At 34.0% G+C, this 72089-nt stretch overlaps 1 pseudogene; it reads right to left on the bottom strand.

The window, feature by feature from the left end:
- Window positions 1-44481: 44481 nt before the first annotated feature.
- On the bottom strand, window positions 44482-45330 carry LOC136122087 (magnesium transporter NIPA2 pseudogene; annotated as a pseudogene).
- Between the last annotated feature and the right edge of the window lie 26759 nt (window positions 45331-72089).

Here is a 72089-nt window from a genome sequence, read left to right as displayed (position 1 = left end):
AATCAATAATTGTGAACTCAGATTTTGAATCTTGGTTGACACTGCTGTAAGGGCACCACACATGTTATACACAACAGGTAATTAAATGGACTTATTAAAGTCCACAAAGCATTCTATTATAAGGCTTTATTGAAGATAAATAATATGACATAGGAGGAGAAAAGTGAGTGCAAAGAAGTTGTGATGCCCAGAAGACTCCTAGGCATATCCCCCAGGGTTCTTTTATTTAAAGTTTTTATCTCAAAATTTTGAATGATTAAGATTTGTGTGAGGAATTTTGTTTTTAGAAGAAGAACTAAACATTTCTAGTAGAGTGTTTTATATCCTTCTTTTCACACAGCCCCCAGTAAACAAGCCAGCCTTGGGAACCACTGTGGGATTTTAGAACTTTAAACAGCATATTATAAATTATTATTTAGCCCCTTTGACATCATTTTGGCTAAAGTTAAGTATCATAATTCCAAACTTCCTCAGAGATAAGCAGAGGCAGTCCCAGTCCAGCTGTAAAATAACTTCTTACACTGAGACGTAAGACACTGTCAGATTTTCTGATTAGTCTGTTCCTGGAGTTTTGGTTCAAGTCTATATAACATTGGGTTCAACTTAGAGGGATATAATTAGAATCTGATAGAATTTTCATGTCTTTTATCTCACATGTGGAATAAAAGGACATATTGTAGGAAATAGCTTATTTCTGAAGAAAATAGCAAATCAAAAGCAATTTCAGATGGAATTCAGATTCAAAGTCTTGAAGAATGAAGGAGTAGTGATTCTCATCAATTTCCATTCATTTTATTTGTCTGGCCTCTATGAAAACCAGATGATTATGGCATATGAATAAGATGGTATACATGAGTAAAGTATATGATAAGGGGTCCAAACCACCATGTTACCTACCTCACAACTATAGACTCATGGGGTTTCTCTACAACTAACTGATAGAGTTTTAGGTCTAGATCACAAGTAAGTTAGGGATTTGTGTTGGTGATAGCCAGGAAAAAGAAAAAAACTGTCACATTATATCACTATTTAAGGATGGCTCCCAGTGGGAAGGATTGTGACACTTATACTTGAGCATGTAATTCATGTGGATTTCTATGAAAGGAGAAGGGGCATAACAGTGGTTATTTGATGAACAACCAAGCATTTCATCATGGATTTGACAAGAATAAGACTTGATGGAAGATGGAAGAGCCTGGAGGTCTGAGAAGGAGGTATAGAAGTAAGCACAAAATGTATAGATATTTGACTCTTACTACCACTGCCACCAGAGAAGGATGCCAATCATCTTCTCTTCTTAGCTACTCCAGGGTCAGTATAAAAACCTCATTAAAAGAAGAGTTATGATGGCAAGGATGGCAACTATGAAATGGCCCAGTTTCATAGGCTTCCTCTTGCCTGATAAATGTCAGTGTCACCACTGCAGATACCAAGAGTGAGTACAGTATAGTGAACCATTCAGCCATTTGGTAGTAGATCACTTATATCAGTTCTTCCAGCCTGGAGAAGACAGCCTTACCATAACTGATAACTAGTCTAGGTAATCAATCATGTAATTTTCTAGATAAATATTTGTCTTGCTCACATTCAGTGACTTCTTCATCCCCAATATCTGAAGGCTCAAGGATGATTTTTTATGCAGTATCTCAAAAACAACCCTACCTCAGAGAAGAGAATCCATTTTATGGCAAAAGAGCAATGGCATAATAATGATGACATTTATTTATTTATATATATGTGTGTGTGTGTGTGTGTATGTGTATGTATATATACATATATATATATAGCCAATGTAATGACATTTAAAGGCTCTTATAGTCAGTCCCTTAACTGCATATTGTGGATACAAATGATTTTACTATTTTTTGTCTTTTAACCTCCCTACTACCTTTGTGCATGGGTGATTTCCTACTTTTACTATATGTTTGCCTTTACCAGTGTGCCTTTACTTTTCCATTTTGTAATTTTCTTGTTTCAAAAATGTTGTGGCCTTTTCTTTCCTGCCTAGAGAAGTTCCTTTAGCAGTGGTTGCAAAGCTGATTTGGTGGTGCTGAATTCTTTTGGCTTTTGCTTGTCTATAAAGCTTTTGATTTCTCCTAAAGAGTCAGCATGAACAAAAAACCCTATAGGATTGACACATTGTTTCTAGTATGTGCAAGATGCACTGTTCGGAGGGCAGACATATGGCAGAGTGCCTCAATATGAGTAGATCTAGAACCAAGGAGTAGAAGTAGGATCCGCCTCTAGCTGCATCATTTCCAGTGTGTGCTTCACATCTTTGCAGTCTTAGTACTAGGTTTCAGGTCTTTGCTCCTAGGAAAAGAATACCTCCCTCAAGAAAAATATTATGAGTTACACTAAACTAGAAGCAGAATAGACCTTCTTGCTATTTTGGCTTCCCCACACCAATGAATCAAGAAGAAAGGAAAGGATTTACAGAACTGGTTGGGTAATCAACCCTGTTTGCCCACGTGGGCTCTTGTTTCCTATACCTGGTGGGGTAAGGCAGAAGTATGTCTGGATCCTAGAGATTTTCTGGGACATTTCTTGGTATATCCATACCCAAAAAGACTTGAAAATGGTAAATTGCAGCAACCATCTAATAACAAGGGCAAAGTAACTGTGTGAGCATAAATCTCTCAGGGATGAAGGTTTGGAGATTTATTACTAGTCAAGCAACCAGACCAGTGGAAATGCTGGCTGAAAGTGAAGGAAATATTGTATGGGTTATGGAAAAAATGCAATCACACCTTGGGAATAGCTGTAGTACTGAGGATTGTAGATTGTCTCAGTAAAATTCTCTCACTTTGTCTTTTCAGATATTGTGGCTGGTCACCAATTTGAAAGAAATTCTGTGATTCTTTGGATTTGCATGTCTACTCTTTCAGGTAAGAAGTGAAAGCATATTATTCTTACAAAATTTGGAGGCTCCATAGTGTTAGGTGGGAGCTTGGTAATAAGGACAGAAATGGATCCGAATGAACTAACCTGACTGTATAAGATACTTTCTGTTATCACCTTAGATCTTCTTGAATCTGTTTTCTGGCCCTTGGTCATTTGTTTCATCCTAGATTCTACTGGGGCAACTGACCACAAATAGGTTTTACTCATTATAAATCAATTTTGTGGATTAAGAACATAAAAAGGCAAAAGTATTCCATCTTTCTCAATTGTTATGTTGATCTGATCATCAATCATTAAATTGAATATATTGAATTATTCTGGATGTTTTCATCCTGTTAATTTCTGGTTATTTTAATTCTTGTGTGTTTATTTGCTTGGTAGAAAGTCAAAAAAATATTCTCTGAAGTTCCTTTTTAAAAGTTCCTTTTCTTAAATTAGCTAATATAATATCTGTATTTACTACAATAGATGCTTTTCATATGAATTACTGTTCAGGCCTGGTCACCAGTGATTTTAAGCACAGATTAAAGGCCAGGACTCCAAACAAACATAAAGAGTGTCCATTTGCCTGTTAATGTTTCTCAGGAATCTGAAGTAAGGTAATATGTAGTAATTTATAGATCCAGTAGAAGAGGGAAAGTGGAAAGTTAACACCTAGGGTAAATAACTAATAAATGGTACCTTAACAATAATCAGTTGGACCAGATTATGTAATTTTTTTCTTTCTCCAGCTAGATATTTGCTCCTCTTTTCATAAACTCACAATTTTAAGAGGAGATATATTAAAAAATGAGAGGAAATATAAGCATCAGTTGTGATTTTTATTATTTGCTCTTTATTTGATAAAAGGTTAATAGTGAAAAATATATACAATTTGCTAATAAGATTATGTGAGATTATTTTAGCTATCTTTTCACTCATCTATGCTATGGTGACATTAACTATATAAATGTAAATAAATCGTACAAAAGGCATTCATTAAACATGACATATCTGCTCTCCTGGTATACAAAACAATTTCTTTCAACTTGTGCATTCAGTCTCACTAAACATATATGTATATGCACATACACACACACACGCACACACAGAAAAGAGAGCAAAATAATGACAGAGAGAGGGAATTTTCTTCTGATTGAAAATAATTAAATACTACAATCACTTATGTAAAAAAACACAAGAATTACAGAAAAGTTGGTCAGAAACACACACACATATGTTCTAAAGTGTGACATGCACAGTGACTTATATGAAGAATGAATTCATTTATTCTAAAAAATATTACCCCAAACCGATCATAGATGCAGATTTAGATATATGTTAAATTGTGTAGCACTGATTTAGATAGATGTTAAAACACAATTATTAACTCAGGAATTTTTTTATATTTTATAATGCTAAGAATATTTCCCTCAGTTTATACTTAACAAGTCTTATTTAAATAGAAATAATCCTTGGAAAACTAATTACTTAACTATTTCTATGCAAACCCAAATGCTCATTTTATAATTCTGTTTAAACCATGCTTTAAATTGATTTTAAAAATTCCTGAAATACTTTAATATGAAAACTAGTACCCTCCCAATAAAACCTAGAGGAATCATTTTAATGTTTATAATCCCCATGAACAGCTCTACTTTGAGAAAAGGCTTCTTACCATAATAGCCTGTTTTGTATTAATAAAGTACTTCATTGACAAGAATCTGAAAAGACTTTGCAAATATTATTTCATTAATCCTCCCAGCACTCATATGGCAGGTATGTGGCAAGAATGATTATTCCACTTTGTTATACTAATGAGGTAAAGATGGCCTCTGTGTATTGGTCCCTAGGTTGTTTACTTATTCACGGCAAGCTGACACCCACTAGTGTGAAAGCCTGCCAGTGCCAAACTCAAAATTTATACATCCAGTTATTTCAAAAATAGCCCCTCCCTGAAGCAGATTTTTAGCCATTTAGAGCCTGCGTATTTTGCATAGCTGTAAAACTTCAGCTTGCATTTGCTGTCCATTGATAAGATAGGACCTTATAGTTCTAAGGCCCCAGGCCTCTGTGACTGTTTGTAGCTCTCTGGTACAGACTTTGCTGAGCAGCATCTGCTAGACATGTAAGCACCCTGTCTGATCTCCCTCTTCCCCAAGAGTCCCCCTACCCTTATCTCCTTCTGGTTGGTGACCCGCACACTCTTAAGTGTCAGGATGGTCTCATGTTCTCAGGGCTTTCCCCTCTCATGCAATCCTGTCTAAGCACTGCCCAATAACACTTACTGTGAGTTACTGCCTTTTGTGGTCCTACCTTTATCCTTAATCAACCCCAAGTCCCTTGAACTTCCCACAATTTTTAGAGGGAAATCAGGCATGGACAACTGGTGCTTGTGTAGTGGACTAATAGCAGACTCACTCCATGGGCAACTCAACCCTGAAACTCCCAGCTCAGTGCTTTATCCAGACACATTTCTCCTTTCAGGTTGTTGTTTTCCATCATATTATGTGTATTATGGAACAAATGTTGTCATATGTAACAATAACCTAAATACATACAATCCTTAGAGTGTGCTTGTCTTATCATGTCCTTTCACTGTTTCTACAGATGTTTAGTGGGTGGATACAGGATGTTACAAAACATAAAAGACCATGTTTGATACTGGGATTTAGTTAATGTTTATAATGGAGTATTTTTTAGAGGAAATAAGGTATGACCTTGAATGTCATATCAAAACAAACAAAATGGCTATGGTTATACTCGTAAATATTCTTTCTTTTCTCATGTAATTAACACTATATCTATAAAGAACAATTATTAACATAGGGGAACCAGCATAGTGATTACGTGTATTTTATATTTTTCAAGTTATAATCGAATTTTATGCATGGGAATGTGTCTGAATAATAAAAACCTAATTTGAGGGAAGTGATTCTGCTTTGAGTGATGGAAGAAAAATTGCAGGGTAAAGGACACAAAAAAATACATGTCATGCTATAAACATTCTCCAGTCTATAGGTCATATTATAGTAGCAGAAGTGAGATAAATCTTTATATTATTGAAATGTTGGGATCAAATACAAACTCTTGGCTCATTAAGTCTACAAATTTCACACTAGGAATGAATGAATAATCCAAAGAAAATAGGGGAGAAAAACAAATTAGAGCACTAGACAAAGCTGAAGCTCTGGCACCTACAGCTACACTAATCATTAAATGTAGCTCAGTCGAGCCAGATTAACATAGTTAACATACATGGAGAGAGAGATTTATCATAGAAATTGGATCATGAAGTTGTGGGGGCTGAGAAGTCCCACGATTTGCCATTTGCAAACTAGAGACCCAGGAAAGCATGCGATATAATTCAGTCTGAGTCTGAAGGCCTGAGACCCAGGAGCATGAATGTTGTGGGCAGGAGAAGATAGATGTCTCAGCTCAAGCAGAGAGAGCAAATCTGCCCTTCTTCAACTTTTTGTTCTGTTCAGGCCCTCAACAGATTGCATGGTGCCCACCTGCATTGGTGAGGGCGATCTTTACTCAGTCTGCAGACACCAATATTAATCTCTTACAGAAACACCCTCACAGACACAGCCAGAAATAATGGTTTACCACCTACCCGGGAATCCTTTAGCCCAGTCAGGTTAATATAGAAAGTTAACCATCACACTTGTGGACAAGAAAGAGTATTATAATAAAAATAATAGAACGTTTTTGATTAAAAATATTAAATGTGTTTAAAGTAGAAAACCTATGGAAGATTTTTTATTTTTAGATTTTTTCTTCAATACTTTTGTCACCCTCAATTTTCAATTAAAATTATACATAAAAATAAAAATTCCTGATAAAAGTAATGGAATTATCTAATGGGATGCCATAACTATGTATTTATAAATAGACAGATTTAGATGTTTTTTTCAGAGACATGTTTATTTAACCATATTGGAATCAGTAGAAATGATGGTTCTATAAAAATAACACATTTGGGCAAGGATTTGTGACACCGAGAATATGAATTACCCATTGCTATTTTAATTAAAGGAGTCAGATGATCTGCATATTTAGTGTATCTACACTCAGTCATGGTTGCTGCATAATCTATAATTTGAGCTTAAAAATTAAAATAGAAATACTGAATTAGAGAGAAAAATAATTCCATTTTTAAATACCATTTGCCTCTATATTCAAATATTTCAGAAAGTGGTAAATGTTATTCCATATAATAACCATGTTTTTCCAATTCACTCTGCACATGTAGATGCATTCAAATATATTAAAAAGAAGAGAGTTCCAATTTTATCCCACTGTTTTGAGGAATGCAGATAATTCTCATATGCAAATATTCCATGAACAATTATAAGTTCAATGCAGCACAATGAACTTCCCTTTTAAAAAAGCCTATTGCAAATTGGTCCTTTAGATCTCCATTTAATTATTAGCAGGCTTTTAAAATAACTGTGTTTTCTCTTTGTGTTTGAAAGGGAGTGAAAATGCCTGAATTTTTTTTCCAGGGCTCATAGGTAATTTTTAGCAGAGAATAGGCTTTGCTAGAGACCATGACCCCACTGTGAGGTTGTTTAGATATTCAAAATAGATAAAATTATGATCGTGTACAATAGGTCTGGCTTCAGTTATTTCAAAACAGTTATTTCTGTCACATATAACAGTAGGAAAAGAGACACAAAAATGGTAGGTTATGAACCTGATTTGCATTACTGTTCCTATTGCCGTTATTTTTTATAAAAGGAAAGAAACCAGTGGCTCATAATTTTTAAAATTCTGATACTTTTGTAATACATTTTATATAGAGAAAATTTACACATTAATGATTGAAGAGAATCCAAAATACTAATGCTGTTACTTCTTTCAAGACATGCTTTCACAGTGTCCTGTAAGAAACCAAAGATGTATCTTGAATTCCTTTCATTTTGTGGGGTGAGGGAGATTTACTTAGCAGAGGTTTGGGATAGGAATGATTGACTGAAGAACTTGGGGTTGAGAATAATTTCTAAGAGGGACAGTGAAACTTATCTGACTTGCAATTCCTAATTAGGACATCTAGTGCTATCTAAATACAAGGTAACATGGTAGAAACTGTATATACTACACATGAACAAGAAGGTTCTGTTAAAAGTTATGAGTCTTGAGTCATTTCTCAGAGCTACTGAAGGTTCAGGTCTCTTTGGGCTTGAATGAAAACACTAGGTTTTTAAGGCTCCTAAATGATTAGGACAGTAACTATGGACATTTGATAGTTGCCCTGGTCCTGTTCTCTGCCTGGGATCTTTGGAACCTTGGAATATCCATACACTCAAGACTTAGACTTGGAATAATTAAAATTTGAATGTCATCTTTTGATGCATGTAAGACCAGCCATACTGCAGCCTCTGATGAAACATCCCTTCCTTTGTACCTCTTTGAGCACTTTTCTGTGGCGACAAGAAATTAACATTAGAATGAAAAGGTTATTATTAAATGTTTAAAGTAGCAAAAAATTTAGAGCTGACAGTTTGTAGTTTAAATATATTTTCACGTGCTGCTCATATTACAGCCTGGTATTACGTTTGACCAAGAAAGCTAAGCATAATTCTAGTTGGTGAAAGAAATAAGAACCAACTTAACTTGGGTTTTTCAATTGTATGCCCTGTACAGTCAAATGCAAAGGTTTCTGAGGAGCAACATTAAATAGTATTAATACAGGCTTAAGGGACCTGAAAATACCTTATCATGGGTACTATGTTGTTACATTAAGAGCAGGGACAAAAATTAAGGAAGTGGAACCAAGACTAAATTCTTAGTTTGGATTTTTTATTGTCTTGACTCTATTTTCTCAAGAAGAACTTGACTTCTATAGTCCCATATCTCTGAATGTACAAGATTTCTCTTTCTTCCTTCCTCCCTTCCCTCCTTTCTTTCTTTCCATTACTTTTATATATGAATAATTTTTAGGGTATATAACTTTGTCGTATGAATCTCCCACCCCTGCCATGATAGAACTTCTTTTATACAAAGTAGAGAACTTAGCTTTTGTAGACATTTGTCATGTATATTTTCAGGAAGTGCCTCAGACAGTATCTTTCTTTCAGTTTTGCCTATCTAAGAATAACTTTCAGTTTTATGTAGCTCTGATTTATTTCCTTTGGATTATTTTCACCAGTGGAATTGATATTTCGAAAAATATCCTCCTGTTTACTAAATTGCTCTAAAAGTTTATACTGATGTAAAAGTTTCACAATCATAAGTGAACCTGTTTACTTAACTGCCACCTTCATTAATCCAAGAAAGTAAAATTTTAGCACATTAGATGGGAAAAATACATCACTTTTTAGTGAAATATTTTTATTGCTGGTGAGGTTAAATAGTTAGATTTTAATTGATGATTTGTATTTCCTCTTTTATGAGTTCCCTCTGCCCGTTTCTGTACTGAGGTCAGCCACATGTATTCTCTGGCTTGAATGGTCTGTTTCTGTTTTTTTAGGAAGAATGGTGGTAGGTTTTCATAAAAGTTTAAGTTCTGAAGTTGTATGTATAAGTGGACAAAGTCTGTGGCTTTGTAGATAGGATTAGCAAAATCCTTTGCTGAAATACTTGTGTTTATTTGGTAAATAAATATAACTTACTGAATATAAATATTTACTGTATCTAGGCTTTGCTCCGTGAGGGCCTAGACATAGAGCATCTTTATGAGCAGAGGTAGGTGTAAAATTGTCCAATCTAGACCCCCTTTACATGCAGCCCCCAGCTGTTATGAGAGTTGCTGTTAAGAGCTCAGAGCTGCCAGGTATCTCCAGAGAATTACCCTAAATGACTAATGGGAGCCACCTCACTAGGAAACTTACAACATCAACCCTCCCCCAGAAAATGGCCCTCAGTCCATGATTAACAATTTGGGGTTTAAAAACCCCACCCTGTGACCTAAAATAAAAGACAATCTTGTGGAGTGATGTACAGGCAGAGTCCTCCCCCTGTGATGTGGAACATCTTTGGTCTTCTCTTTCCCTTCCCTATACTGCTTCAGTTCTTTTCCTGAAGAGCACTTACCCCAAAATTCAGGCATATCTTAACCCTTCTCTCAAGCTCTGCTTCTAGTGGATCTGTCCTAAGTATCAAGCTCACTTAATATTTTCAAAGAAAACTTTGAGGTACTAAGAAAGAGTGTTATTAATGGTACTAAAAGGTATTTTTTGAAAAGAGTAAAACCATGACTTTCATACTGATATAAAATTGAAGCTGAGTTAGAGATTTTAACTCTTGAGGCAACCTAGCTGATGATGTAACTGATTCAAAAGGGAATCCAAAGAAGAGATACACATATTGACCAAGATTTTTGAAAGAGATATATAAATGAAGGCAAAAATATTTTTTTCTTCAGCGAGGGAAGTTCATTAGTTGAAATTCTACTGGTCATAACAGAATTTGAATGTACATAGGAATCATTTACTTGGTTATCGTTTACCTACCACTACAGAGTTATAAAACAGATCAAAGGCAATGGAAAACTGGAATCAGATCACCCAGAGGGATGTCCTGTAGACATTGATTAGTTTTTAATATCTCTTCAATAAATCACACATTTTTTTGCAAAAGCAATTAATCAGTAAATAGGGTCATGTGTACACCTTTATTTATTCAAGAGGCATAGCTAATACTCTATTCCTAATGTGTTTCTCCTATTCCTCCTTTTTCTTTTTAGTTTTCTTCAAAATGTTGTAGGGAGTAGTCCCATATCAAGGAAAAGCTTATCATCATCCAGCTAGACATCTCCCTAAGAGTATAATTGTACTCAGAGGAGTTTGTTTATATGTAAATATAGTATATACATCATTTGAACAGAAGTTAATGTACTTGACTATGAGTTCCTTGATGAAGTTTTACACAGTTAAATCTCAAGACTTGTGTAGTCACCAATATGCAATTGAATAATGAATAATACTGATTAAATGAATTTGGAAAATGATGAGGGCATTCAGCAAAAGAATGGATGCAATATGATTATTCTGCCCTCTCCAGTTTCACCTTTCACATTTTCACAGCACTCATGAGTTTTAGTGAGTTTACGTGATTACAAGCCTTTCTCTTTCAATGTACTATAAATGTTCCCATGGCAGGGACTTGATTTATTCATCACAACACCCGCAGTGACTAGTACTGAGTCTGTTACAGAAGACTTTCAATATATTTATTTTTTAAACCATGAGTGAAGAAGACCAATTTAAGAAGATTGAAACTTTTCCTGTTCTACAGGAATGTATGTGCCTAGATTTAAACTGTACATTAAGTATTAATAACTGCCCTTTTGTACTCCTGCCTTTATGTTCTCAGAGAAGCATTCTAAATGTGCTCTCTCTCTCTTTCTCTCTCTCACAAACACATACACACACACACATGCACACACAAGCATGCACACAGAGAAGCACACATTCAGCCCTGTGGATATCTATCATATATACTTAACATGATATTCAAAACATAAAATTTTCACATTTTTCTGAAATTAAGTCAATAATATTTATGTCACAACCTACAAAGATATTTCCTTTTCTTCTGGGTGTTATACATGTAAATCTGGAAGTACTTTATGTTTATTCCAAAGAGAAAACTAGTTTTATAATGCATAGAAAGATAAAATAAGCTATATATTGCATCTATGGTAATGTAATGATAAAGGTGACAAACACTGTTAATTACACTCACACAAATCTTTGTTCAATTTGTTTTTATGTAACATTGAGTAAATTTAGATTAAACAGATGCAAATATTTAGGGAATTTTGATAGTTATCCATAATTTTTAAATAAAATTATCATCTTGTAAATTTATATCTACCACAAAAAAAGAATAAACTTACCCAACCCTGGATATCAGATCTCTTCACCATGATATTTCTGCGTGCCAGAATTATTGTCTTTTCAATTGATATTTTTAAATGTTAATATTATTTATTAAGACATAATTTACATACAGTGTTTTAACACTTTTTAGAGTAAAATTCTGCGAGTATTGATAAATGCATACATTTATTCTGTAACCCCTACCACAATCAAACTAAAGAAGGGTGTATCAGCCCAACAAATTCTACTGTGCTCCTTTGTACTCAGCTACTTAACCCCATGAACATTCATTAGAGTATGGGGAAGTTGGAACCATTATACATTTCCTCCCAGCAGTTCTACTCCTAGGTAAATACTCAAGGGCATTGTAAACATACGTTGACACAAAAATGTAGCATAGAAATATTCTTAATATCATTATTCATAACAGCCAAAAGCTAAAAAGAAATGCCTCTAAGTGATGAATGGATAAACAAAATGTGATATATCCATACAATGGAGTATTATTCAGTCATAAAAAATCAACATAGTATTGATACATGTTCCAAAATGGATAAATCTTGAAAATATTTTCAATGAAAGAAGTATTGATACATGTTCCAAAGTGGATAAATCTTGAAAATATTTTCAATGAAAGAAGCTAGACCAGAGGAAAAAAAGGTCACATATAGTATGATTTCATTGATGTTAAATGTTTGAAATAAGCAAATCCTTAGGGACAGAAAATAACTGTATGATTGCTAGTGACTACGTGTGGGGAAGATTGTGGAATGACTGCTGATATGGGTTTTCTTTAAGGCATCTTGAAAATGTTCTGAATTAGTAGTAATTGTTGCACAACCTTGTGAGTATATTAAAACTACTGAATTGTACACTTTAACAAGATGAATTGCATGTTTATGTGAATTATATCACAATGAAGACAAATAAATCTAATTTTATTACAAATGCATGACATAACCACATTGAAATTGTTCAAGGGGAAGAAGGAAGCTGGCCTAAGTAATATTGGAAAAGAGTGTTTTGACTGGAATCTGTAAGGCTAAGGATAAAATGAATTGTGCATAATAAACACTGTACTCAAGTTGGTAAATTAGCTTCTTACAGGCACACAGTTTTAACATTCTGAAACTGCTTTCCACAAATACTTGGTTGAACAAATATGTAAATGTATAGTTTATGCTGAGAGCAAGCTTCTCATTGTTGGCAAAGAAGTTGCAGATAAGCAAGAGGGGGAAGGCTAGAATAAACTGGTTAAATTGAAGACAACATGAATTATGTTTAGTTTAATATAAATGCACATGAATAAAGGCAGAAACAATTATAGATCTGCAGGTGTACATGGTATAGTTTACATAATTTTATTACTAATTCTGTCTCTGCTGAAAGGGCTTTAAATAAATGACACGCCAGAGACTTCCTTGGTGGTCCAGTCGTTAAGACTTTTCCTTCCAGTGTAGGGGGTGCGGGCTCGATCCCTGGTTGGAGAGCTAAGATCCCACATGCCTCAGGGCCAAAACAAAACAGAACATAAAACAGAAGCAGGGGCTTCCCTGGTGGCACTGTGGTTGGGAGTCCGCCTGCCGATGCAGGGGACACGGGTTCGTGACCCGGTCTGGGAAGATCCCACATGCCGCGGAGCGGCTGGGCCCGTGAGCCATGGACCCTGAGCCTGCGCGTCTGGAGCCTGTGCTCCGCAACAGGAGAGGCCACAACAGTGAGAGGCCCACTTACCACAAAAAAAAAAAAAAAAAAAAAATAGAAGCAGTATTGTAACAAATTCAATACAGATTTTAAAAATGGCCCACATCAAAAAATATTTTAAAAAATTCATGTGAATCGGTTGAGGAGATATCAAGCCCACTAATTTTATATTTCAGTTATAACAAATAGGAGTCTATGATTTGTGAACTTATGTCCTCACTAAAACATTTACATTCCTATATACCCTTATTAGCCACTAAAAATCATAAGGAATTCTGGGCAAAGGAGGAATAGCTGCTCTTCAGGAAAAGTTCTGGTGTTCCACTTAGCCCTTTTCATTATGTGACTAAATTACTAAATCCTGCTGTGGCCTTCTCTTCTGTTTACTTATTCTATTATGTTTTAGTTTTACTAAACTAAATGAACATGTAAAAAAAAATATCCGTTCACTCAGCAGATATGTATTTAATGATCATTCTGTGTTAGGCACTGTTCTGGGTGCTGGTGATGCAACTTGAATGGCACAGATAATGACTTACTTTTGGGGAAACTTATAAATAAATACATGCATACCTACATACATAAATACACACATACATAAATAAATATATATTCAGTGGTTAGTATGAGTTCTATGAAGAAAAAGAAAAAAGAGGTGGATTTTGAGGAATAAATGAATGTTACTTAATAAGAAATATATACCCACCCTGGGAAAATGTATTACTTAGCTATTGCTATAGCTCAACCCATCTCAAAATATAGGGCCTTAAATCAACCGTCATTTATTTGAATCAAAATATTGTGGTTTGGCAATTTGAGAAAAGCTTGGCTGAGTGTTTTTCTGATCTCAGTCTCACTGACGTGTCTGTAATCAACTGCTAAGTTGACTGTTTTGGGATGATGTCAGTTGGGATGGCTTTTCTTTGCTCCGTGTGGTTTCTTACATCCAGCAGAGAAGTCTGGACTTGTCTGCATGGAAGAACACTTTCAAGACAGAGCCAAACTGCTCAAGGCTTTTTAAATCTTAAGGTGGGAACAGACATATATGTCACTTTTTCTGTATTCTATTAGTCAAAGCAAGTCATAGGGCCAGCTATCTTAAAATTGCTGCAGAGACACATTGCACAGCAGCAAGGTTATAGAAAAGAGACTAATTGATGCCATTTTAAAAGAACATTGGAGCAGAGAATTGAATAAAGTGAAGGGTAAAACATGCAGATATCATTGGGAAGAGGTGTGTTTCTAATAGAGGAAGCAAGTGGTACAAAGTTCTCTGGGCATAAGAAAACTTGGTATGTTCTAGAAATAGGGGGAAAAAAGGGCCAGTGTCGTTGGAGCTAGAATATGAGGGAAATACTTGCAGGAGATAATATCAGAAAAGTAGCCATGGGTCCACATAGGTAGGACCATTTAGGCCATGTTAAAGCATTTAGAATTTAAAGAAAACTAAATACTCCTGAGGTCCTATTGGTTTCGGAGTAGCTGATACTTTTATTAATGTATTCTATTGAGCCTATGCTTTAACCTTGTGTTAAAAATGAGCTATAGTAATAATCCATAAAACGCTCACTTAGAATTACACACCTTAAATACCATAACTATACTTTAGCTAGAAATATAAAATTGTGTCTTATGATTAACTTCCAGTCACATTTTTTACTTATATAAAAAACACTTTTGTAATATAGGTTTCCAAATTTATAACCATTAGAAATCTAAATGTGTAATTGAATAGGTTGTATTTTTAGGTTTCAGCTATTTAAAAAGCCACGAAAAATCTGTAGAGAGTATGAACCAGACATGACAAAGGTGAACTACGCAGTTCCTCCACAGTACTGATGAATGCTCCAGTGATGCTATCTTCCTCTATTTTAATAAGGTTTCTCATGCTACTCTTTCCTTGAGCTACCTGTGAAGTGCAGGTAGCTACTGTCTTAGAGGCACCAATCATAGTCTCACATATTGTTAGTATTTTTTTTGGCCGCGCCATGCGGCTTGTGGGATCTTAGTTCCCCGACCAGGGATTGAACTCAGGCCCTCGGCAGTGAAAGCATGGAGTCCTATCCACTGGACAGCCAGGAATTCCCTTGTCAATGTATTTTAAACACAAAAATTATGTGCAGATAGAGGGTCATTACGGTGATAAGCAGAGTGGCATCACAGAAAAGAAATTCAGATCTTGTAAGACAACCTAAGACTTAGTCCCAAGATATTGTACTACACTGCTGCCTGAAATTCACTCCACGCGTAAATTCACAAGGTCAGGTTAAGTCACAGTAGTCAGAGCCTCTTCTCTTTCATGTTTTTATCACTTTCTCCACATTTCTGCAGAGATTGTTGGCTGCTTTATATGCCCCACTGATGTAGTCTTTAATGTGATAAAATTTTACATTTTTCATTTTTATATATAGGAAATAATAAAGCTATTTGGCAATTCCTATCTAAGAAAAGCTAGTTTAATGCCTCCTTTGTTTATCTAATGGCAAGCACTTTGAAAAATTCAAAGTTTTCAGTATACTGTAATATGTAAACTAGATTTGAAGGAAATTGTTGTAATGAGGTATTCAAGTATCCTTCAACCCTGATAGCTATCATTGTGATTGCTATATACTTGAGGATACTTTTATGAATATGCTCATGAAATAAATGAAGACCAACACTGAAGACAAACAGTTTATTCAGAGCTTTCTATAGCAAGCTTAAATCTGACAGAGACTCAAAGGCAGGCAGGGCAGTGGGAATGCTTTATAGTAAAAAAAATTGGAAGGCTTCAGGTATGCTATAACTGGAAGTCATTGTCATAAGGATGCTTGAGGTTAGCTAACTAACAGCAGAGCACATTATATGATTGGTTTGAGAAAAAAATAGATAAGTTGGTAGTCATGATCAACTCCTGGACGTCCTCAGTCAATTGATGCAGACATTGTGGATTGGCTTTGTGGGCTTCTTATGTGGGTTAGAGTTCCATTGCCATATGGTCATTGCCTATTTTGTATATTAATTCTCTCAGTTCTGTAGTATATTATTTCAAACAGGTTACAATTGAACTAAAGTAGTGAACTATAATTGATCATTTTATAGTTATATGTTTTAAATGCAATTCTTTGGTTGTAAATAAAAATTACATTATAAGATTAATTGCATTAAAATTTTTATTTTTATGAATGTTTACTGTCTTAATATATATTTCTAAATATTGCCATTAGCTGTTTACTGTATGGTCAAAATAATTTGAGAAAGATATCAGTAAGATGACAAAAAGCCCAAGACTCTCTTTCAAAGCATTTTCTCAGACTTCCACCTTAATAAACAACAAAAACTATCACATGAGATGAATAAGACTGGTTAGATAGTTTTGCAGATCTTTTTGGAGCTGAACTATGACATGAATCTTATAGACTGAAATAGAGATAGTTGAAATTAATGTACAAAACCAATTTTTTAAACTTTTTTCTGTTAAATTCTGTGAAGTTTCAGTTATCTAAAATAAACTTACACAAATATGAAATATAATGTTTCAAATTGCAAGATATGTAATGTAACACTTATAAAATACTCTTGTCTAATTTTAGCTACTAGTATTTTGATTTATACACTACTGTTGTAGATTAATAATGTAAGTTCAGACAGGTATTAATGGGAAAATGATAGATGTAATACTTCTGCAAGAATTGGAATTTTTCATATGTTTTGAAAAGAGTAATTTAACTTTTGGGTGTCAGGAAATGTGTTTTCTCAAAATTCATTGCTGGCAATGAGTAAGTCTAGTAATATTGCAAGAAAGCATTAACTGTATACCTTATTAACTGTGAAGTGAATAACTGAATAAAAATTTATAGAAATATTTTTTTCAGTTCAGTTCCACTCAATACATTGACTGCATCAAGGGCTTTTTGAGGAAGAAATTAAATTTTTGATTTGGAGCAGGTTGAAAACCATGAACTATAGATCTTTACTGTTGGACTAATTTAGTAGTTAAAACCTTGGACTGTAGAGATAGAGAATGATTAATTTCATTACTTCAGTATACTACACACTGGGTATGTTGTGTTGGATATTTCTTCAGGTCTCAGTTTCTTCATGTATAAAATATGAAGAGAAGCAATCTCAATTAGTTGTCATACAGGTACAATTATGATATAAGGATTAGAACCATCATTATTATCAATTCTGTTTACTGTACCTCCCAAACTTATTTGAAAATCAAACTAATAGTTTTCTTAAGGTCATTAATTGTATCTGAGGAAATTAGAGGTTTAGAACAAAAGTTGTTTGTTAATTATTGTAATTGTTATTTATATGAGCATCAGCCAGTATATAGCCTGGAATTATATAACATAAATATATTATCTTTAAGTATAGCAGCCTTTCAAAGACTGACTGTGGATTTAGCAATTTAGAGTTTGTATAATGTTGCAGTTACCAGAGTGAATAAGATTACAGTCATGATCTAGATCCCAACAGATTCACTTTAACTTCATCTTATAAAATTGAATTCATTGCTTTCCAGACTCGCTTAATATACTCTTCCTGATGTCCATCCCTTTCTTTAACAAACATCCATCACTATAAAATATTTTTAGCTATGCAGCAATGTGGGACTAGTTTCAGCTATGTGTGATGGATTTGGGTCTTAAATAATTTGTTTCTAGTCTGGTTCTAAAGTTCACAATTCAGATGGGAATAACTTTGATCATTGCATTAGTTTTTATTGCTGTGTAACAAATTATCACAAACTTAGTATCTTAAAAGAACATCTACTTATTATCTCAAAATACCTGTGGGTCAGGAGTCTAGACATTTGTATTAATTTGATTCTGTGTTCAAGAGCTAATCAAGTGTTGAAATCAAGGTGTTAGTTGAGCTTCCTTCTTTATGGAGCTTGAAGTCTTTTTTAGGGCTAATGTGGATTTTGATAGAATTCAGTCTTAGTGCTTTTAGCACTCAGGCCCCTGTTCTGTTTCTAGCTGTATTTCAAGGTCCTAGAGGCCACCTTAAGCTCCTTGCCACGTGGTGGTCCCCTCCATCTTCTTAACTAACAGTAGAATTGAATTTCCCTTACACTCTAGACCTCTTCCTTTTTTGGGTCCTTACATGATTAATTCAGGCCCTCCCAGAAAATTCCCATTTTATTAACTCAAAATCAACTGATTTGGTACCTTGATTACATCAGCAAAATCCTTTCATTTTTGTTATATAATGTAACCTAATCACAGTTGTGAAATCTGTTATATGCACAGACTAAGATACATTCAGGAGGAGGGATTTATACAATGCATGTGTACCATAGGGCAGGAATTTTGGGGTCCATCTTAGAATTCTGCATACCATGGTCTGATAGTAGATAATGAAATTGATACATTCTGGAAAAAGGTAAAAATATTTTAGAATATTCCAGTGTATGTAAAGGTAATGACTGCTGATCACATAAGTGAATGTTTGTTAACACAGATGCAAGCCAATAGTAATATTTTTATTGTTATGAAAAATATGATAATGGTGTTTTTCTAATACTGTTAATTAGATAGCATTGGTTTATCACAATTTTATGACAGATTTCATGTAAATGGGTGTAATAATCAGAAGAAGATTACAAACAATTATAATTACAAAGTCAATTTTGAAGACTCTCTTCCCCTATGAAATGAAATAAACTAAATTTCTACTTTGATTTGTCAAATTCCAATAATTAGGAAATTACTATACAGTCTTAGGACAAGTAAATAATAAAACCTATTCCAAGAAATTTCTGAGGAGACCAGAAATTATGTTAGTACATAAACTGACATTTACATATCAAATAAAATATATTTAGCATTTCATGAAATGCTTTTTCCAAGAAAGACTTTCATATTCTTTGCTTTTTAATTTTATGAAATATTTATTTTAGCAATAACCAATAATGCCTAAATAAAATGTCCCAAAAGTATTCATATTTAAACAGAAATGGATGGATTTTTAATATGATTAAAAACTAATTGAAGGAGATACTATGAATGTAGGAGTTCTGAGAATCTGGAATCACATCAGGTAGGTTTCTAACTGTACCTGCTTTCCATTCATAAGAATTTCTCTTCATGTATTACCTCTGCCCATCACCACCAGTGTCACCATATATTATCGTGCTACTACTCATATGTATTTTCCTACTGCTCTTCTTCCTTTCCATACGTCCCAGGCCAATTACAGTCTGCCATTCTGTTTCTTAACTTCTCTCAAGCAATACTGGTCTGGGACTGTCAGTTCTCAAAAATTCTACTCCCCACTTTGCATATATTACCTCTTCAAAGTTTCTTATGTCACTAATTACTCTTGTCACTTCTTTTTACGTCATACATGAGAAATAAATTTAGCCATATAAGAGAAAGGTTACCACAAATTGGAAATACAGATTTATTGAATACAGTATTTGCTTGTCACTCACATTACTTTTCATTGATTTTGTTGTTCTCTACTCATCATCATAAGACAATTTTATGGGGAGATTTCCATGCTATACATTTATGTTTATGTTTAGAGATCAGTTTGGGGATGTATCACTCATCAGTATCAGAGTGTACTACATAATATATTCTCAAAATATTTTCATGATTATGTAAGTTTAAATGAAAAACAATGTGAATAATAGATGAATCAAAAGTACCTTTTCTGGGCTTCCCTGGTGGCACAGTGGTTGAGGGTCTGCCTGCCGATGCAGGGGACGCGGGTTCGTACCCCGGTCCGGGAAGATCCCACATGTCGCAGAGCGGCTGGGCCTGTGAGCCATGGCCGCTGAGCCTGCACGTCTGGAGCCTGTGCTCCACAACAGGAGAGGCTACAACAGTGATAGGCCCGCGTACCGCAAAAAAAGAAAAAAAAGTACCTTTTCTGCATTCTCATGTTTGTTTTACTTTCAGTAGATTTATAAAATGTTTCTCAGCTTATATAATATTTTGCCTTATTTTATACTACATTCTTGAGGAGTTCCCCCCTTTGCTTTATTTCCTTTTAATATCATCTACTCCTTTCTTTTTTATATGATAGTCTTCCCTGCCCTCCTTAATAATATCATTATAGCACATGAAGTTAACTTTAGTAAAATAAAATATCAAGGCACTGAATATTTGTCACTATTATGTTGATGTGCAGAATAGGACCAATTCACATGCTCTGTCAAGCCACATCTCCAGAACCTTCTATAAATATATCTGCCTTTTCCATCGCTATTGAGTCCTCCCCTAATCCAAGCAAATATCTTTTTACAATTTGCAATCAACTTCCACCTGATCTCCCAGATCTTCCTGTTTTTACCTCTACCCATTCTGCCAAAGCTTTTTTAAAAATAAAATATATTTTGTCCCTTCTTATCTTAAAACTTTTCAATTCCTTACCATTTTCCTTACAATGATATCTACACTGTGCACAAGGCTTATTTTGTTCCCCAGTAATCTATCATTGTTTCTCTCTAAAGTCTCTTTCCCTTTCATTCAGTGAGGTACAGGGACACTGACTGACCTTCTTCTGTTTCTCAAATCTGCCAAGTGTAAGAAAGCCTTGATAATATAAATAAAGCACTTGATAAAATTATTTTAGCAAATATTTATTACTTATATACAAAAAACTTAGTATTCATTATGTGTGTAAGACATCACACCAGGTTCTTTGTGTATTACAAATATGATTTTAACATAAGTTGTCCCTGCTAGAACCCTACACTTAGGTGAGGGCAACAACTTTTCTCTGTGGTGGAATTTAATGCCATACTCAATAACTCATAAATATGAAACATTGAGTATGAATTTTAAATAAATACTCCTAGATTAGAGTGGCTTATTGTGGGTTTTGCTCAAAGCAGAACTCAAGACAAAGACTTCTCTGTGAGTAATGTATTTGGGAATGTGATACCAGAAAGCAAGAGAGAGATGTAGGAGTGAAACAGGGAAGGAAGAGGAGCCCTGCAAAGATCCTCCCCTCCAAGCCACAGGATTCTCAGATCCATGAGATGAGCACCGAATGAGATAATACCACAACTACAGGGCAATTTGCACTAATTATTAGTACATTTTAAAACTGTTTATAGCAATGGCAAAATACTTTTCAGCACAAGAAACAACAACAAAAAATAAACTCTCATAAAGTCATATCCATAAATGTGGAGATTTAAAAGTAAATCTAAATATAGATGCAGACATGAATGTGAAATCCATATGTGCAAGTATTATAGATGGAAAAATATAGTTCTTAGTTCATTGATAATTAATTCAAAAACATTTATTGAACATCCACTATGTATTTAAACAATCTCAGAATTCTAAGAAGCTGGTTAATTTGCCCCTTAGTTCATATATTGATATTTAAAATTACATATTCATTGGAATCTTTTTTTATTTGTACTCTATCAGTTATTATTAAAGTAGTAGAGTCAGGATTGTGCCTTTTACATTTAAAAAATCCTTGAATTTAACCTTGCAAATTGACAGATCTCTCTGGGACACATCTGGAAATACCAATTTTCTTTTTTTAAGCATTTATCTTTTCAGTGATAACTGTTATGCTGTGATTCATTCCTGACAAGCAGAGCTCTTGGGTGAAACATGTTTGTTTTGCATGTCACCCTGGTAATATCTCACAGAGGAAGGTTTGACAGGTTATGTACAGTGTTCTTGGTGATTTATTTTGAATTATTTCATGTGCTTTTTACATTATAACAATCACTATTTTAAAAAGAGAACTTCCTTAAAGATATGATTATCTTTTTAGCACTAAAGGTTGAAGGCTACATATATTTAAGTTTTGTATGACTTTATAGTGCCACATGAGTTCAAGGTGTTTGATTAAAAGAATGAATTATAACTTGCCCAGTTTCACAATTAGTGAAAAATTTCACTGTCTATATGTTGTTTACATCAATATAAATATAGACCCTGTGTATTTAAAAGAATGATATATTCAGGGGAAAATTCTCCTAGTTATTTCAAATAAAGAAAATATTTAAAATTTCAAAAGTATTTCCTACATACTTAATTAGCAATAAATATTTGTCATAGTTTCATAGGTTTTATGATTTCAGTATTTGAGAGTTTATTATCAGTATAGTAGATAATAAGAACCACTTGTTATCACTTTCCATGTGCAGTGTAGATGCTTTACAACTTATGAAATGTGTGACTTTTTGAAAAGTACTCAAACTCTATATATCTGTCTCTTTTCTTATATCATGGTGACAATAATTGTTTTATGTCAAAATTATAAGAAATAATATATATAATTTATCAGACTACCCTCTAAGAATTTCTCAGTAAAGGAATACTACTATGTTTGTATGTTGGAGGTCGCACTTTGGCTCATACTTTACTTCCATTATCACTCCTACTTAAAACACAGATGCTTTTACTTTAGACTCTCAAAAAAGCCAATATGTTTTCACTTTCTGATTCTTATTCCACTTTTACTTTCTTTTAAAATTACAACCTCCCCTAAAAAGCAGTGTCTCATTTTAAATGTCTTTTAATGATAAAACACCATGTCATACTAAATCAATGGTACTAAATTCAGGGTAAGCTTTTTGCATTGTTGTTGTCAACTTGGTGAAAAGATTTTTGGCTTATATGTCTCTTTCAGAATTAGTGCTGAAAACCCTCTGGACTCACCATTTCAGCTATATTTTTGACTTTGTGCCTAAGTTCTGGACATTTCTGATTCTTGTTTGAATGGAATATATCCCTTGCCTCTTACCTGTAATCATGTCAAACAATCAATTGGTCTTCCTGAATGATTATGATATCGTTTACAATTTGCATCCCTTGATCCTCCATCTTGTGTAAACAATCACCTTACTTCATGGAATTTTGGAGTAATATATTTCTTATCTCAGGTTACTCAATAACAAATATATTTTAAAGTAGAAATAAGAATGAAGGGAATAATGTATATGTATTGAAAGAATGAATTATATATATATATATATATAGGCTAGGAAGACGGAAATGATAAAGGAAAAGGAGGGGACGAAAAAGAGAAAGAGATATCATAGATAGCTAATCACCAAATACGTGTTCTAAAAATTAGCAACAAATTTGATCACTTGGAACATATTAGAATGTTAGATTACTACCTTAAATTTATAAAAACTCTTTGAATTATAGCTAAACTATAAAAAAAAAGAGTTAAAAATAAAGTGTTTGCCTATACATTTAGAATGGATAAATAACAAGGTCCTACTGTATAGCACAAGGAACTATATTCAATATCCTGTGATAAGCCATAATGGAAAAGAATATAAAAGAAGAATGTATATATATTTTTATAACTGAGTCACTTTGCTGTACAGCAGAGATTGACACAACATCACAAATCAACTATACTTCAATAAAAAAATAAGGTGTTTGCTTCTGAGAAAACACAGTATCACTTCCAAAATAAATAGAGGTGTCTTAAGGCTCTATGCTTAATATAATAATTTTTTCATGATATTGACAGCATGGAAACTTATAGTATAATTATTTTTGTAAATTTCAAGTTGAAAAGATCATTTTTCAACTAAGCTGGGCACCTAACAAATTGCCTTATACAGTTCCTTGAGGAAACTCAGAATGGTAGGACATGCCTAGGTAGGAGTAGCCAAGTTACAGTGCTACTTGATTACTCCAAGTGCAAGTCTCTTTAACGTTTATAGTTTCTGCCAGGAAATGAAGTAATCTTCATTTTTATTACTGTACTTAAACATAGACTTTTCGATAATTAAACCTTACAGATGTTTAAAAGGACACTCTGTGGCCCAGTGTCACTACCTTAATTTTTCTATAAGTCTTCCTGAAATTCTTTTGAACACTTTGCTAAAGAAAAGTGGGTTTCCCCTTCTAATGTTTCCAGTATTGGATACTGAAGAGTATTAAATTTCCTCTGTTGGAGCATTTTTTGTATGTTCAAACTTTTAATTATGTATTGTGGGACTACATTTTAAAATAGTGTTAACTGGAATAAAAGATGCACTCCTTCACTTTTTTTTTTTTTTTTTTTTTTTTTTTTTGCGGTACGTGGGCCTCTCACTGTTGTGGCCTCTCCCATTGCGGAGCACAGGCTCCGGACACGCAGGCTCAGCGGCCATGGCTCATGGGCCTAGCTGCTCCACGGCATGTGGAATCTTCCCGGACCGGGGCACGAACCCATATGCCCTGCATCGGCAGGCGGACTCTCAACCACTGCTCCACCAGGGAAGCCCCACTCCTTCACTCTTAAGCTCCTTAAACTTGAAAGTACTCTTAAATTACTGAAGGTGACTGATCTATAAATACATGAAACAGTAATAATAATTATAATAAATTATCCTATAAATTATTATTACTACCAGTCATGGTGGTATTTGAAGAAAGTATTATGGGGGACGACTGGGGCAGGCTGGGCCATGCTGAGGTCAGGGGACCTAGGGACTCACAGCTGTGAGAGTTGAAATCCTTGCTGAGGTGACCTTCAAGATGGTGTAGGAGTAAGACGTGGAGATCACCTTCCTCCAACAAATACATCAAAAATACATCTACATGTGGAACAACTCCTACAGAACACCCACTGAACGCTGGCAGAAGACCTCAGACTTCCCAAAAGGCAAGGAACTCCACACGTACCTGGGTAGGGCAAAAGAAAGAAGAAGCAGAGACAAAAGAAAAGGGCCTAGACCTGCACCTCTGGGATGGAGCTGTGAAGGAGGAAAAGTTTCCACACACTAGTAGGCCCTTTATGGGCGGAGACTGCGGGTGGCGGAGGGAGGAAACTTAGGAGCCATGGAGGAGAGTGCAGCAACAGGGGTGCAGAGGCAAAGGGGAGAGATTTCCGCACAGAGGATCAGTGCTGACCAGCACTCACCAGCCGGAGAGGCTTGTCTGCTCACCCACTGGGGCGGGCGGGGACTGGGAGCTGAGGCTCAGGCTTTGGAGGTCGGATCCCAGGGAGAAGACTGGGGTTGGTTGTGTGAAGACAGCGTGAGGGGGCTAGTGTGCCACAGCTAGCCGGGAGGGAGTCCGGGAAAAAGTCTGGACCTGCCAAAGAGGCAAGAGACAATTGTTTCGGGGTACATGAGGAGATCCTTCCCTGTCTGCCCACAGAAGGCAGAACACGGCCTAAGAGATGGGCATGAAATGCTAACGCTACTACTGCAGCCACCAGGAATCCCTGGTGCCTGTGCAGCTCATTACACACACACACACACACACCCAGGAGCCTGTGCAGCCTGCCACTGCCAGGGTCTCGTGATCCAGGGACAACTTCCCTGGGAGAACACACGGCATGCCTCAGGCTGCTGCAATGTCATGGCAGCCTCTGCCACTGCGGGGTTTTGCAGCATTCCAATTATGACAATTGTACCCCTCCACCCCCCTGGCCTGAGTGAGCCAGCATGACTTAATCAGCTGCTGCTTTAACCCCCTCCTGTCTGGGCAGGGAACAGCTGCCTGTGGGCTATCTATGTGCAGAGGCGGGGCCAAATCCAAAGCTGAACCCCAGGAGCTGTGGGAACAAAGAAGAGAAGGGGAAATTTCTTGGTGCAGCCTCAGTAGCAGTGGATTAAATCCTCACAGTCAACTTGATGTACCCTGCATCTCTGGAATACCTGAATAGGCAATGAATCATCCCAAAATTGAGGTGGTGGACTTATGGAGCAACTGTGGACTTGGGGTTTCCTGTCTGCAGCTGATTTGTTTCTGATGTTTATGTTTATCTTAGTTTAGTTTCTGGCACTTGTTATCATTGGTGGATTTTTTTACTGGTTTGGTTGCCCTCTTCTTTCTTTTATTATTGTAATTTTTTATGTTAATAATATTTTTAATTTTTATTTATTTTTCTTTCTTTTTTTTCTCCCTTTCTTCTGTGCAGTGTGGCTGACAGGGTCTTGGTGCTCTGGCCTGGTGTCAGGCCTGAGCTTCTGAGGTGGGAGAGCTGAGTTCAGAACACTGGACCACCAGAGACCTCCCAGCCCCTCATAACGTCAATTGGATAGAGCTGTCCCAGAGATCTCCATCTCAATGCTAAGACCCAGTTCCACCCAACAGTCAGCAACCTCCAGTGCTTGATGCCCCATGACAAACAACTAGCAAGACAGGAACACAACCCAACCATTAGCAGAGAGGCTGCCTAAAATCATAGTAAGTTCACAACACCCCAGAACACACCACCGGACACAGCCCTGCCCACCAGAAAGACAAGATCCAACCCCACCCAACAGAACAAAGGCACCAGTACCCTCCACCAGGAAGCCTACACAAGCCATTGAACCAACCTCACTCACTGGGGGCAGACACAAAAACAACAGAACTGCCAACCTGCAGCCTGTGAAAATGAGACCCCAGACACAGTAAGTTAAGCACAATGAGAAGATAGGAAAACACACAGTAGATGAAGGATCAAGGTAAAAACCCACCAGACCAAACAAATGAAGAGGAAATAGGCAGTCTATCTGAAAATGAATTCAGAGTAATGAGAGTAAAAATGATCCAAAATCTTGGAAACAGAATGGAGAAAACAAAAGAACCGCTTAACAAGGACCAGGAAGAACTAAAGAGCAAACAAACAATGATGCAAAACACAGTAAATGAAGTTAAAATTTCTCTAGAAGGAATCAGTAGCAGAATAACTGAGGCAGAAGAACGAATAAGTGACCTGGAAGATAAAATAGTGGAACTAACTACCGCAGAGCAGAATAAACGAAATAGAATGAAAAGAATTGAGGACAGTCTTAGATACCTCAGAGACAACATTAAATGCACCAGCATTGGAATTACAGGGGTCCCAGAAGAAGAAGACAAAAAGAAAGGGTCTGAGAAAATATTGGAAAAGATTAAGATGAAAACTTCCCTAACATGGGAAAGGAAATAATCAAGTCCAGGAAGTGCAGAGAATCTCATACAGAATAAATCCAAGGAGAAACATGCCAAGACACATATTAATCAAACTATCAACAGTTAAATACAAAGAAACAATATTAAAAGCAGCAAGGGAAAAGCAACAAATAACCTACAAGGGAATCCCCATAAGGTTAACAGCTGATCCTTCAGCAGAAACTCTGCAAGCCAGAAGGGAGAGGCAGAACATATTTAAAGTGATGAAAGGGAAGAACCTACAGCCAAGATTACTCTATCCAACAAGGATCTCATTCAAGTTCAACAGAGGAATTAAAACCTTTACAAACAAGCAAAAATTAAGAAAATTCAGCACCACTGAACCAGCTTTACAACAAATGCTAAAGGAATTTCTCTAGGAGGGAAACACAAGAGAAGGAAAGACCTACAAAAACAAACCCAAAACTATTAAGAAAATGGTAATAGGAACAGACATATCGTTAATTACCTTAAATGTAAATGGATGAAATGCTCCCACCAAGAGACATGGACTGGCTGAATGGATACAAAAACAACACCTGTATATATGCTGTCTACAAAAGACCCACTTCAGGCCTAGGAACACATACTGAAAGTGAAGGGATAGAAAACAATATTCCATGCAAATGGCAATCAAAAGAAATCTGGAGTACCAATTCTCATATCAGACAAAATAGACTTTAAAATAAAGACTATTACAAGAGTCAAGGAGGGACACTACATAATGATCAAGGGATCAATCCAAGAAGAAGATAAAACAATTGTAAATATTTATGCACCCGACATAGGAGCACCTCAATACATAAGGTAAATACTGATAGCCATAAAAGGGGATATCGACAGTGACACAATAATAGTACGGGACTTTAACATCCCACTTTCACCAATGGCCAGATCATCCAAAATGAAAATAAATAAGGAAATACAAACTTTAAATGACACACTAAAAAAGATGGACTTAATTGATATTTATAGGACGTTCCATTGAAAAAAAAACACAATACACTTTCTTCTCAAGTGCTCATGGAACATTCTCCAGGATAGATTATATCTTGGGTCACAAATCAAGCCTTGGTAAATTTAAGAAAATTGAAATCGTATCAAGTATCTTTTCCAACCACATGCTATGAGACCAGATATCAGTTACAGGAAAAAAATCTGTAAAAAATACAAACACATGGAGCCTAAACAGTACACTACTAAATAACCAAGAGATCACTGAAGAAATCAAAAAATATCTAGAAACAAACGAAAGTGAAAACACGACCACCCAAAACCTATGGGATGCAGCAAAAGCAGTTCTAAGAGGGGAGTTTATAGCAATACAATCCTACCTCAAGAAACAAGAAACATCTCAAATAAAGAACCTAACTTTACACCTAAAGCAATTAGAGAAGGAAGAACAAAAAAACCCCAAAGTTAGCAGAAGGAAAGAAACCATAAAGATCAGATCAGAAATAAATGAAAAACAAATGAAGGAAACAATGGCAAAGATCAATAAAACTAAAACCTGTTTCTTTGAGAAGAGCAACAAAATTGATAAACCATTAGCCAGACTCATCGAGAAAAAAAGAGAGAAGACTCAAATCAACAGAATTAGAAATGAAAAAGGAGAAGTAACCACCGACACTGAAGAAATGCAAAGGATCATGAGAGATTACTACAAGCAACTCTATGCCAATAAAATGGACAGCCTGGAAGAAATGGACAAATCCTTGGAAAAGCACAACCTTCCAATACTGAACCAGGAAGAAATAGAAAATATGAACAGACCAATCAGAAGCACTGAAATTGAAACTGTGATTAAAAATCTTCCAACAAACAAAAACCCAGGACCAGATGGCTTCACGGGCACATTCTATCAAACATTTAGAGAGGAACTAACACCTAACCTTCTCAAACCCTTCCAAAATATAACAGAGGGAGGAACACTCCCAAACTCATTCTACAAGGCAACCATCACCCTGATACCAAAACCAGACAAAGATGTCACAAAAAAGAAAAACTACAGGCCAATATCACTGATGAACATAGATTCAAAAATCCTCAAGAAAATACTAGCAAGTAGAATCCAACAGCACATTAAAAGGATCATACACCATGATCAAGTGGGGTTTATTCCAGGAATGAAAGGATTCTTTAATATATGCAAATCAATCAATGTGATACACCATATTAACATGTTGAAGGTAAAAACCATATGACAATCTCAATAGATGCAGAAAAAGCTTTCGGCAAAATTCAACACCCATTTATGGTAAACCTTTCCTGAAATTAGGCGTAGAGGTAACCTACCTCAACATAATAAAGACCATATATGGCAAACCAACAGCCAACATCATTCTCAATGGTGAAAAGCTGAAACCATTTCCCCTAAGATCAGGAACAAGACAAGGTTGCCCACTCTCACCACTGTCATTCAACATAGTTTTGGAAGTTTTAGCCATGGCAATCAGAGAAGAAAAAGAAATAGAAGAAATCCAAAGCAGAAAAGAAGTAAAACTGTCACTGTTTGCAGATAACATGAAACGATACATATAGAATCCTAAAGATGCTACCAGAAAACTACTAGAACTAATCAATGAATTTGGTAAAGTAGCAGAGTACAAAATTAATGCACAGAAATCTCTTGCATTCCTATACACTAGTGACAAAAAATCTTAAAGAGAAATTAAGGAAACTGCCATTTACCATTGTAACAAAAAGAATAAAATACCTAGGAATAAACCTACCTAAGGAGACAAAAGACCTGTATGCAGAAAATTATGACACTGATGAAAGAAATTAAAGGTGATACAAACAGATGTAGAGATATTCCATGTTCTGAGATTGGAAGAATCAACATTGTGAAAATGACTGTACTACCCAAGGCAATCTGCAGATTCAATGCAATCTCTATCAAGCTACCAGTTGCATTGTTCACAGAGCTAGAACAAAAACTTTCACAATTTGTATGGAAACACAAAAGACCCCGAATAGCCAAAGCAATCTTGAGAAAGAAGAACGGAGCTGGAGGAATCAGGCTCCCTGACTTCAGACTATACTACAAAGCTAAAATAATAAATCTGTAGATTGTTTTAGATAGTATAGTCATTTTCACAATGTTCATTCTTCCAATGCAAAAACATGGTATATCTCTCCATCAGTTTGTATCATCTTTAATTTCTAAGAATGTCAATTTTTTAATAAAGTCACTTCCACATGAAGATGGAAAGTTATGTGGAGAGTTAGGATATTGGGAAAGTCACTTACTCATTTATAATTTCTGTGGTAGGCAGCTTCTGAAATGGCTCCCAATGGTCCCCACCCCCTATTTGTATCCTTGTGTAATACTCTCCATTTGAATATAAGCAGGGACTAGAGACTTGCTTCTAATAAATATAAAATGGGAAAAGTTATGTTACTATATGTTACTTCCAATATTAAGTTGCAAAAGATTGTGATTTCCATCTTACTCTCTCTTACTTATCTTCTCATTTGCTCAGACTCATGAAGCTAGTGGCCCTGTTTTGAGTCTCCTAAGATGCCCACATAGCAAGGAGCAAAGCGAAAGTTCTGTCCAATAATGTGCAAAGAACTGAATCCTCCAGACAGCCACATGAGTGAGCTTGGAAGGGTTCTTTTACCAGTAGAGTCTTGAGACAACTGCTGGTCACCTGGCACCTGGAAGGCAGCCTTGTAAGTGACCAGAATCAGAAGACCCAGCTTAACAGCACCTAGCTTCCTGACCCACAGAAACTGAGATAATAAATATTGTTCCTGCTATCCACAAATTTTGGGTATAATTTGTGATACAGCAATTGATGATTAACACAATATTATATACATTGTTCTGAATTCTTATAATGACAGATTCAACAGTTAAGAGTTCCCAACAGCTACACATATAATGACACTAATTTAGGCAAATAGATATACTTAGTTGCTTATAACCTGTAATTTATAGGGAGTGAAGAAAGAAAGGAATTAAGAAAAATGTGAAGTAGATGTACATTTCCTACCAAATTAATAGAATAAGAAATTTTCAATTATTTATAACTTCATCAGAATTATATGTGTACTACACTGATATTTATAAGGGAATCAATGAAAGATTAAGAATAATATATATTGTGGGGCAGTTTGTCATTCTAGATTGATTGCTTTAATGTCATCATTATCACCTAGTTCTAATCACTAGTCTGCTAATAACTAGCTGGGGCTTTATGTCATGAGTCTCTGTATCACTGATGAAGATGCTGGATGAAATGGTCTTTAAGATATAAAACAACTATAAAATTCTATGATTATGAATTCTGAGGTAGAAATTATCATTGGAGATACACACCAATTATAGATTAGGGCAAAATTAAAACAAAACACATCAAAATGAAAAAAATGGACTTTCAGAGACACCTTAAGCAGCTTTTATATAAAATATTTTGTAATTTAAAATCAGATTAATAAAATAATACTATTTTGACTGATTACACTATTCCAAGCTCTGCTAATTTATATATGTACTTTGTTATTCACAGTTATAAATTAAAAATGATATTAAGTGTCAAGCTTTTGAGCACACATTTACAAAAGAATGGAGATAAGGTTTGAATGTGCATTCCCAAAAGATTACCATCGTAATCACAATGGTATTGAATATGTATATGTAATGTTAAATTTTTTATTTTGGTTTATTTAAAAAATTAGTTTTGTTAGGTAATGACATATTTTTTAAAAGCTTAACTAATTATATTAAAATTAGTTAGGAACAACCAGAAATATCTTCACCAAATAAAGCCTAAATAAAATAGTTTCATAATTAAAAAAAAAATAGAAGTTAGTGTTTACACAAAAATTAACACACAGATTTAATAAAGATATACAGATAACTTGTGAGGCAGTTGCCAGAATACGTATTTCTTACTAATAGGTAAAAGTAAATTTGGATCATCTCTGTAATAGTGGGAATAATTACTGCTATTTTTCTCTAGTAATAGTGAAGCATCATTGCCTTTCCTCTAAACGTACAAATTCAATTAAGGTTGTGTTTAATTTAAATATTGAAGTGTTTTTTTAATTAATTAATTTTTATTTTTGTCTGCCTTGGGTCTTTGTTGCTGCACGCGGGCTTTTCTCTAGTTGCAGTGAGCGGGGGCTACTCTTCTTTGTGGTGCGCAGGCTTCTCATTGCGGTGGCTTCTCTTGTTGTGGAGCACGGGTTCTAGGCGCGTGGGCTGCAGTAGCTGTGGCACTCAGGCTCAGTAGTTGTGGCACACGGGCTTAGTTGCTCCGCGGCACGTGAGGTCTTCCCCGAGCAGGGCTCAAACCCGTGTCTCCTTCATTGGCAGACAGATTCTTAACCACTGCGTCACCAGGGAAGCCCAGAAGTTTTCTTAAAACCAAATAAATCCAGTGTATTTTAAAGAGCAATTTATGTGCTGGGTAATAAGCATGACACACTGGCTCCTCAGGTGAAGCAAAAAGATAAAGATGGCCATATTTAATTTTTTAAGAGATGTGACATATAACATAATAACTGACCTTAGATAGAAAACCTCTGTGATTATATAAATCAAAGAGCTTCTAAGATATGAAATAAAACCTCTGGTAATGAATATTCTGAGAGTTATATGCTGAAGTGGAAAAAACAAAGCTGACAGGCAATGAGATTAAGCAAAGGGCATATAGTGTACATCCTAATGTTTATTTCAAGAGGCAGTATGATGTAACAGAACGCCCTCTCTTTCAATGAACTAAAGGGACTTTGACTTACTATTTTACCATTTCCAAGTATTATTTCATAAATGGAAGTACGTTTTCAAAGTATAATTCTATCATACTGACATGTTTGAAAAACCAAGAAAAACTCAAGTACCTAAAGTCATATATTCAATCATACTCTTTCAAGAAGCAATAAAATAGACATTACATAAATGCTTTTTGTGAGTTTTACACTGTACCATTTACTAGCAATTAAAATGACTTCCAATATCTCACTTAAGGGTAAATGGGGAGCATGTGTGTAGTTAATTGAATCAGCACAAAACTCAGTTGATCTAATCAGTTATCATCATTTTTATCTGATTTTTTGATAGAAGGATGGAGAGACAGTTGTAGCATAAACTGTGGACCCAGAGGTCATTTCACTGAATTAAAAAGCAAAGACAGTACTGAGAGAGGTCATACATTTGAAGAAATTAAGCATAAAATTATAATTATATAAAAACTAGAGCAGCTACTATCTTTGAAATGTTAAAATATATAATTAAATCATTGGGGTTCTTGGTGGTGGCATTCTCTTATTGCTGACATTTTCCATAATTAACTAAATATATACAAGGAAGTAAACAAATAGGCCAAATTTTCCTAAAGACCAATATTTCAATTTTTCTATTCTTTCATTTTCATTTTCTATTCTTTCATTTTGAATTTTCAATATTATTTGCTTAAAGTTTTTAATTAAACATATTTCCTCAGATCTTTTTAAGATATCAAATGCATATTTCCAAGAATTTTAGACTGCCTTTATTATAATTTTTCCATAATTCACTGTTACTCTGTCTAATAATTCAATGATAAATCTTGCCACTTTCATTATTAGTGAATGTGTCTACCTATGTTATCAAATATTAAAATTATTTATTTAAGATTATGCCTTAATAGCTCTAAATCGAGCCAGTTATTCTATTAGATTGCTAAATTAAGACAGGCAAGGAATATAACTTAGGAACTACAGTGGCTTTATATTTAGACTGACATTCTGTTTCATTCTTGATATAAACAGAATTTAATAGTTCAAATATTCTCCTTTCTAAATAGCAGACAATTTGATAATACGTTGTACTTCTAATACATACTCAATATCACTGAAGATTTTCTTTATCTGGTATATTACCCTTTTTTTTTTGAAACAGGCATTGTTTGCAAATCCATATCTTTAGACATTTTGCAATGCAGTGCAGAAAAATGTTTTTAATTGAGGACAAAATTTATTTCTGAAAAATATGACCTGTAGGCTTTAATTTATCAGACAATTTATATTTAAGTATTTATCAGTTTTTTATGATTACATATTTTACCAATTATTATCAGTGAAAATTTGACTGAACTTGGGTACCGGAAACTATAATCACTATGCAGGTATTAAGTTTCATGATGCCATTTGTGGTCTGTGATTAATTTGGTTAGTTTATTTATTCTTTTACTCATTTCATTTTTCAAGGGCATAGAGATACTCAGTGACCTACATAAATATTTTGTACTACTCAAAAATTATAACTGCTGTTCATATGTATATCTTCAAACATTGTATACCCACTATTGAACTTATCTTCCATAATAGTTAAAACCCTATTTCTAGTAAAAGATCTTTGAATTAACCCTTTCCCTTGAGTTAAAAAGGTAAAGATTTATGAGTAGCTAATAATTCTAATTTTGTTGAAAATAATAGTTTTATTAATTTATTGGTGACAGGTGCTATTTCAAAGAAAATGGTGATATTTATATTTCTTCTTGAAAGAACATTCTTTGGTCTGTTTAATATGCAATATTTGAACCTTCCAATACTTACTGTGATTATTTACAATTTTTCTAAGTAACTGTATTTTTTTTAATTACAAAATATACAGGGCTAAGTGAGGACTGAAAACAATATATTTTCATATTGTATAAACAAATTTTGAGGGAATGTGGACCCCAATAGTTTTATATATTCTTTATAATATCAGTTTTAACTAGTTCAGCTATTTTTTTTTAATGACCAGCAATCTGCCTGTTGGTGGTTTTACACTTGAATAGCTACCTTGCCATCATTGTGTTATTTGTATGCTTTTACAGTCGTCAGTTTTCACCTAGCAAGTTTATCTGTCTTTTATTAAAAATGAGAACTTGTGAATGGAAATCTCTCTAATATATACGCAATTCTTTACAAAAAATGAAAACAGTTTAAACTGTGGAGCAGAATAGAAGACTGACAAAAATATCTTCTAAAGAAATGAAAATGTGGTGACTTTTTGAGGAAAATATTTAAAGACTAATATGTAGTCGTGCTAGTAAATAATTTGAACATCAGAATCTGTCTGAAAATGCATTTTCCTTGTATTAGGCAGAATTTTAAGACAACCTTTGTTCAATTCTATACCCACCAAAATTCCAATGGAATTTTTAACAGAAATAGAAAAAAAATCCTAAAATTCACATGTAATCACAAAGGAACCTGAATAGCCAAAACAATCCTGAAAAAAAAAGAACAATGCTGGAAGCCTCACACTTCCTTATTTAAAAACATATTATAAAGCTACAGTAATGAAAACAGTATGATAATGGCATAAAGGCAGACATATAGTCACTGCAATAGAATAGAGAGCCCAGAAATAAACTTATGTATATATGATCACATGATCTTTGACAAGAGTGTCAAGGCTACAAATAGGGGAAAGACTAGCCTGTTCAACAAATGGTGCTAGGAAAACTGGATTTCCACATGCAAAAGAATGAACTTAAATCTTTATTTTACACCATATACAAAAATCAACTCAAAATGAATTAAAGACCTAAATATAAGATCTGAAAATATATAACCCTAGGTGAAAGCGTAGGGGAAAATCTTCATAACATTGGTCTTTTCAATGATTTCTTGGATGTGACACCTAAGGCAAAGATAGCAAGAGCAAAACAGACAAGTGGGACTGCATCAAACCAAAAAGTTTCTGCATAACAAAGGAAACAACAGGATGAAAAGGTAACCTATGGAATGGGAGAAAATCAAACTATATATCTGATAAGGGTTTAACCTCCAAAATATATAAGGAACTTCTTTAACTCTATAGCAACAAAGCAAATAATTTGATTTAAAAAGTGCCAAATAATTTGGATAGACATTATTCCAACGAAAACATACATATGGCCAACAAGTACATGAAAAGATGCTCAGCATCACTAATCAACAGGGAAATGCATATCAAAACCACAATGAGACATCACCTCACACCTCTTAAGATAGCTATTTTATCAAAAACAAAAGATAAATGTTCACAGGGATTTGAAGAATTGGAATCCTTGTATGCTGTTGGTGGGAATATAAAATGGTGCATCCACTAGGGAAAACACATGGAGTTTCCTCAAAAAATTAAAAATGAAACTACAATATAACCCAACAATCTCACATCTGTGTATATTCCAATAAACTTGAAATTAAGATATCAAAGAATTATCTTCATCCCCATGTTCATTGCAGGATTATTCACAATAGCCAAGGTATGGGTACAACCTAAATATCCATCTATTGATGAATGGATTAAGAAGATGTGGTAAATACCTACGATGGAATATTATTCAACTTTAAAAAAGAAGGAAATCCTGCAATATGCAACAGCATGGAGGAACTTGGAGGACTTTATGCTAAGTGAAATAAACCAGTCACAGAAGGGCAAATCCTGCATGAATCCACTTTGCGGGTATCTAGAATAGTCAAATTCATAGAAGCAGAGAGTAGAATGTTGGCTACCTGGGAAATGGGAAGTTGTTGTTCAAGGATATGGTTTCAGTTATGCAAGATGAATATGTTCTAGAGATCTGCTGTGAAACATTGTACCTATAGTTAACAATACTGTATTGTGCACTTGAAAATTTGTTAAGACAGTAGATCTCATGTTTAGTATACTTACCACAATTTAATAAAATGACCTTTGTAATCTTTGCCTCTGGTGTGACTCCTGTTATTATTTTATATGAAATGGCAAAAAGGGGATTTTGCAGATGTAGTTAAGATTACTAATTTGTTGATCTTTAGGAAGAGACATTGACTGAATGGGCTTAATCTAATCTCATGCTTACAAAGCAGAGAGTTTTCTCAGCTGGTGGCAGAAGAGGAAGTCAGATTTGAAGCGTGGAAAGATTCAGGCCACCATTACTGGCTGGAAGATGAAGGTGGCCATGTGACCAGGAATGCAGTTTGCCTATAAAATCTGAGAATGGTCTCTAGCTGACAACCAGAAAGGAAACCAGTACCTCAGTCCTACATCCAAAAAGACCTCAATTCTTCTGACAGCCTGAATGAGCTTGGAAGTAGATGCCTTCAGATAGGAGTCCAATCAATAAACGCCTTGTTTAGGCTTTGTAAGACCCTTAGCTGAGAACCCAGCTGAATCTGACTAGTCTCATCTACAGAGTTTTCAAAAACTTTTATAGGCAGATCTATAAGCTTTGCTGACTACATGCTTACTTTGTTATTGTACTAGAGAGATTAAAAGGAAAAAAATAACACATAGTTCTTGAACCTAGACTGAACTATCAGGGAAATTATAATAACACAGTATATGTAAGATATTCTCTCCTCATCCTACAGATTACCTTTCTCAACACTTGCATGCATGCACACACAGCACTCCAGTCTCCAGCAAAGGCTGCAAGATTGATTATCTTAAAAACTTTCTTTGATTATATCATTATTCTGTGCATTTGATTATGTCATTAACTGTTCAGCAGTTACTTTCTGTTTTCTGCAAAATAAAGGTTTATTCTTTGGTTTGATAATCAGTCAGATATATATCAGACTATCAAGCAAGTTGTTCTTGTTTCTTTGCCTGCCAATAATCTAGAAAATGGATGATATTTCTGTTCTATTAGGTCTCTTGTTTCTTTGCCCACCATACACACTAAGGTAATATGCCTCTTGTCATAGAAATAATTTATTATGTATTATTTCTTCATTCGAATTATTTTAGTAAATTAAACTTTTTATACTAGGATGGAAATAACAAGAAAAAGTAGATAGGATAAAGGAAGAAAAAGAACATATAAACACTTTCACTGAACAAGGAGTTTGTGACATGTTTCATTTGTTTTTCATAGCATGACCATTCAGTTCCTCATTTATTCCACAAATGTTGATTGACCCCTTTCTATATTCTAGGAAGACACTTGGCCAGGCACATCCCTGAGTTTAAGTATAAGGCATTTCCTATTTACATTGTTATACTGGAACATGTTCAAAAGGTGAGTTATTATTATTACTGACATTAAATATGTTAAACACCTTCTCACCTCTGTGGCCAAAAATTTTGCCCATATTTATAACCTTTCCAACTTTAGAGCCTGTTTATTTTAATTGCATATTGAAGAAACAAAAAAAGCAAGATTTTTTTTGTCTCACATACTTGAATAATCCAGCAAGGATAAATTTGGATGCTAAAATGAGGTGGTCTGTTTTCTGCTTCTCCTTTTCTCTAGCTCTGAACTCCATTTTCCTTGACCTCTGCCCCTTTTTCATGCAGAAGTCTGAGTTTAAACAAATTTAGATGCAAATATTAAAGTTAAGATGCCAAAATAAGGCCAAACCAGATGGCAAATTAATCTATCCAGGAGTATATCTCTCTCCAGAAATCCCAGCAGTTCTTTCTTTCTCAGCATCAAAAATCATAGTGGGAGTCTAATTGACATCCTTGTGTTAATTTTTCTCTCTGTGAACAAATCACTTTGTCCGGAGGACTGGGACATCTGACTAGATCTAGCTCACTTGTTCTTTCTTGTCTCAGGTGAAGTTAATATATTAACTCTCACCAAGAAAGAGGTTTTATTACTAGAACAGAGAAAAATGGAAAACATATATGGTTACAAATCTGCTACTTTCCACTGGAACTTACTATCATCCAATATACTGTATCTACTTTGGTTTGATGGTATTGGGGTTTGCAAATTTTTATACGTGCTATTTTATTTACATATCAAACTTTTCCCTTTTATATTAGAGTATGCTATTATCTAGAATGCCCTATATTTTCTTCATTTTTCCAAAACCTACCCACCTATGAAAGTATAGTTCAATTTATATACCCTATATGAAAATTTTTCTACTCTTCCTAGGTTAAAATGATCTCTAGGTCCCTTAGTGGTACTGAATGTCTTTAATTATTCTAATATATTACTTTCCTGTATTACATTGGCTTAATGCCTTAATGCCAATAAAACCTTAAACAACAATGTTGCATCTTGTGCAATGTCCATATTGCAAATTTGCATATGATGAAAATATTGGTTTTCTTATCATTCTCAAAAAACATTTCAGTTACAAATGGCTCTCTAAATGGAATCATACATATGTATAGATATATGCAGATACATGCAAAGCTATGTCTTGCCCAAAGACAGAACATTAAGTATGACTACTCAAAGACCCTCAGGTTATTTACTTTTAATTATACAGAATAAAATTAACTTATTCTGCCATAGCACTTACAGCTGCTTGTGTCTATCTCATGACAGCAAACATCTCAGGGCATCTTCTAATAGATTCTTGTTTTGTTTATCATAGTGGAATTTAAAATTTATGTAAAATAAATTTAGTAAATTTGTTGATGTAGAGCACAAATGTCCAGGGAATACCAAGTATGAGTTAGATGAAAAGGGTTAATTAGGTGAGTTAAAGATATATTTAACAAAATTTATCTCCTTCTTCAAAAGTTAGGCCTGCCTTAAAAATAAAACTCCCTTATCCATGGATCAAGTATTTTAATCATACTGATTTCTACAAAGAAACAAAATCATTTTCAATACTGTCTAAAAACCTTGGTATATAGAATTGCCTGTAATTTGTTAGGTACGGTATAGAAGACGTTTGCCAACCCATATCTGTAGTTCATAGCCAAAGTTTCCTGATAGATCATAATTGATGAGACATATGGGAGATGCCACTCTCATGTTTTCTGATATTTGGAGCTTATTTTATTAGATGGCAGGATATGCTGGTTATTCAGTTAGTTTCTATTTAGTGCAATGTGATTAGAAAAGATAAGAGACAAATCTCCTTTCAAGTAAAAAACTATATACATTTTCTATAGATATATTAGCTACTTAGTAAATAGAAACAAAGCTAAGCTTAAAATGCATTAACTGGGCAACCATAAATAAAGGCATAAAAGCATAAATAAAAATGTAAAAGAGTATGTTATAAGTTGCTCTATATCCATAAGAGAATACTAAAGTGGAGATATTTCATGTGTCTAGAGCATATCTTTATTTAAGAAAATTCCTCTGAAAGAGACTGGATTTTATGCAGAATTTGTAAATACAAATCTTAGTTTGCTTATCAAGCTATTTGTCTCCCTGAGTTCTCCAGATTCTTTTTTTTCCAATAAAAAAATCCAACTTAACTTTTAGATCAAAAGGATAAAAGAAAACTGATTATACGTTAGAATGTTTTGTTATGATTTTAATAACTATATAAGAAAAAATACTATATTACCTAACAAATTTGGATCAAAATGCTTAAAGATTTTCTAACTGAATAAATATCTGTTTATATACATAAATATTTGCACATGTATAATTCCTTTGGAGATTTTCTCTAATATAAAATTTTAAACATTTAAAATTGTATAATTTAATCACATCTGTATCCCTTCTCATCCTTATGCAAATATATAGAAACTAGTGTTTCAAAGTATGTTTTTTCACATTTTTTGCTATTTAAAAGAAAGTATTTTTTCTTAATCTAATTTTAATAAAAATTTAATATCAACCACATAATCCTTTACAATTTCCTTTTGAAATGTCTCAAAAAATTTGTTGTTTCATTACCATATATTATGTTTTTGTATACTATAAAAAATTGCCAACTCTTCTCATGCATTCTTGTTTTTCAAAGATCTATGAAAGGCTTATATTTTCATATTTGTATGTACTCAAATATTGCAAAGTATTTCCAAGTAGGGCCACATATCTTAAGTATTACAGTGAAATGTCTTTTGTTTGCTGTGTTTAAGAGCGGCATAGTATGGACTTATTTACAGTCTCAGAAAAGTTTCAGGGAAGGACTAGATATCAAATAAGTAGGACATATTTGGTTGGGTTTTAGTTTTCTTTAAATATACATACCTATTTTTTCCCTATAGCGAAAATTGAACAATCTTTCCACTTAGCCTTTAGTGCACTTTGTTTCCCATTAGGCATAGCAAAATTGTTAGCTTAAGTACTCTAAAATGTATTTTTCTTAAGTACACATAATAATATATTTCCAAAGCTTTTCTCTGTATTACATTCAATTGTAAAGCTGACTAAATAGTTGCACTGTGAAATTGACTACTTGGCCAATGAAGCAGAGCCTAATCTTTGGCATTCAAAGATAATTCTCTGTCCTGGCACAAAGTAGCTCTGTTATATAAAGGTACTTTCTATTTTCCATAATGCTAGATGCTCAAAATAGGAAAAGTCATTTGTAGTTTGAATACAAATATATGCATCATTAGTAAAATAATTTTGTATATATCATCATTCTGTATTACAATGGTTAGAAGAAGGCATCTGTTTTATTGATTTAAAAGGGACTTTTAAAAATCTATTTTCGTGTGTAAAAGACCTGTACTATATTGATTGACACAATGAAAATGTCTAAAACTTAGGCAAACTCACCTATGTATATCTAGATATATATTTATCTATATAAAAATGGGATTTTAAAAATGTACTAGGCATAGCTTAGAAACCTATTTAAGAAATAGAAACAAAGGGTCAGTGCCTTTCTCATCTCTTAGCCATTTCTATAAATATATAATAATGTAATTAAATTTAGTCATTTTAAGTGACTTGGATACCACAAAGAATTGGATTGTCAAATCAGGCTCCCATGAATCAGAAGCATTTCCCAACATCAAGCTTTACTAATCATTTAGGTATATGAGAGATCAAGCTGCACAGGTAAAGCAGGGAGTCTGGGGCTGCCTTAGTTCATCTTCCAGGTCCTTTCTTTGCAGACCATCTTTGGCCCAGGTTAATAGATGAGGTTTCTACATAAGGCATGCACACCCAGGTGGAGCAATTTAGTTCATAAGACATTTCCATTTTACACTCAGATTGTTGTGTAGCTTACATGATGTTTTCCAGGAAAACATGAAGGTAAATCCAAAGGTTCTAGATTTGTTTTCTTTAAGTAAGCCTAGCCAACCAGATGTATTCTACTAAAAGCTTTCCAAAGATAAGTCCTCCATTGCTGCCAAGACCAGTATGTTTGTCTTTAATATTCTTAACAGATGAGTCTTGTAATCTGCCTTGTTTCCTTCTTTGCAGTGCCCTTCCCTCTATAATAGGATTACAAGTTTCATCGTCCAGCTGCTTAACCTTTTCCTTCCCGGTACTATATGAGGATTTTAAACTTTCCCTTTCACTCTCAGCAAACTACAAGGATGGCACTTAATGGCCAAGAACTGGCTTTATTCACTGTGTCACTGATTTATTTGTTGTACATTTTTCAGTCAGTCAACATTTATGGATAATTTGCTGTTTAATCTAACTATTTACCATGATTGTCTTGAGCCCAATACATATACTTTTTGCCCCTAAAGCAATTTTGACTAGTCCGTCAACCTCAATTAAGAGGAAATAAGTTAATATTTTAAATATGAATGATGTAATTAAAAAGTTATAAAACATTCGGTAATAGGTGCTGATTATTTTTAAGGTTCCACTTCTATGGTACATCGATGAGAGGAAGCTACATGGAACAGGATTAATATCAAAATGGAAAATAAAATAGAACCTTCAGCTGTTTAGCTATTATTGGTAATTTATTTGGTCAGGTTCAAACTCATCAGTGAAAGCAGTATTTTATATGGTTGCAAAGAGAATATTGATAATACCTCTCCTATCCCCAAGATATTATGTCATATACTCTTCATAAATTATATCTGGCATGACACTGGACTGATTAAATTTTTCTTGAGATAATGCTGCATTATAAAAACTCCCAAAGTATCAGTAGCTAGAAAACAAGCACTTATTTCCTACTTAGAGGTATGCATGTTGGTTCAGATTAAGCCCATCTCATCTGGGGTCAGCTGGATGCATCTGTACTGGGCTGGGCTCCAGACTTTGAATTGAGTCCAAGTCACCTCCATGTTATCTTCATTGTGGGATCGTGGCTGAAAGTGGAATCCAGGCTGAAATTGCCACATTAACCTGGGGCCTACTTTTTCATGGCAGTAGCATAAGCTCCAAAAGGACTAAGTGAAACTGGCCATGTCTCTTACAGCTTTATTTCACAAGCTGACCCACTTTTACTTCTGTCTTCTTTCTATCTGCCAAAGTCAATCTCATGTTTAGTCAATGAGGTATGTGAAAGAATAATGAACTCACGAGGAAGCTGTGACTGAATTGGATAGAACAGGAATAATTTGGGGCAAATAATATAGTCTATCACAAACAGCAGTGGATAGCCTTTTTTCCCCCCAAAGTTTCAATACCAAATAAAATGCAAGTTCATCAGTGAAGAGGCTTTAGCCTAATAGTATATTTCAAACTTTCACAAGTTTTATTTCACCAGTGAGGAGATAAAGTATTTGTTCGTTTATTCTTAAAATTGCTATTAGTTCACTTAGTTCTTGGTGAAGGAGTCAACATTTAAAATATCTCTAGAGTAATAGAATGCTAATAGAAATAGAAACCAACCATGCACTGAGGTCGTATTTGTGACCTACTGTGCCATAGTTATAAGAGAGGTAATTGCTCTTGTTTTAAATTGGGAAACCTGAAGATGATTTTCTTTAGAAAATGTTATTTGAGGACTGTTTAGTTTTCTATTGCTAACAAATTACCATAAACTTAGTGGCTTGAAACAGCATCTTTTATTAACTCACAAGTTTTGTAGATGAGAAGTACAGGCAGGGTCAATTGGGTCTCTGCTTAGTTTCTCATAGGGCCAAAGTCAAGATGTTAAATCAAGATGCTAAGTTCTTACCTGGAGGCTCGGGGGAAGAATTTTATTCTAGACATATTCAGGTTGTTGGCTGAATTCAGTTTCTTGTCATTGTAGGACTGAAGTCCCTGTTCCCTTTCTGGCTGTCAGCCAGGAATTGCTTTCTGTTTCTAGATGTCACCTGCATCTCTTTTCATGCGCTCCCTCCATTTTCAAACCAGCAATTGCCTGGTCCGTCTTTCATGTGCTTTGAATCCCTCTGACCTCACCTGTCAGTAGTGAGAAAACTCTCTTATTTTAAAGGGCTATGTGATTAGATTAGCACCACCTGAATAATTTCTCTTTTTTATGGTCAACTCCTCTGTAATCTTACCTTCATCTGCAACATCTCTTTTACCATGTAATATAACATAATCATGGGACTAACACCTAGAGGTAAAGGTCATGGGGGACATCTTAAAATTCTGCTTAACACAGGAAAATCCTTTTTCAGACACATTTGATATTCAAATTCATTTACTAGCAGAATTACAAATTAGCCTTTTAAATATTTTTCCTCATAAAACTATCAGATTTCCATTTCTCTAGGTATTTTCTCCAGTTTGCTGTTCAATGACACCAGTTAAGTTTTCTTCATTATTATTAAGAATTGCATATATATTAAAGAGATTGTCATTCATTACTTTTTCATCTCTTTGAAAAGACATAGCCTGACGTGGTAGATGAAAACTGACATCTTTAAAGGCACAAAAGTATTAAACATTTTTCCCACAAAGTTGTAGACACTCAAAGTACTATCAACAGGCATATCTTGTCACTCCTCAAAAATAAGAGCTGAACTAGTTAAAATTAATGTTGTAAAGAATACCTAATATAATAGAATCACTATAGAAGTGTTGAATATATCCAGGGCCCTATTTAGATAATTAATCTGTGTGCATTACACAGACTATAAAGCTTAGCAGAAGAATCCAATCCAGGGGGTGTCCAGTACAGACTTTCCCACAAAAACGTTATTTAATAATAATGCCCAGGCCTTTAAAATAAGATACTGAAAATGCTCCAATTAAAGAGCATATTGTTTTACAGATGTTGCTCTGTCTAGAGCAAGATCCTACCGCAAAGGTTAATATCAAGAACACAATGACGATAAATTCTTCAAAAAATACCAAACCCAAATCAATTAATTTGTGAGACATTGTATTCAAGTCTCTATTCTCTCTGTTTTGAAGCATGAATGAAGTAACTGAAGATCCAAGGCAGCTTAAGGAGTACTCAGTTTTCCCATGAAGATTTAGTCTTTTGTTTAGAAAGTATGAAGAAAAATAGCACTTACTATGATCTGAGGAACTTCTAAAATAATCACTAATACGGCTTTTGTAAATATAAGTAGCTAAGTTGGCCATCTGTACAATATCTAGAGGCCACCTACATGCCATGTCATGTGACTGCCTCAATGTTTAAGCCAGTGATGGGATGGTGAATCCCTCTTGGGCTTCAAATCTCACTGCCCAGCTCCTATTGATATCAGTCTAGCTTGCTGCAACCATTCTTTAAGACATACATGGATACTCTGAATTGGAATAAATATCAGGTCTTCTGTAGTCAAAGAGCCATAGGCTCTCCCATCCTCATACTGGTCATCCAATGCCAGGTGCAGATGTTGAGACTACAGCCAGCCATATGTACTGCCTCCTCCCTGAGTGAATGCTAAAATGGTACCTCATGAGTATGGTCTTGGGCTACAGTTGCCACCAGGACCCAGGTACCACCACTGAGGAGGCTCTGGGCACAGCTGACCATTAAACTTTATTTAAAGAGCTGTAAAATTTAGTATGCAAGTAGATTTTGACACAAATTTGTCAGATCAGCATCTACACATGAGTCTCATACATAACTTCATTTATGCTTCATTCTTGCTAAATGTCGATTTCCTGTATTGATTCTAAGTCATAATTTTACTCAAGGTAACTACGTCAAAACTTTGACCTACTCATCTTACATGCTTCTTTACCCAAACAAGCAACTCCTCTTTCCACCCACCTTTTGTCTGTCAGGGACTTTGCTTCCTCCTGAACAGATAAAATATAGATGCCATGAGGCTGAAAAAACAAAAAAAAACCTCAGTAGTATAACCTTCCTTCCTTCAATAATTGCTGTTTCCTTGCCTATGTTCAGTTTTCCAGTCTATCCAAACCATGATTTATAATCATCATTTCATCAGCTTTTTTCACGTACTGCATTTAAGCATCCATTATTACCATTCCACTGAATGACTCATAAATGTGACCCCCATAAACCCACTGATTGCTTAATCAAATGGACACATGTTAATTCTTGTTTAATCTCTCTGAAGCGTTCTATATCACTGGCATGTCTTTTATATTGTGGTTCTCTCTCTTCTTTCTTTTTATTTATGATATCAGGGTTTTCACTCCAGTTTTTCTGAACATTGTTTCTCAAGCGTCTTCATTTAATCTCCTTTCTTTGACTGTCCTCTCATTATTGGCTCTTCCCAGCATCCCATTACCAAACTGTACCTCCTCAACTTCTCTATGAATACACTACACATCCACTCCTAATTGCCTGATTTCATGTATTGCATGTATTCTTATAATTGTCAAATCTAAAATTTATTTCAAACCACTTCTGTCAGTTCCAGACATACATTTCTCTGTCAGCCGTACATTTATTGGCCCCACCACGAGATTCTTCAGACATTCACATTCAACATGATCCAAAACAAAGGAACAAGAAAACATACATTTCAACACTCAGATCTTTCTCTTCCAGGGGGAGAAAAAAATCAAAGAAATTAAGTGAGATCCTTAAAAGTGAATACCTAAAGAATTGAAATTTAAAAGTATTTCAACATTGAATAATTTGAGGAAAAAAATTACACTTGCATTTCTTTCAAGATAGATTTAATCACTGATGATGATTAAATCAGAAAATCTACAAACAGTGCTGCCATGGAAAGGAATAAAATATAGGAACATTCTTATATTAACAAGACATCATCAGTCATCACTGTGTCCCACTGAATTTTGATTCATTTGCTTCCAAGAGGAAACATTATAGTACAATAATATTGTCTGAGAACATTCATTGTAAGAAAAACTAATTTTAAAATAATGTTGTCTCATAAATACTTAGAAAAATGAAAAGTTTTTTAAAAGAAAAAAGAAGGCTTTTAATGAGGTTAATTAAATTGATTTGAAAGAGTAGAAAAGTTAGAGATGCTACAACTAGGAAATGTGTTGAAATATGAAAACAGGAAAACAATACCTAAGTTATTAGTGGCATTTAAACTTTGCTCTCCCAGAGTCAAAATATAATGGTTTCAGTCAGATCTCATTAAATGTGTAGGAATATTTCATACCTATGGGGAAAAGCTTTATTTCATTATTTTAATATTTTACAATGTAATTCTTTATAAAGCTTTAGTAAAATATACACAAAAGGCACATGAACATTTAGTTTAGCTTTTTCTCTAGAAGCAGTGGAAGAAAATAAGGTTTCGGAGAGAAAGAGAAAGACATGATAAGTAAATAAATGGAAAACAGACATTGTTACTCTCTTCCTTGTAGTATGAAATCAGGACCAGATGAAGGGGAAGAAAAGGTGATTGTGGCTATGATCAGTGAAATGATGTCGTGTTTTTAATGTACTAGATAACCATATGCATCATCCATCTATCACTTATAGCAGTGACTTTCAAAGGAAAAGAGAAACAAAGTAAGCATTCAAAGACAAAGTGGAAATCATTCCTAGTTAGTCAAATGACCTATTTCAGAATGTATCTAAGTGGTAAGACTACCTGTATTTATAAAATTATAATGCAACAATTATGCTTGACAAACAAATGTATCTTTCAATCAAATGAATCCAATACTCCACCTTTGAGGATTTTCTGTCAGGAATGTAAATGGAGATTTTACCTACTGATAAATAAGTGAATAAATTACCTTTGTTGAGTTTCTCTTTTTATAAATTATGAAAGAAGGATACTGAGAATAAAGAATCTGTCTACAGAGTGTAATAGAATTTAGGAGGAAAATAACTGTTTCTTCCTGCTGAGTAAACTTTAAATGGCCAGTCTGCTCAGATAAAAGAGCAGTACGTATTTTGGCAATTATCTAAGAAACCACAAAAATTATACAGAAATCTCAGCATTTTAGATCTTGAAGGGGACTTAAAACTTTAGTCTGAATAATTTATTTCGGGAATTAAGAAGCAGAAGACCTAAAGGGTCAAGCACAATCTGAAATACCCTAGAAATATTTTAAGATAGCATGCATTCTTGGATATGGCAACTAGTGCTATATTCTATATTTCTAGAGATTTTCAGTTTTCCTTTGAAATAAATTCAATAATTTCTACTTTGCACAGGAGTGAAAAACTTGAAAGTATGATCACTTATAATGCCATGGGAATGTTTAATTGCTATTTTTAATGCAAATTAATTTTCTCATATGCTTAATTTAAGTATCATCCAATATTCCTCTCTGTGGCCTTTTGCTTAAGGAGTAATTACATTGCTGACATTTTTAATTAAAACAGTGCTATCTATTTTAAAAAGCATTAAGCCTGCCATTGATTTTTCTTTTTTTTCTTTTTTTGCGGTATGCGGGCCTCTCACTGTTGTGGCCTCTCCCGTTGCGGAGCACAGGCTCCGGACGCCCAGGCTCAGCAGCCATGGCTCACAGGCCCAGCCGCTCCGCGGCATGTGGGATCCTCCCAGACCGGGGCACGAACCCATGTACCCTGCATCGGCAGGCGGACTCTCAACCACTGCGCCACCAGGGAAGCCCTATTTCTGTTTCATATATAAGTTCATTTGTATCTTTTGTTGTTGTTGTTACTGTTAGATTCCACATGTAAGCGATATTGTGTGATATCTGTCTTTCCCTGTCTGGCTTACTTCACTTAGTATGATAATCTCTAAGGCCATCCATGTTGCTGTAAATGGCATTATTTCATTCCTTTTTTTATGGCTGAGTAATATTCTATTGTATAAATATACCATGTCTTCTTTATCATTCCTCTGTGATGAACATTTAGGTTGCTTCCATGTCTTGACTGTTGTAAATAGTGCTGCAGTGAACATTGGGGTGCATGTATCTTTTCAAATTACAGTTTTCTCCAGATATATGCCAAGGAGTAGTATTGTAGAATCATGTGGTAACTCTAGTTTTAGTTTGTTAAGGAAGCTTCACACTGTTTTTCATAGTGGCTGTATCAATTTACATTCCCCCCAACTGTATGGGAAGGTTCCTTTTTCTCCACACCATCTCAGTATTTATTTGTAGACTTTTTGATGATGGCCATTCTGACCAGTGTGAAGTAATACCTCATTGTAGTTTTGACTTGCATTTCTCTAATAATTAGTGATGTTGAGCATCTTTTCATGTGCCTTTTGGCCATCCGTATGTCTTCTTTGGATAAATGTTTATTTAGATCTTCTGCCCATTTTTTGATAGGGTTGTGAATGGACCTATGAATTCTGAAAGGTATTAATTTCAGTGGACAAAGGAATCTCAGTAATCTGTAAATGAGAACAAAGCAGAGATCTAGTCAAGTATGTAGCAAAAGATTCTTACCTAAATATTCCCCAAACCAAGGCTCTGAGACCTAGATGAAAGTGGCTCTTAATCTAATGCAGATGGATCTATATTACAAAGTGAGGGAGTGACTGAGATCAATCCTTGGCAGTTCTGTATAACTTGACTTTGGTTTCAAGGATCATTCTACTCTTAATATCTTACACTGTGGACAAATGAAGTCGATATGCACATCTTAAGTGAATGGCATGAAGGGGAAGATACAGTTCTTATATTTACTGTATAGTAAAAAGGGGCTTTAAAACCAAAGATACCCATACAATATAATTTCTATGGCTACCTGCTTACTGCTTATATCCCTCCTAGTCTATTCTTCATTCTGTAATCTTCACATTCTGAAGTTAAATAGGCTTAAAGATTCATGTGTGTATATATATACATATATATATATATGACTCATATATATATATATATATATATATATGATTATATCACTGGCATTTAATGATTAATTTAGTTTAAATGTTTCTTACTTAGAAATTATCTAGTGTAGTACATAATCAGACACACAATTTCTCAGAACTTAGACTCCATTCTCAAATTCAGATCTTGAATAAGTTTATCACATTTATGACACTCATGACTTCATTCCATCAGTGTTTACTTAACCCAACAATACAACACAGACTTAACTTTCCTCCCATAATTTCCTTTGATTTAAATTCCCTCCACTGTGAAGGAATTTGGTGTATTCCTTACGTGGCCAGGGGCTAATTGTGATTTTTCCCACTATGCAAGATTATGGGTGGTAATATATGTTTTCAAAGGCTGCATTTTCTTCTCTAATTTGAGCCTCTTTCAGCTAATTCTCATGCTGAAATTCTCATTTTGTAGCTCTAGACATTAAGCAGTGGGTGGAATTTAATGATGAAAGCAGCTGATTTTATTAATGCAAATACAGCAGCTGCATCAAATTCCTATTTAGAAGATGTGATAGTTGGGAAGGGAGATGGTCAGAGCCTTTCTTATTGCCTCATGACTACTTTTCATATTGAGTGAACACAAAAAAATTCTGCCCAATTAGGGAATATTTAGAAGTCACAATGATGAGGTGAAACAAGAAACTAAAAGGTGAGGAAAAAACGTTGAATATACCAGCCATAAATCAACATTTGGGCAAAAGCTGCATTTGTCAATTATTGGGCTTACTAAGGAATAACATTCCTTGGCAATTAATAAAATATCTGGAATTAAGATGAAATAAAACTCTCTTTGATATCCATACTGTCTAGCTAAGGAAATAATTCATTTTTAAATTAATTTAAATATTTTTTGAAGCATTTTAACAATAAAAGTATTTTCATTTTAGCCATTATTATCTCACTTTGTAGGTTTAAATTTGAATGATTCACTACATGTAGAGTGCATTTTGAATCTGAATCATGAGGTATATAAATACAGATTTGTGTACATATGGAAAATGTTCTCTGTATTACGTTGAACATTTTCCCTGGGCATAAAAAATGTGAGACCAGAGAAATTAATTTAATTTTCTCTACTTATATAAGTATACAAAAATATTCAATCACTAAACACTAAAGCTCAAGGAATTTAAATAAAGAATAGTGTAATATTTTTGTTTTATTTGTATTTAATAACTTTATTGAACTTCCAAATACTGTTTGTGTAAATGTAAAGTGGTAAAATCTTTCTCTGAAAACTTAGCAAAATGAGTCAAAGACAAAAACAGGCAATATAAACTTTGATTTGCTCCAGATACACACTCTAGAAATAATTTGACAAATGTCAAAAGAAAATGGTACAAGAAAGTTTATTGTAGCTTTCCTTATATTTGGAAGTATGCAATAGATAATGGACAGATATAAAAGATAATTTCAGGTAGGGTTGATTATTGTAAAGGAAGTAAAATATAAAATAGTATTATAGTTGAGCATGATGGGAAGAGGCTAATTTAAGGTGCTTGGGGAAGGCTTCTCTGTGGAAGTGACATTTGATTTGATACTTAAATGATAAGGAGTAGTTTACCAATGCAATAGCTGTAGACAGAGTGTGAGCAAGTGATAAAGAACTGAGATGAAAATAAGCTTGGCATTTTCAAAGATAAGAAAAATGATCAATGTGTGCTAGGCAAGTACAAAACTAGGAAGAAATTGGGCGGGGCATCATAATCTTGGGTGATAGATGCCATGATAGGAAAACCTGAAAATGGGAATCTATTTTTAATAGATATGTAGTTCCTGTTGGAACTTCTGGAATTAAAAAGCCAGAATAGCATTCTGGAATCAGATAATATAACGTTTTAAGCCATAGGAAGGTTTATAGATTTATTTAAATGTGCACAGAAGCCACTAGAAAGGTTGGAGAAGCACCACACCATTATATTTTAAAGAACCATATGCCTTCTTCTGTTGGGAGAATGTACTCTGATGTGGGGACAAGTTAAGGTCTGAAGCAGTGAGATCCATTAGAAGCTTATATAGTAATATAACTTCTATTATTATATTTATGACCTTCAGAATACACTTAATTCATTTATTCATGTTCATATTGTATTCTGAAGATCATAACAACTGTAACAGTTCCTCTCCAACGACTAGCAAAGCTAATTCCATTGCAAAAATTATAATTTTAAAGACACTAAAGAGCAGTGGAAGCAACAATGAATCAAATCGGAATTCCAGAGATGGGGGACTCTCCTTATGTGTTAGCTGAGTATCCCATCATTGGCTATATTCTTTTGATGATATTTGCCGATTATAAGCTGGGACCAAGGAGGGACTTATCTCTGGGTCAGACTTAGCCCATGCTGAGGAACTCCACTGGAAGTAAGAAAAGCTGTAAGTCTTCTGGAACTTTACAGAGTTGATACAGGAAACAGACAATGTGAGAATACCCCAATAGAGCCAGTTTTCTCCAATGGACAAATTCTGAATCTCAATCTGCTGGCAGGTGGCTTGTTTACTACTAAACTGAGTAATATCTCCTGTGATTGAGTTATACTTAGGACAGATCTACTAAAGAAATGGAGCCTCTCTCAAAACACAGTTATTTTTTTCCTCAACATATCTGCAAGATTTAAAAACAGGAGGAGGCAAACATCTGGAGAGCTAAACTTAAAATTTCTGCAGGTCAGAATCTCCCAGGTTTTCAGGGCTGAGGAAAAAGAGATCTGACAAGCTCCCAGTCCAAAGATTAAAATGTCCCAATAACATGCCCCAAGAACAGACAGACCGGAGGTAGATTGAATCTTATGTAGACTGGAGCCCAGAGGCGACCCAATTCAGTCCCTAATTCAAGATCAGCTCTTCACCCTATCTTCCTAGAGAAGAAAGGAAAATGCTCTTTGGCAGAAAGAAACCTGCTGAAGGCTCCATGGTTCTTTAAAAAAATAATCAGACAGGCAATAAGTAAGTAAAAGGTGACACAAATGATAACTATGTAATGAGATGAGTATGTTAATTAGCTTTATTATGGTAATTATTTCACAAGGTATACATATACCAAAAAGTCACATTGTACACTGTAAATATATGCACTCTTATTGTCAATTTTACATCAGTAAACCTGAGAAAAAAATTTTTAAAGAAATAAAAATGCATTCAATTGTGTTAAAAGCTAGAGAGAGATCACTAAGATGAGAAGTATATTGGTTCCAAAAAGGTATCAACCCTAGGAATTGGATCAATCTGCTAACCAACTTGGATCAAAACAATACAGTCAGTTTTTGACTCATGCAAAGCCCTGTCTGCAAGATCACATAATTCTCCAGGACACCTATCCTGCATGCAGTGACTCGGTGAACCTGGTGACCTTAATACTGTGGCTTTGTATTCTCAACACAGTGCCTCCCCCTTGAGGAAACAGACCAGAGTATCATGGAAGTGTCCCCAATGCCTCAGCTCCAGAACATCACACATCATGCATATTGGCCAGACCAATCATACACAGACTTTCACATAGGACCGGGAGAAAATAGAGATCTGGATATTGGTAAGAAGTGGTTATTGGTCTTCCTCAGAGACAGAGAAGGAAAACTTTGATGTATCAATTATTGAGATGTAATGATAGGAAAAACATCTTCTCTACAGTTATTCAAATAACTAATGGATTGAGTCCTGGGAAAAATCATGAATTTATTTTTTCAATATTTAGTGTTACATTCCAAATTCTTCTATTTTTACTATGAACCTGTATAGCTCATACTTTAAGGCATATAGTAAATATAAAATACTAATTAAAAAGGAGGAATTTAAGCACATGTTTTATCACAGGGAATACGTGAGGAAATACTGGGTCAGAATGAGGCAGGCAGTTTACAGACATAGATTATAATGTTCCTTGCAATTTCTAAGGGTTCAGATTTAAGGCACCACACCTCTAAACTCTTGAGGCCTTAACATTTATGTCTTTCACCTTAGACATGCAAACATAAAATTCTCTTACACTTTTCAGATCCAGTCACATACATGATGGAAAACAAAAACAATCACTTTTTAGAAAATGGGTAAAAATGAAAAATATGTGTACCAGTTTGCATTCCTACCAGCAGTGTACAAGGATTCCCCTTTCTCCACATTCTGGTCAACATTTAAGTCTTGTCTTTTTGATAACACTCATCCTAACAGATGTGTGATATCTTATTGTGGTTTTGATTTGCATTTCCATCTTCATCCAGGAGCCCTGTTGATTCATATTTGTATCCCCAGATCCATTTATCCATCTATGCTGGAGAACTGCATGAGGATATTTAATTGGCTTCCCCAAATTAACATGTGTAAAACAGAACTAATATTCTTTTCTCCTCACTCCAGCTCATTCCAGGAAACAGATTCTGGCTTCATATTTTTATTTTAATTTAACCAACAGTACAAATATTCAAAAATTCTCAAATCCATCTTACTTGTCCCTATGTATTTATTATGGACCACTTATGAATCATCAATTCCTGACTCTTTTGTCTTCTATATTGATGACTTTTTTTGCTTACTTCTCTCCATCTCTGTGGCCAACAGCCTACTTCAAGTTTTCACCTTGTTTTAAGTAGGTTTCTGTAATAGCTACCAAACTTATTTTCTTGTCTCCATTCTTAAACTCATTTGATTCATCATTCAAAGGAGTCAGCATTCTTATTCTTAAAATGCAAATCAGCTTATTCATTCTAGTGTTTTAAAACTTTCGCTGGGGGTTCTATTGCAAATGGAATAAAACCACAGTTGTTACTTGGATTAGAAAAGTCTGCATGATCTCTCTCCTTGCTCTGCAACACTGGTCTCTCTAGTGGGATATAAACATCAAAAGGGAACAAAGATAATCCATCAAGAGCTGGAAGAAAAAGATTAAACTTCTATATTTTTTCTAGAATTGAGAAGTATATTAAACTTAGTATCACATATTTAATGTACAAGCTCTGTTGTCTCCTTTACTTGGTCCATATGTCAGACAAGTTCTCAGGAGAAAGAATAAGGGTTTCAAATGCACAGAAATTAACAATTATTCCCACATTTATTCTTTTCTTTTAGAGTGTTCTGGTATTTTGTAATTTATCTGTGCCTGATTTACAAATTATGCCATTTAACTAAACTTACTTTTATAATGTACAAAACTCACTTAAAAGTTTTCTGTCAACCCCCTCCCTCACATTCAAGGAATTACCATTAATGTCATTATACTTGAAAAAAAATGTAGCATTCATATTTCCCCTGCTCTGATATAAGATATAAGTTTTATTATGAAATGCAATGGAAATTGAATCAGGTAGAAGAAAAGTTAGGCAAATAAAATACTTTAAATGCCATTTTTAATTTTTATTAATTTAAATATATTAACCTGCATATTTACCCTAAATGTGTGATGCCTACAGATATTAACAAATGACAGTGTGCACAAAGAAGCAACATAGATTTCTAATCTGTTCAACCATTTTCCAAATGAGGTTCAGTATATTTTAAACACATATTTTAGAACATAAAAATGCAACATTCTCTTGATTTATTTGTGAGAGTTACTGAGTGTCCAAAGAGAAGATAAAAGAATAGAGCTGTTCTTTTAAAAAGGCAAGTTTGGAGGGTGGAATTGAAAATATGTACCCATGAATTTAAACCTAGCTGAGAATACTGTTCTTCAGTCTGATATTATTACAATAATATTTTCAGTGAGAGAGAAATAAAACAGTATTGTTGTTTCACTGATAAATTCAAAAATGTTTTTCTTCACCTTGATCTCATTGTTTTAACATTTTATGTCTGGTGTATTTTGATAACATATACTATTAGTGCTTGTATTTAGACAATGACTTAGTGTAAGTAAGTAAATGTTTATGTACTATAAATGAATATTCAATACTTTTAAAAGATGAGTTGTGCATTCAGAAAAGTGTGAAGACCACTACTCAATCCATGTTTTTTCTCCTCTCCTTGTTTGTATTTTAACACAGTCCTCTGTTATTTGTACCTATTCCTTGCTACTTCAGACCCTTTTCTCACACTGTTCTTCTTTATGGAAGCCTAATTTTAATTTTCCACTGAGAACATTAGCCAGAAAGACAGTATATCTGAATGTTTGTTAAAACAATACCCCTAGTACCTAGCACACTGCTTAGCACATATTGACAGTAGCTAGATTTTTCTTGAATGAATGAACTTTTGTTTAAAGTTGTATTTTCCTGGTTTTGCATATGAAGACAAAAGAATAGTGGTGCTTTAAAAGATTGAAGCACATAAACTTTCCAGTTAATTCATTAGCAGAGACATTTAATATTTCTATAGTGCTTTTCATACATTAGCTAATTAATATTCAAGCAGTCTTAAGGGTACTTTTGGGAAGTGCCATTTAAAGAAAACAGAAAAAGAGATGTTAACATTTGGCAAGGTTTCAAGAATTGGTCCATAACATAGCTGTTTCTAAAGAACTTAGACTTGAAGTTTCTTATTCCTGTGACTGGAACTAAAAGTTAAATGATTCAATTCCATGAAGAAGGAAGAAACTGACTCATAAAAGTATAGAGTTTCAAGGATCTTTATAGGTCATCTCACCAATCGCCCTTTTTCTAAAATACAACTGAAATCAAATGTCCTCATCTCTGGAACTAAATTTGAATATGTCCTTGGAGAACAATGCTAGGAGTTTTCATATGAACTCTAAAATAGAACTGAACTTGTATTTCAGATAACTATTTTTCCAGAGAATAGTTTTCAATAATTTTCTAGGTAAACAGTCCATTATAATGCAATAATCCATTATCTATACTTAAATACAATGGTCATTTTTCTATTTCTATTTAAATTGCTCTTATCATAATTCTAGGTTAAGAAAGTCTCAAGACCACTAGTTCCATTTACTTAATACTATCAGCATAGTCTAGCTACTTCATCTGATTCAACCAATTCTTACCTGGTTTTATATTTCCTAATTTCTATGAGAATGAAAAAGTGAGAGCATTCCTTACAGAGGAAACCTAGTGGGTAATAATCCTATAACAGAAGAAATAAAAATTCCTTCGGGAAATGTGATAAAAGGGTTTGCTATTATAAGGAGCTTTGCTCTTTACTGGATTATAGGGAACAAAAGGTAGAGAAACATAGAATCATGTGACAGAGGTGGACAAGAATTAGATCACTTGAAATTGGAGACTGTTAAAGTTATTTATCCTAAAAAATGGGAAACCATTTTGTGGTTTTAAAAATATGCACCCTTGATGAAACATAGATAATACACTAGGAGAAGCTAACAGTAATTGAGAGGAAATCAACTAGGAATCTGGTGTGTAATTTAAACAAAGAGATGGTGATACTTGGAATGGTAGTAATAAATACTGAGAAAAATGGATGTCCTGAAGGATATATAAGACATAATATTGACAGGACATGATGAGAGATAAACTTGGGTGTTAAAGTTGGAGAGGTATCAAAAATGAATATCAAGTTCTGAATTATGCAACAGGATGATCGTTGGTGGATTTCCATAGAATATTTCTCAATTTTCCATAGCCTTGATTCCCACAACCTTGATAGCGTCAATACATTATTAATGATAATAATAATAAGAGGTGCCTACCTATATATTATAATGAGAACATAATCAAGACATACAGTTTGGGTAAATAATTGTTTTATTTTATGATAAGCTTAATGTGGTATCAAAAAATAAATGAATATATATGTTAAAGCTTGCAATAGATATATAGCTGCTTTAACACTAACAATGAGGTTTTGAAGCTCAAATATACCCCTAAAATATAAATAATTATTATTAATAATGATGGAATGTTATATTTACAGGAAGAGATTGCTGTATATTGAATGTGTCTCCCCAAAATTCATATCTTGAAACCTAATTCCAAATAGGATGTTATTTGGAAGTGGCGACTTTGTCAGGTGATTAGGTCATAAGGTTGGAGCCCTGATGATTAGGATTAATGCCCTTCGGAAGGAGGCCCCAGAGCGTTCCCTCATCCCTCCTTCCATGTGAGGACACAGAAAAAAGTTGCAATCTAGGAACCAGGAAGCAGGCCCTCACCATACACCAAATCTGCAAGGGCCTGATCTTGGATTTTCCAGCTTCCTGAACTGTGAGAAATAAATTTCTTTGTTTATAAACCACTTAGTCTGTGGTATTCTGTTTTAGCAGTACGAACGGACTAAGAGATAAAAAGAGGCATGTAATCCAGAGTCATCACTTCCTTTTCAACAAAATTAATAATCTAATAATTACTACTCACAAAGATTAGAAATATTTTCAGACCCTAAAGCAGAAAAGAAAGTGCTAAGTCTTTATCACCTCACTTAGTAATCCTCTCAAATTATACTAGAACATCCTTAAAATTAAGGAGGCCTATAGAAACTCCAGATTCAGGAATAATAAGTGCTCTGAGACATAAGGAAAATTCTCCATTTCCAGACAAAAACGAACAAATAATAAAATAAGGACATTGAGATGGTTTTTCATCACAAGGACAAATTATAAACATGCTTTAAATCATCCTTGAGATGTTAGTTAACTGATCCTTTGTTCATCTGCATTGCTTATATTCTTCATGCACACCAGTATTTTGACATCCCCAACTAAACAACACATCCAGATTTGATCACATTTGAATACTAAAAAAAAAAGATTACTCTATTCTCCCAAATTCAACCAAAATATCCATCATTGAAATTAACCCACTTTGCTATTGACTAGTCTTGACTATTCTAATATCTAGATAATAAATTATTAAGTTTAAGTAGCTGTTTGTAATAGATTCATACTTCAATTCTCCCCTTATGGGAGAGATTGACAATATATAGTCAATATCAAACTTTATTTCTCAAGAAATGTTAGAGAAATATGGAACAACAGTTGGATCTAAATCTTTCTAATGCACGACTTGTTCTAAAAACAGACTTAGAAGCACTGTCTGTTAAAAAACAGTTTTCAGTAACAGTTAAAAAAAATTAGTACAATTGGAATATTCCAGCAATGTTTGTTTTTATTTGCCAAGATGTCTGCCTCCCGTTTTACATTTTATTTTGTTCTTCAACTTAATTAACATTTTGTATAATTATGCAATTTCAAACATTCCTCTTAGCTAATATAGCATATGATCACACAGATATGACCAAAGGCTTTATATCTTTCAGAACCATACTTACTGAGCTAGTAAAAAAATGTATTCTCATTTTTGATAAAGGACAAAGTATAATTATACTGAGGCATATTCTCCTTAGTTTGTTCTCCCAAAGGGTAGTATTACAAACAGGTTATAAACCTATGGAGGACTCCTAGAGGCTGAATTAATTTACATAAAATAGTAAATGGAAAAAAAAGAAGACGTTCTTCTGGGTAATGGCACAGGCAAAAAAAATTAAATTGAGGGCTCTGATTTTTTGCCCTCTGATATGGAATCTCCAGGCTCCTCTTTCCTTTGGTATAGTGACCAGTGATGTCTGGGATTGTGGCTGTTCTGTTAGCCTGATTCCCTCAGTGACTATCAAGAGTTGGAGTGTCACAAAAAATGTAGAATACCCAGTGAAATTTGATTTTCAGATTAAAATAATAACAAAATTAGTATAAGTATATCCCAAATATTACATGGGACATACTTGTGTTAAAAAGGTATCTCTTGTTTTTCTGATATTTAAATTTAACTGAATGACTTTTATTTTTATCTACTATATCTCTGGCCATTGTATCAAGCCTCCCTGACACACATAACAATACATGTAACGAGCAAAAAACAAATTACTTATTTAAATCAAATATTATTACGGTAAAGCCTGGCTAATTTAGATTGCTACATCTACCTAAAGTCAAACATCAGTTTGTGCCAGAAAAGAAGTAATTGTACTCAAACAGATTATAAAGTGTTTAGGTATATAAATTATAGATTTTAGATATATAGACTATAGGATATTTAAATTTATATTCTTGACTCTTCCTCTAAATTACAAGGTCCAATATGCTTCACATTTAGTTAACAGAATCATCCTAATTTCTGTCTATGTAACATTCAATTGCTCCAGCAGAATAATTGACAATTAAGCGTTATTTATTTTAAATTTTTTACTGTATGCAAATTTCAGTTTATCATATGTTATGCAGCACTGAAATTTATATTTCTAGCATTGGCTATGCATTAACAAACATGTTTTTATATTAATATTATCTAAGTCACCAACAAATGGCTGTCCAGTACAGAACTCAGAGCACTGTAGCCAACTTTGAGGAAAACCCACCAAATGACAGTACTGAAAAGCAATGCTGGAGATATCTACATGATTATTTTGAAAGCCTACAAGGAGACAGATGTTGAATGCACAGAATCACTTTTGCATCTTACTGTGTCTGGATATTCACATTTTCTATATAACCACAGGCAATCATTCCTTAAAAAGGTAAAAAAAGAATGAAGAAGTAGTTTAAGAGAACACTTTTGTATACTCTGCATGATTTTGCTGTCTGTTTTCACATGAGGGTAATAAGTATGTATCTTTGAAATTGTAACAAGGCAGGATATTTAAAACTAGTTCATTTTAAGCTCAGAAAAATTCCATTTGAAAAAGAGGCAAACACAGTTTTTCAGTTAGCATACACATAGGCTCTTGCATCGGCTTTGAAATATATCTCGTAGTAACTGGGACTTGTGCTGACTGATAAAATAGAAATCTTACCTCTAACTTGAAAAAAATACTACTCCACAGGTTTTCAACATTCCTTTAAAAAACTTGTAATAGTTGATCAAAGAGGGGAAAAAAAGGAAGGTGGTTGAACACTAGGATATAAAGAAAACTATATATTATAAAGTCTTCAAAAATAGCTATGTTGCCAGTATAAAATTCTATTATTTTTCTTTACAAGATATGGACTAAAAGTTTATGATAGGATATTTGCAAGCTTTCATCATGTTGCTCAGAAAGCAAGGAGGATTTAAAATGAAATCAGCAATATTTCAACTGTTGCTTTTTTTGAAAATTTACCATTGTAACTTTTTTTAATTTAAAAAATTTTAAACTTTAATCATTTGTTCAGCAAAAATGTCATACTACACGAGGCACAGTTCTAAGTGTGGGTTTTGAAACAGCTAAATTACAGAAATGAAACACTTTATGTAGTTTTCATTCTAGTGGAGGAACATAGAAAATAAACAAAGTACAGATCTTTGTCAACTTATGATGGGGTTACATCCCAATAACCCCAACTTATTTACAATAAGTTGAAAATATTGTAAGTCAAAAAGGCATTTAATACACCTAACATACAGAGCATCATAGCTTAGCCTAGCCTATCTTAAATGTGCTCAGAACACTTACATTAGTCTACAGTTGGGCAGAATCATCTAAGACAAAGCCTACTTTATAATAGTGTTGAATATTTCATTTATTTTATTAAATATTCTACTGAAAGTGAAACACAGAATGGTTGTTGGGTATAGAAGTTTCCTTTACCCAAAACACATGTAGAAAATTATTTCAGATTCTTGTAGGAAGACTAGAGAAACATTTTGTGTATTTTACCTTGAAAAGCCCATTCTTTGTGCTAGGCTGTTGGCCTATGAATAGACTCATGTCTGAGAGTTATTGACAAGCTAGGGGCATATGTCATAGTAAAGCAAGTAAGCATCTAGTCAGCATTCATGTTATTTTTAACCATTAAATCTGGTATAACCATAACAGTAAAAACAGGGAATGATCCTGGAATGTTCAGAGGAATGGTCCAACAAGGATCTTTGACCACTCATTCCTGGTATCGAATACTATACAGGAGAAATTCAGTCTTTAATAACCTAATTATGGGACTGTTACCCCTTCACCTCTGCTGTTATATTTTGAATAGAAGCCAACCATTAGGCTCAGCCCACATTCAAGGGAAAGGAATTACAGAAGGCATGAATACTAGAAAGCAGCAATCAATGGGGACATCTTATATGTTTACTTAGCATACATACATATGTATATATATATATATATATATATATATATTTTTTTTTTTTTTTTTTGCGGTATGTAGGCCTCTCACTGTTGTGGCCTCTCCCGTTGCGGAGCACAGGCTCCGGACGCGCATGCTCAGTAGCCATGGCTCGCGGGCCTAGCCGCTCTGCGCATGTGGGATCCTCCCGGACCGGGGCACGAGCCCGTGTCCCTTGCATCGGCAGGTGGACTCTCAACCACTGCACCACCAGGGAAGCTCTACTTAGCATATATTTTTGAGAGGGAATTTTAGGTACAAGATTAGTGTCATTTAAGGTTATATGTATGGGAAGATACATTTGTATATTTAATTTAGGACTAATCTTATTAAAAGAGATTATACATGACTATTTACATGACTTAAGAAACATAATTGTATTTTTCAAAAATTTTTATTGGAGTATAGTTGATTTACAATTTGTGTTAGTTTCAGGTGTACAGCAAAGTGAATCAGTTATACATATACATATATCCACTCTTTTAATGGCCCCTATAGGCATTACAGAGTATTGAGTACAGTTTCCTGTGCTATACAGTAGGTCCTTATTAGTTATCTATTTTATGTATACTAGTGTGTATATGTCAATCCCAATCTCCCAATTTATCCCTCCCCCCTTACCCCCCGGTAACCATAAGTTTGTTATCTACATCTGTAACTCTATTTCTGTTTTGTAGACTAGTTCATTTGTACCTTTTTTTTAGATTCCACATATAAGTGATATCATATGATGTAACTGTATTTTTAAAGGGGGTGAAGAGTTTAAAATTTGGAAAGGGATGGCTCACTGATTTTCTGTGTCACCTTTAGGTTAAAAATATCTATTCTCCGTATTCTTCATGTCTTTAAAATATTCATATCAATGGGGATCAAACTACTAATGCAAATTAAAATAAGTTGTCAGTAAAGTTAAAGTTTAGATTGTACATAATATTATTTTGATGAGAGCTGAGGAATACCTGCTTTGCTAATCAACACTTCTCACGGTAGGTGCATGATAAATAAATAAATAAGGAATCCAGGAATCCTATTATATTAATTAAGTCCATGTTAAATGACCTTCAATGCAGACCCCTGATAAAGTTAATTTATGAGAGGCAAGGCAGAGGTCAATAAGGAAAAAGACAAAGTGAAAATACGAGAGAGGAGTCAAAAGAATAATGAGGTAATTTCACAGCATTTTACTTTTTTGCCAATATTTTTTTGATAATAATAGCATGAATAGTAATTTTTCATATAAAAGATAAAATGAAAGATATCTTTGGGGAAAACATTAGTAGTTTGAAGCAAAATTATTAGTGAAAATGAGAATATCAGACTGACAAAAGAAAAGCCTCAGGAACTATTCATATAGACTTGGATAATTGTTTTGATTCCTTTAAAGAAATTTTGCAAAGCACTGTCTAAAAGACATTAAATTAAGTAGGAAAAGACATTCATCATTCAGAACAAATGGAACAGGAATTGGAAACATATTATATTCTCTCCTTAATTGAGAGTAAAAATACATCTTGGCAATGAATATTTCAGTTGAAATAAAACTTTTTAGAACTTCCATTTGAATAGAAGATGAAGCTAAATAACCAATTCAGCTAGACTGAAAGTATCAATAACCTTATTTGTTTCCTTTGACAAGAGAATCTTAAAAAAATATTATTCAAACTCAGGAATGGACAAAAAGATGTAATAGAAATGTCTTGTCTGGCTTACTTTTCTGTGATCAGTAATTTTGAAATATTAGGTAATTAAAATACGGAGCTTTCAAAAGCCAATCAAATGTTAGATCACATCATTTTTTAGATTGCTAAATAAGAGATTAAGAGGAATTAGTTTCTTTATAACTGTCTGCCTTTTCTCTACACTGTCAATAGCCTAAATCCTAGGCAAACCTGTAAAGTATTTGAGGCTGCATTCTGGAATACTTCTAGAAGCAGAGGTGGTAAGGAACTGCATAATTAAGGAAAGAGAGGAGCTTTGTTTTATACTGGAACATCCGTAATGAGATTAAGGCAAAACCGAGAGATGAAATTGTAGCAGGGAGGAAAGCCAAGATTATAAATCTGAAAAGACAAGATTGTGGAATGGGTAATGATTTAGCAATATAATCTATGAGAGAGTAAGTTTCCAGAAGAATTACAATTTTGAGTGAAGAGCAAGGTTACAAAAAGAAGCAATAGGACGGTTGAGCAAGCTAAATCTCGAATATTACTTTTGCAATTATAAATATCGTTTAACAGAGAACTATCTGTAAGGTCATAGCACGGTTATCATCGTGGGGGATTTTTTGCACATACTATTAGAATTTGATAGAAAAAGATATAGAAGTTTTGACAATGAAGTCAACAATTGCTCACATGTTTGTGTTTGGGTGTGTGCAGAAGCCTGTTCTCTAAAATGAGATAATTTCCATATTGTCAAGCATACATTTAAAAAAAAGTATAAAAACTCACTGTATACCAGAGCAATAAACAGAGTTTCCAAATACCAATAAATTGATACAATACATTATCACACCTTTTACCACAAAGCAATAAAATGATAAATTAGAATGCAATTGTAAATCAAAATCTTCCCTTTAGTTAGAAATTAAAATTGAAAAAAAACAACCACTTTTCTAAAATATTCATGAATCAAAAAAAAATATTTATTGCATGAAATACTTACAGTTGAAAATCCAAAAATAAAAAATATCAATGCTTATAGGTGAAGCAGTTGTCGTACCATGAGGAACAATTCTAATTTTAAATGCATATATTAAGAATGAGGATATTTGACAATTAATATGCAAATTTAGAAAAGAAATGACAAGGAAAAGACAGTGAAGCTGGAAGAAGACATAATAAAAATAAGAGTAGAAATTAATGAAAAAGGAAATAGAAAAATTAAATTCTTCAATGAAATGATGACCTATGTATAAACACAAATAAAGTAGAAAACAAAATGGTTAATCTTTCAACAGTGTCCTACATGATAGTAAAATTTTGTAGTGACAGCAAATGTCCAGGAAGGAAACCTGTGGGCAAATTTGTAAAATCATTTGCTGTTGTTGCAAGTACAGTGCCCCACCCTTCATCAGTCACAATTATGAGAGCAGGGATGTTTGTTTCCTCATAATTCTATATTCAAAACCAAACACAGTTCCTGACATATAGTAAGATCTTGCTATAACTGCCTGCTGAATTAGTAAGTTATGTAGAAGTTCAATAGAAAGTTTAAGGAAAGAGAACTGGGATACCATTAGTAGTAGCTGTATTAAAATTTGCTTTCCACAGAAAGGATAAATACTTTTATTTCATCTTCAAGGAAAATAAGGTTATGTTTTTAAATTTTGACACAAGGCCAAATTTTTGTGGGTGACTTGGCCTCAATTATAACAATGTTTACAATAAGGAAGGATGTATAACATTATATCATTACATTATATATTGCATATATAATTCATAATTATAAGTAAAAATATGTTTATTTGAATAGATTAACAATTTGCCATTGATGTAATTTCACACTATATCTGCAATTTTCTTATTTTTCCCGTCCTTTGTACCATGCTTCTTGTATATCTGCCCGCTTAAGCTCATATGCGTATTACCTAGTTTCAACAAAAATCAAGGAAGCTACTGAGCTAGCTTTAAAGAATATCTAGTGCAAGGCCATGTATATATTAACATTAACTAAAAAAAAATAAGTGATGAGGATAAAGGTGATATAATGTAATTATATCTGAACCTACAAAGGTGTAATTAAAAATAAATACTAATGAAACTCCCACACACCACAAAAAAGTCCATAGAACATGAACTGACACTAAATTTTCAGGTAATTGTTCTAGTGTAAACTGAACCATCATTAAGGCTAAATTTGCACAAAAGCAATTATGAAATGTATGAAATAGTGTGATCAAGCTGCAGGGCTAAATACATGGACCGCCTTGCCCTGACAAGTCCACCAGTTGTCAAATAGGTTCACTAACTCAAGCATAGATTGATATAAGTGGTTAATTTTATTAATTACAAGCTGTTTATAAGATGTTCCTGGTCTATTTTACTTTTATAACTCAGAGATCTTTGTTTTGTCATCCACTAAGTAATAATGTGTTAGACTTTTTGACAAGTTTCTCTGCAAAGTGCCATGAGATATATATGAACAAATTCATGTTGAAATCCTAATGCCAATAGTAATAGGAGAGGGGGTCTTTGGGAGGTGCCTAGGTCGTGAGGGTGGAGCCCTCATGAATGAAATCAATGCACGTATAAGAGACCTCGCAGTCTCCCTAGCCCCCTTCTGCCATGTAAAGATACAACTGAGAAGTCTAAGATCTGGAAGAGGGCTCTCAACTGACCATGGTGACACCCTGATCTTGGACTTCCAACTTCCATCACTGTGAGAAATAACTATCTGTTGTTTTATAAGACTTTCAGTCTGTGGTAATTTGTTATAGCATTCTGAATGAACTAAGACACAATTTAAGTAAATGTTTGTCTTATTTTTAATGTTTTCATTTCCAGGCTTATCTTAGAGGATTGGCACATAATTTTTCTGTAAATGATGATCTGTAAATTTAATAATAAGTAAATTGAAGAACTAAGGGGAGGGGAAATTTGACAGACATTAGTGAAGTTTAGTAAAGTGAACAATAAAATATTTGATCATAAAATATAATGTCCAGTGTATTTAAAAAGAAAGGAGGAGTAATACATGCACACACACACACACACACACACACACACTTTCACTTTTAGTATACAGAAATTTCCAACGTTTTCATTTGTCTCCAAAACCTTTCTTCCTACAGTACAGACTACTGTTAAAAATGTAAGCTGATGACTACATGTAGAAATAAATTTTTAGTCATATCAAGTAGTTATTAATTTTAGTCAACCAAATTCTGTATTACCTGGGGATGGATATACATGCTGAGAAATAAACAAATAAACTGTAGCAAACCCTCAAGAAGAGAACTACAGCTTACATCATGGAAAAAAAGCACAAATGACTTCACATATTTAAAATTAACATTGCCAGTAATAAAACTGAAACATTTATGGTCATTGCTACCATAAAAGGATGATTTAATTATTAAATTTACAGGATGGTGAAGCCTCATTCTCATACATTAACTATGTATATGGCAGTCTCTTTCTAATGGAAGAACAGACTATTTATTGAAATAATTTATCCTTTTGTCTATTGAAAAGGAAAAATAAAACTTGTTTATCTTACAATCAAAAGATTTATAAATGGAAATTATAAAACATTTTCCCTGAATTTAATTAAAAATATGTGTTTAGATATTCCACCTACATTAATCTTGACAAAATAAAGTTCTTGCTAAACTAACTTTATGAGATTTATATTAGAAAAAAAGAGTGTAGGGCTTAGCCTCGTAGGTCAATAGAATATGGATGGAAATGATAGTGTGTGATTTCCTTAAAAGGAATCCTGTGTTTCTGCTTGCCTGCTCTTGTTCTTCTGCTCTCATGATAAGGACATGCATTGTGTAACCTGCTAGATCAAGGTGCATGACAGACACATGGAGCTAACCCGGAGCCAACCCACAGCTTACTGTAATCAGGTCCATCTCTGCTCAGTCTAGAGCAGCCACATTCAGCTGACCTGAGAAAAATTACTGAATTAAATATTTTTTTCTTTTTAACCACTGACACTTAGGATATTTTCTTACATAGCATCATTGTTTCAGTAGGTAACTGATACACATGGATGGAAAGGAAATTTTAACAGTGGTGACTTCTTTTCTGCATTTTTTTAATGTTGTACCTCACTTTTAATTAAGGAAATCACTGTTAACTTAAATTGTTTATTGAATGTATAGAAACTAGATGTAAATTAAGGTCCTAAGACAAAAAAATGACTAAAACTCCCGCCCTAAAGTTATCTAATAATGGTTATTAAAAGTTGTATATACAAAAAAAGATGTATGAGAATTTAGAGTGTGCCACACAGACATACAGAAAGTCAGTGGAGAATTTATACTCTCTTCTAAATCTTGTTTAATGCTAAATGTTTATACTCCTTAGATTTAATCCCTCCTTCCTTAAAAAAAAAATAACATTGATATCTATCTCTTCTCCTTATCCCACCAAAAGGATTTCCTCCAGGGATGCCATTGATATTGAGAGTGATAATTTGATTTCTTTAATCCATCATCTAACCATCTCCTTTTGACAGGATGGCACAAACTGCACCATTTTCTTATGCTCCAATATTATGCTATTATTATTGTACAATTCTTTTTTAATTTCGAAGTTTTTGGAGCTTTTACTTCTAAACCTTAACAAGTTTATGTCCTTAGATAAATTCTGGATAGTCTAACCCTTATGCCATCATTTTACTTGGAACTTGACATTTAGCTTGTTTCAAAAGTGAACCTGTGTGCTTTGGAGGGTGTGATTGGATTGGGCTGCTAAGACTAGGTTAACTTGCTTCTACATGTTATTTCTTGATTTATCAGTCACAGTCTCCTTTGTCTTATGTTTTTTCTTCTAGTCAACATTATGATTCTTTAACAGAGGCAAACAAAATCTTTTAAATTCCTCAAGTATATTTGGCTCAAAGGATATAATTACAAAGCACATATACCAATATTTTAAAAAGCACTTTTAAAATAGCAAAGATATGAAATATTATGGACTCAGTTGTATATGGTGTAGTCAGTGGAAGTGTATGAGATTTTTATTCAAATCAGCCTGAAACTAAATTGCTGTCCTAGGCTTAATTATCTGTATGAGGCTGGGCAAGGTGTTAAAGAGTTTCAGTATCCTTATCTATAAAATTGAGTTTTAAAAAGGCTGGGAATTTTATTGTTTCTACTTTCATGAATAATATTAAATGGCCTAGCATACAGTAAGTACTACTCATTTTTTAAGGTCTTCATATCAGTATGGGGAACTGAAAAAAATGGAGAAATAATTCAGGGCATGTAATTTTACGGTTATAAGACACAGAGATAATCTGTTCCAACCCTCACATTTTATAGATGCTAAACTGAGGTCAAGAGAGATTTAGTGTTTTGCCCAAAATGTCTCAGGAAGAGAGCAGGAAGAAGAAGATAACTTGTTCGTAATTATGAAATAAATCTAAAAGCTGAGCTAGGACTTTGAAATTTTTGCTTTTCTCTTGGAGAGGGAGGCCCATCTATGTTAGCAAAGCTGTGTTTGAATATCATTTAAATATTATCTCCAAAGAATTTAAATATGTTTTAGCCAACTATTACATTATTCAGTATTCCTAAAACATCCATATTTGTTATATCTGCCCATTGAAATCTTCTTTAAAAGTCTGCTATGCCAAGTGACTGTAATGCAAAAGAAAAAATAGTGCAAAATGAGTTCATTTCTTGAAAATATCTTGTTTCAGCTTTAGTTTTTGAGACTAACCCCTCTTTTTTTTTGGTCCGGTTAGCTTACCTAGATCACTAGAAGGGTCAAATGACACTTTTAAAATATGCACTACCTTTTTACTCACCTCCTCTAGAAAATAAGACTGTAGATCAGATCTTGATTTTGAAAAAAATAATCATAATGAGATTGAATTATTCATATTTTCAGCCTTTAAATTCTAATATTTCAGGCAATGAATTTAGTAAAAGTGGAAGCTCCTTAAGCTAAATAAAATTTTAACTTCACTAAGCACACAGCTTTTAATCCTTCTTCCATCATGGACTCTGGGAAGAGTTGGTGTTCTTCCTCACATGTGGATTTATATTTCCCTGGGTCCTGCATTTCCTAGTCTTAGCTGAAACAATAGAGATAACTGCTCATGTCACATTTTCTCCCTAGACACAATCCAGGATTAGTAAAAATCTCATAAGTTATCTTGTTTTTGAAAGATTTACAGCAAGATTTTCTGACCAGGTATGTTGGATAAGTTAGCTTCAGATTTGTATCTGAAATGAACTCCCTTACCATTTAAGGTTTATCACGGGCGATACCATCGAAAAGTAGCACACATAGCTTACTTTCACTGGCATGAAAGAGCTTTGGCAGGCTGCCTAAAGAGAAAATACCTGCGATTCAGAGAATTATGATGACATTTTTTAAAGCTTCCATACCTTTTCAAAGTTCCCACTGAATCAGGGCCATTTAGCTCTGCTCTTTACTTTAAATTGACTTTAACCTTCCCATATGAACCTTGATACAGAAAAGAAACCCACGGTAACCAGGAATTTTAATTATTTCTCTCAGGTTTTCGGTGGGGTTGTTGTTCTGCTAGATAATAATTTTTAAGTGAATGGGTAGTTCTGGAAGGCAAGAATTTTTCCAATTACTGCTTTCTGTTGCCTTCTCAATTGGCTAGCACCCATATTTATTTGTTGGATTTCTCAAAAATCACTGTTCTTCTGCTTTTTGTGTTTGAAGAAAACAGCAGTCATTTGTACTCAAACACACATTTTTTATCCTATTAGCTTTAGTTTTCTTTGGAATTAGCATTTTCAATTGAATAACGATTTCACAAATGAGCATTTGCTTGTTTTCCTCTCTGCTACCACAGTGCCTTTTCACTCTTCTCTCTTTACTACATGATGGAATTGCAAAGACCAAGCAAGTCTGGAAAATAATTCTTTGAGGTGGAGTCTTCAGGTATAGGAAATAAGAAAATAAAGACTGTCGTGTAGATCTGTTCCTGCTTCTCTGAATTACTGGAATTGTGTGAATCAGCTCTTTTCTCCCAGTGCGTTCCACACGTACACACACTGTGGAGTTAGGCTGCCTTGATCTCTACAGACTGGGCAAGTTACTTCACCTCTGCATGCCTCAGTTTCCTCCTGTGTAAAGTCAGAGAAATGATAGTCCTGATTTGATAAAGTTTTAGAGGATGGCTTAGTACGGGATGTGATGCACACAAAATAAAACACTGATTAGGTGTAGACTGTTTGCTATTATTGCATGCTACCTAAAAGTGCAAGTTAGTATAAATTAAAATGGCCCAATTTGTTAGAGACACAGCATTGGACAAAGGAAAAAAGAGTGAAATATAACTTTTGACTTCTTTAGTTTTCTAACTTCAATTTGGCTTGAGCAACCTGGAATTTGTGTAATCACAAATCGTCACTAACTAACCCCATCCTTCCGAGGGGGTCCTGAAGTTAGACTCTGGAAAGCAGAGGAGTAGCCAGAATAAATGAGCTGTATTCACAAGTGTAAATCACAGGGAAGAGTAGAAAATAAAAGGTAAAAATGTCAGATTAGATGCAGGAAAGGGAAGAGTATTAGTAGGTATGCAAAACCAGAAGGAAAAAGAAGGAGAGAGAACTCTCTCTGAGGAGCAAATCAGACCTGGTTTTAGTGAAAACAAGTAGATTGTGAACTCTCTCAAAAAAAGCATTTCTACAGTGTTTTGTTTTTCTATCCCCACGTAGCATGTTGCATTTTAAAATAAATTTTGACTGAATAAATTCATTTATCAGGTGATGTGAATTGTTTGGTTTACATGAGGTCAAATGCCAGTGATTGTCAATTTAAAGAAAACCTAGCGATGAGTTTTCTTGTTACTATTTTATCTATTTCTCCCCAGGAAATTCTAAAAGTATTTCTTTAGTCAGATGGCAAAAAGAGGATCTTCAAGTCTTTGTCTATGGTTCTTTTGACATACTATTAAAACTACTCATATTTAAAATACATAATTTGTAAATTTTGCCGTATGAAACCACTACAATTCCAGATTGTGAACATAGCCATCAAGCGCATATTTTCTCATGCCCCTTGCCTTTTCTCTCCCCTGTTCTTAGCCCCCATCCCCTTCCATCCTCAAGCAACCACTAATCTGTTTCTACAGGATAGAATAAATTGAATTATCTAGAAGTTATTTAATTGTAATCATGCAGTGTGCACTCTTTTATCTGACTTTTTTTACTTAACATGATTATTTTTAGATTCTTCCACATCCATGCATAAATCAGTAGGTTACTTTAAATTATTACTGAGTAGTATTATATTGTACTAATACATCAACATTTGTTTATCCATTCACTTGATTATGTATATTTGGGTTATTTATGTTTTAGGCCATTAGAAATAAGGCTGCTGTGAACATGAACATTTGTATACAAGTCTTATATGGATATATGCTTTCATTTCTCTTGGATAAATACCTACTAGTGGAATGCCACAACCATGTAGTAT

Source organism: Phocoena phocoena, chromosome 4, assembly GCF_963924675.1.
Source record: "Phocoena phocoena chromosome 4, mPhoPho1.1, whole genome shotgun sequence".
Classification (NCBI taxonomy): Eukaryota; Metazoa; Chordata; class Mammalia; order Artiodactyla; family Phocoenidae; genus Phocoena; species Phocoena phocoena.
The sequence above is the reverse complement of the archived record's forward strand: the minus strand, read 5'-3'. Positions and strand labels throughout refer to the sequence as shown.